The following is a 52,521-nucleotide window of genomic DNA, read 5'->3' on the forward strand; positions in this document are numbered from 1 at the left end:
TTTCCACCGGATGCCCGTGGGAAATGAAGATTATAACGGGCATCCGTTGGAATTTATCAGACAACATTAAATGCGCCCAGAAAATTCCTACGGATGCCCGTTGGAAATCCGTTGGAATTTTCGATTATATAAGGGCGAGCGTCCATTCTTCCTCATCATTCAACAAGTCTCAAACAAAAAAAAACGAGAAAAAAAAAACGAGCAAAAAAAAAAATCAACAAAAAAAAAACACAAAATGGTAATTGATTTTCAATTCTTGTTCAATTCTTTAATATTTATGTTTTGTATTAATAACTAACTATTGTTTTTTTACAGTTTCGTAGGCGATTTTCTGGTTCCGGAGGATTGTTAGCGGGTTCTTCTGGAGCACCGCCACCGCCGCCACCACCACCTTCTCGTCTTCACTATCCACAATTATTATTAGAATAAATGTGGTAAAAACCGTTACTTTCATTCATTGGTAATTCACTCATACAAAAAAAAAGTTATCATTTTGTTATTTCTTTCTGTTTTTTTCATATATAAATCTATATATATAAATAATTGTGTTTAAAGGATTGTGGTGAAGACACCTAAGCATCCACCTCATCATCTATGTGACACTTTTTTTGTTTTTATTGGTCATTTATATATATAAATAATAGTATTTAAAGGATTGTGGTGAAGACACCTAAGCATCCACCTCATCATCTATGTGGCGCTTTTTTGTTTTTATTGGTCATTTAATTAATTAAAACATATTTTTTTAATAAATACAATGTGACATATAATACAAAAATGAGTAATCAGATTATATGGTGATTTAAAAAATTCTTATTGGTCATTTAAAATAATCATTAATCATTATTATGTTAATTTTTATTAGATTATCACCAATTTTAAAGAGGTGAAATGTGAAATATGTGGATGTTTTTTTAGATATGTAAAACATGAAAAATAACAATAGATTATATTTTATATAAATAAAGAGTTGAAACGTAAATAAATATTTAAATAAAAAATGATTCAATTTATTGTATTAAAAATCTATTTTCATTTTAGTTTAATATATTATTGAGATATTTAATTGATTACACTTATATTTAAAATTTATTTGAGGTCATGATATAAAAAACAAATGCCAATAAATTATTATAATTATAAAAACAAAATGTTCTTAAACACATTAAGGGAACGGTTACAAAAATAAAAAGTTGCTTGCTATTCTATCAATGAAGAAGAGCATGTTTCATTATAATGAGAGTAAATGGATAAATAAATGATATTTAGTGGAATAAACATTTAAAAAGAAAATTAAAGCAAAATAACCTATTGTGACTAAGATGCTAAAGCGTCATCGAAACATGTGGCAATTTTTTAAAATTTTTATCGAATTCTTATCATCTTTCACAATCAAAATTATAATTATTATTATAATTAATTTTAACACATTTATATATAATAATTTTAACACTAATTTTTACATATAAAAAAGGTGAACTAATTTTTACATATAAAAAATATGTGACAAATATAATAATTGAAAATATCAATAGATTATTATAATTAAAAAGACAAAACGTTAACTTTTAACATATAAAAGTTTATTTTGATCTTAGTTTTTTTTATTTTCTTATATTTATATTTAAAATCTATTTTAAAACCTTGATACAAAAAAAAATGTAAGTAGATTATTATAACAAAAAATAAAAAAGTTTATCTATTTTATATAAAACAAAAGAAACGTTCTCTTTGATGATAGTTTTCTCAATTGTCATTGGTTTTTGTAAACCTCTTATTAGCTGAAAATTGTCTATAAATTATTATATTTAAAATATGAAATAAAATTATACTAAAATTTATTGTTGTTAAAAGTATTCACTAATTCAATGATAAAAAACGGGAGAATAGTCTACGATTATTTTGGAGTAAATAAAATTTATTGTGGATTACTTAATGGAGTTAAAAATTTATAAAAAATCGGTCAAGACCGTTCTTTTATTTGCTCAATAATAAAAAAAACGTGATCAGAAGTATTCATTAGCCACTATTAGGTGTCTGTAACGGCACCAGAATGTTCTCTCAAAGGTCAAAACTTTCCGTATAAATAAAGCGATTTCACTCTCTCGATCGACAAATCTTCATCTAGATGTTCAATAAAATCAAACGAAGTGACCCGACAACAATTTGATTCCACGTCGATCTCGGTTTCTTCGACCAATCCCCAGGAAAACCCTCCAAAACCTCTCGCTCTCAGCCGATCCGTCGGTGACGGACGGCCGTTGTAAATACCGTTGTAACATTTCGACGGCGTTTCCAACGGATATTCTAACGGATATCCGTGGCAAATATCGTTGTAAATCCGTTGAAAAATTTCTAACGGATATTCTAACGGTCCCGTCGGAAAATAGCCACGGATGTCCATTGGAATTTCCGTTGATATATCCCGACGAACAAATCCGTTGGAAATCCGTTGAAAATATACCACGGAAAAACCGTTGGAAATCCGTTGAAATATTCCAACGGATGAGGGCGTTGGAATTCCGTTTGGAATTTGCCACGGAATTCCAACGGACACCGATTTCTAACGACGAAATTCCAACGGATATATCCGTTGGAAATCCGTTGGAAAAGTTGAATTCCAACGGATTTTCGGCCCTTTCCAACGGATTTGCCGGTTGGAATTTGGGGTTTTTTTTGTAGTGTTCGGGGCCAGGTCAGGTGGTAAGGGAGCAGGGTGTATCACCCTGAGGTGGAGGGTTCGAATCCTCTCATCGTTTTTCCTTGCCTTTGACCTGCTCGCCTGTCAGCCCATCATAATGGGCTGATTTACCTCCTCCGCGTGTGTTGCGGGCTTGTGCGCGTGGGCGTGAGGTTTGACCTGCAGGCGCCTAAGCCCAACTACGGCCCGAGCGTTAGGCGCGCCTGGTGGCCAGGTCCGGCGGACTGAGGTCCATGGGGACTGTTAGGCGCGGGTGGTGGTCAGTTCGTCTCCGTTTGTAAGGGTAGGTAGTCACAGGGATTCTCCATAGTTACAAAAAAAAATGTGATTCCAACCGTGATTAAACAAACGATCTAAATAGGTATATTTTCAGTTTTCGTATTCCTAATAATTTACTTATACTTCAGAATGTTACTTAATAAAATTAGGACTTATATATTTAACAGTTTTAAAGTTCATATATACAAGATAATACAATGACTTAAAATTTAATCATATGGTTTCGTGGAAGTGTGATAATAGGGAGATGCTTTTGTGTTATATGATCTCTATCATGAACTCATATATATATATGTGTGTGTATATATATATATATATATCATAGTAGTGCATAAACTGATAAACGTATATTGTTCATTCTTTTAACCAAATTGCTGCATATTTTAACCATAGTTTAAAATACATGTACTTTCTCTGACTGATCGGAATAAAGAGAAGAAATAACCATATTACAGAATCATATTATTTGAATGAGTACAGACTTTTCAGTGAGATTTTATAATTATTTTACCACAGTTCTTTATGATTTAAATGATATAATTGGGATCTAATTATAGAGCATCTTTAGTGATGTGTGTGTTCAAAAGAACAAAGAAAGGAAAATAATAGTTTTCAATTAATTGGCATATGAAATTACGAATCTCGTAGATATTATTGAAAAAATTAATTGACAAAAATATATGAACTTTTATGTTAATTGAGGTAACATATTTATTGACTGGTTTTTATAATTTAGAAAAAATCAATGCAATTGATTACAAAATAAATATTCTCAGATTGATAAAGATTACGTGGGCTAGAAATAAGTATATTCGGATGTTTTATATATTTATGATAATATTTACAGACATACAAGTGGATTTTCTATCATTAATTCCTCTGTTACCCTTTGACAATGACATCACTAGCTTTAGCTGCCTAATATTTAATCTCTCGCCCCCATCTCTCCCTCTCTCTCTCTCTCTGTCTGCATGGTGTGTGATAAAATCTCTCTCTCTCTCTCTCTCCCTCTACGATCTATACACATTTTGCTATATATACACACCTAAACACATGTACATATTTGTATACGCACAGTTCTGTTTATCGTGTTGAGGCATATATACAGAAATCTGCAAAGAAACCGGCATAACAACAAATTTTCCGGTACGTGGTCGCTATCATCATTTTGCCGAATATCTCCCGCTCTGTTTTGTGTCTTGTTGATGGAGTATTGGGTCGCCGGTTTGTGGGTCTTGATAACCGGAGTTGTTATCCGGTTATGGCTCTGGTTTAGCCGTATAAATTGCTCGGACAAGAAGAAGAAGAAGGGAATACCAAAAGGAAGCCTTGGATGGCCGGTGATCGGAGAAACCCTAGATTTCATCTCTTGTGGATATTCTTCTCGGCCCGTTAGCTTCATGGTCAAGCGCACATCTCTGTAAGCCTTCTTTCTTTATTTCTTTTTTTTTTCTAATTTAGTTTTTTTTTGTTTCTTTTGTTATGTTAGATCGTTGATTAGTACGAGGATAATTAGTAATAATCCATGTTTAGATGTTAATTTCTTTTGAATTGACTTGACTAATCTAGTCTCCGGAGGAAACAATTTTTTTGTCCAAATCAAAGTTTATTGTTTTCTTTTGAATTGGCATTAAAATCCTTTTTTTTAAGAATCAAATCCGGGTTTATAACTAATTAATTATTTTTAATCACAAGCAAAGGTAATCACATGTACAACTTTTAGAGATCATGAAATTTAAAGTTCCAAGTTAAAAAGATCATGAGACATTAGAACCGTTAATGACGTACCAAAAAGTGTAAAACTATAAATAAAAAACACTCAATTTCACAATACAATTGGCTGTGCTTGCTTATACTATTTGATGTTTGCTTCCCCAAATATATTTATCACTACACATAGAAAATTAACCGGATGATAAACATAAAAGTATATTATAGTTATGAAAAAAATAAATCATGCACGTAGTTGTTATATAATATCCACTGGATTTATAAATTAAAATAAAAACTCTATTTGAGGTGTGCCCACATGAAAACAATGAAATTTCGGCATTAACATAACATAAAAAAGAAGCAATATACACGACTGACATGACCAACCTGTCTTCATGTTCTTCACCACACATTACACAACAAAGGAGTTTGAGAAAGAGATCTTGCTGTTTGATTTATTTAAGTTCATTTCGCATCATCATCATCATCATCATCATATGTCATCTTCTTCAATCTCTTGTCCCTTTTTGTTGTGTTCCTTTTATTTTGTGTATCATAATTAATACAATTTTTTTTAAGCTAGAGCCTACTGATTTGTCACTACTACATTCTCCAACGTTATCAATAATTAAAAAACAAATATAAACACTAACAATATAAAATAAATTAAATGGATATATTAAATTGTTGTTTCATTGGAAAGTTCTAATTAATTGGGTAAATATACATCCAAATCTGAAAATTTGAATGCACTTGTTTCTGAAATAATAATTTCAAAAAAGGAAAAAAGCCCTAAAATATAGAGATTTTATAGGGAGGTACAAAAGGGGGGAAATGGGCAAGAGACAATCAGTTTCTTTTTGCAGTCTGTGTAGCCCCATACATATATCTAAGCCTATTTCCTCATAGGCTTCAGCTTTCCATTAAAATCTTCTTCTCTTTTTAATAAAAATCCGCAAGAGATAACTACTATACACACGCATATATAAATATATATATATATGATGTGATGTGTGTATGTATGTATGCACAATCCTAGAGGCTGTGGATGGGTGTGTATGTATCCAATACAACTAGAAACTTGAAATTAACTACTCATATTCCGGGCTTAGATTTTTCTTTATCATATGCTTTTTTATATATGCTTGTACACTATATATATATATATATACATTTTGCTTATTGATCGCTCTAACAATTGTAAAGAAGATGATGATGATGAATGTACAGGTACGGAAAGGTGTTCAAGACGAACATAATAGGGACACCAATAATAGTGTCGACGGATGCGGAAGTGAACAAAGTGGTGCTCCTAAACCATGGGAACACATTTGTACCCGCTTACCCTAAATCCATCGAAGAGCTTCTCGGCCGTAACTCCATTCTCCGCATCAACGGACCTCTTCACAAGAAGCTCCACACCCTCTTCGGCGCCTTCTTTAGATCTCCTCTTCTCAAAGACCGAATCACCCGAGACATCGAATCCTCCGTCGATCTCGCTCTTGCCTCTTGGGCTCAACTTCCCTTTGTTTACGTCCAAGACGCCGTTAAAAAGGTACTCACATTCTCTTCTTTTACATCCATATCTATATGTATGTATATATATATATATATATGGTTATAACTAATCGTATATTTGGTTTGGTCGCGGTGTAGTTGAATTTGGTATTTTATGTTCAGATGGGTGCAACCCCGATGGAACCTTTAACCAGTAAATAGTAATAACAATATATAATAATGAAATCTCCTTGTGAAAATAAATATTTGGCATGGGGAAGGCCGAATATAAATGTCGAGCATTATTGGTAACCACGATGAGAACATTTGAACGCGAGCTGTCGATGAATTAAATGCTGTGAGAAAGACGGGAATAGAATCTCAGCAAAACATCTCCATTTTGTCTATATATATGTATAATTAATTAGTCGTTAGGAATTTGGTTGTGTGTTTAATTAATGATCCCGTGATTAAAGTGCGATTACGTAATATTTGTGTTTTAATTTTAAATAATTTGGCCGGTAAAATTTATGTATTGTTCAGATCACGTTCGAGGTATTGGTTAAAACGTTGATGAGCATTGGTCCTGGCGAAGACATGGACGTTCTCAAGCGTGACTTCGAAGAGTTCATCAAAGGATTGATCTGTCTTCCCCTCAAATTCCCCGGAACCAGACTTTATAAATCCCTAAAGGTTCATTATCATTATTATTATTATTTATTTATTTGTGTATTTTTCATGTAATCACGTGGTACGCAAGTTTTCACGTAACTAGGGTTTGTTGCAATTCATGCACAGGCAAAAGAGAGGTTAGTGAAAACAGTGAAGAGGATTGTGGAGGGAAGGCAAATGGCGACGGAGAGGCAGAAGTCGTCGCCGGCGCCGGCGCCGGCACCGGAGAACGACGCCGTCGACCTGCTATTGCGGAACTACGAGAAACAATCTGATCCGTCCGATTTCATCAGCGGGAAGATCGTGGAGATGATGATCCCCGGCGAAGAGACGATGCCGACGGCGATGACCCTTGCCGTCAAATTCCTAAGCGACAACCCCGTCGTTTTAGCCAAACTCGTGGTACGCCTTTGATCTTTTTATCTTTATTACACTGCCATAAAAATATAAATAGAGCAAAATCTAAAGGAAATTTAAACTTAATTTAACCAGGTTCATAGTCTAATAATTAAGTTAATCTTTGAGGGAAAAAAAAAGAATTTTACCAAAAAAAAAAATAAAACTAAAAATAAGAAAAATAGACGATAAATGTACAACACACGCGTGTGTCATATATCGTGGGGGTTGTGCAATTTTGAGCCGTAGATCTCTGCGTTGGTCAATAATAGGAGAATCAACGGCTGAGATGCGCTTAAAATTACGAAGTGGAATTATGGTTGTGGGCTCGAGTTTTGACTTTTTTTTCTAGTGATCAAGTCCTACCAAAGGTTTGAGAGACACACGTGTGGATAAACAGGGAGATTGTCGGGATAGGACGCGTGTCAATTTATTAACCGTAGGATTAGAAGGAGAGTGGACGGCTGCAGAAGATGACGGTCTGTATTAACACCTCTGTCTGTACGAGCGGCCTCACCGCCTCTGTTCCCGTCAGAAACAAACGCATTATTATTGTTTTCCACTCCTCGTTTAATGTTTTCACAAAAAAAAAAATTATTTTTTACCTGTTAGAGGTAAAATAAAAAGTTAAATCCCATTGTGTTTTGTTAGTCTAAATTAAGTGTGATGTTGTTTTCGTCCAAGGGGATGATAGTGGCAATTAGTGAAAATATCGGATATGAACAGATGAATTAGTGGGAATTAACTGTGATTCCATAAAATGTAATTATGTTTTTAGCCATGACTGTTATTTTATTATCATTTCGCCGCCAATAGTTTTTTTACGACGGACCACAGTTTCTGACGTATTTTTTCAGTGATTATAATAAGTTTGGAATTATCAAATTTTGAATTGATAGTTACACACTTCGTATTTTATATATAGGGTGAAATTATTATTATTGTTTTGTTAATTGGGCAGGAAGAGAACATGGAGTTGAAGAGAAAGAAATCGGAGTCGGGAGAAGGATACAGTTGGTCCGATTACATATCTCTCTCATTTACTCAGAATGTAAGTCCCAATTATATTTATATCAGAAAATTAAATCTCGCAAATTTATTTATTTATTTTGTAATATTATGAATTATATATTGCTAAATTGATTCTGCCCCTATGAAACACAATAAGGTGATAAATGAAACTCTGAGAATGGCCAACATCATTAACGGTGTTTGGAGGAAAGCTCTAAGAGACGTAGAAATTAAAGGCAAGTTCTCTTTTTTTCAAAAACTTCCAATTCGACCCCAAAGCTTCCAATTATGCTTTCTTAGTCCCTATGGATAGAGCATGTATATACATTGTACAAGTCGTATTCCATGTAAATCACGCTTAGGAACTGTTTCTTGATTTATGATCTGAATGGGACGTAGGTTTGATGACATATCATTCATCTCAAACAATCATGATGATGGTGATGATATATGTATATGTATGTACATATACATATATATATAATATATATAGTTGTCATTTTGTGTGGATGTGTGGGACAGGTTACATGATACCAGAAGGATGGTGTGTTTTGGCATCTTTTATATCGGTTCACATGGACGAAGACATCTACGAGAACCCCTTTCAATTCGATCCTTGGAGATGGGACGTACGTACCAAACTCTGTTTTTTTTATCATATATTATCACGTTCTCTAAATCTTTGACATTTTGTTTTTTCACCCTAAACCTCATAATTACCGTTCATAATCTATTTTTGAGTTCGATCTTGTCCTGTCCTAATCGTGACATATTTTAACATGATTTTTCGGCTTTTTTCTCTCGAATTCATGGGATTCGCAGAGAATGAATGGAACGGCCGGGAACAGCAGCGTTTGCTTCACGCCGTTTGGTGGAGGCCAAAGGCTTTGCCCTGGCCTCGACCTATCGAAACTCGAGATATCCATCTTCCTTCACCGCCTTGTCACCAAATACAGGTAAACTCAATCGCAAACCCTAAACGCTAAATGCAAACGCAATCACATTGGTTCAGCGCGACGCGACTTTATATAACTAACATGTTTTCGTTTCCTATGAAACGCGGAATTCAGGTGGAAGGCCGAGGAGGACGAGATCGTGTCGTTCCCAACGGTAAAGCTGAAGAGAAAGCTACCGATCAGGATTGTATCTATCGATAGTGATAATGATATATGATTAATCGAAAATATAAATCCTTTAGGATATATATGTGATAAAACAAAACATTGCGTGAGGCTAATTATTATTATTATTATATATATATATATGAATATGAGATATGGTATATTTCCAATATTTTTCTCTTGTGGCAATTATAAGGGTTGGTTGCAATGTCGCTTTCCTCTAATTTATCAGATGTAACGCAAGCTGTGTTATAGTGTTGGACTTATCGTATATGCCCCTCTCACAAACACTAATTGGACTTCGATATATAATATATCAAATACGTATTTATATACGATAGATACGTGTGTGTATATGTGTTGTATTTTGTGGGGGAATTACATTAAATGAGAAAGGCCATGCACGACGAATGAAGACGAAACAAAGCCATGAGGAATACACGTGCATGAGTAGACCCACCTCTTTTCAATTATATCATCGTCGGTGGGTCTTCCTCTATCGATTTCACATTTTCATTTCATATATTCGTCGAATTAATTTAGACCCATAAAATAAGAATGAATATTCAGTTAATGTGGATATATATCTCAATTGTGTTTTTTTTCTTCCAGAAATCGTTACATCGCATAGATTCAAAATGAACGTATTTGAAATAGTTTTCTCTCGTACAGAAATTCAACCTATCAGAATTATGCCTTCGCATGATTAATATTATTACAAATAAATAATTAAATAATTAAAAAAAATTCTTACGGTCCGAAAAAGCACAAAGTGAAAGCAACGTTTTGCATCAGTAGGGTTGTCCCGTCTGAGTCAGACGACGTGTACATGACGACCATCTCCGCGACCGACCGTACGGAACAAAGTACCCAACGGATCCGCTGTAACGACGTCGTTTTTAAGGCACTACGAAAGCAGACTATTTGGAAACTATGTTGGGCCTTCATGGTTTAATTCCTATTTGGGCTTGCATTGTGGCCCATCAACCCTCTGTCGGGCTTTGACTGAATCATCGCATGTAATTTATAACTGTTGAATTTTCTGCAAAACAAAAAATCATTTGTGATTTTTTTTTAATTCTAATCATGGAGAGAATAAAAAATGGTGGATATAAATAAGGTACAAAACATTCACAATATAGAAAAGCATCAAATCCATAATTACTGAAACTAAAACTTAATTTAAAATTTATTATTGTATAGTCTCCGAAGGATGCTATTATTGCTACGTGCTTGCATTGTCTCTTTGCATGGTCAATGCCACTAGTGGCCTCGATTACTATGTTCAGACAGCATGGTCCGTCCATATCATTTTATTTTATCACACCACCAAAAAAAAATATATATACAATGGACGGATAATATAATATAAGATCAATCATATATAGCACAAAACATCTTATCTCTGTTGGGATTCCACTGAATTATCTGAAAATGCGACATAATAATGATTCCACTAATTCAATAAATATGTAAATATATAATATCCTTCTCGGCGTTATTTCACTTGTTTAATGCATGCCATGCTTTTCTAAAACGTATTTACTATAAAGTAAATATATGTATATACACGCGCGGATGATATGGTAAAAAATGGTTATAGGAATATAGTGAAAATGATTTCCTATTCGATGAGTATCATGTAAACTAACAAAAAATCAAATAAATACAAACACCTCATCTCATGTGTGTACGTATGTGTCATTCACAAGTGTCTCCCCTTTTGGCAATAATATTCTGCTCGTTTTGTAAAATTTGGTCCCACGGTGTGGGGATATAACATATGATACGGACTCGAATCATGTGAATTAGCAGAACTATTCATTCGTATTTCTGAAGCAACGCGAAAACATTATTTTATTTTATCCCATGAAAATAAAAAATCATTAAAATTATTGTTTTCCGTATTTAAATTATCACGATTATGATTGCAAAAACCGTAATTAGACAACATTGACGAATCTGCAAATCACTTAAGAACTATTATCAACGTTCATCTTTTAGGGTTTCGCCAATAAAAGTTCAACCTTTTTCCGTTGTTGTTGTGGAAAAAGTTCAGTTTTTTTAGTGGGTGGAGAAATGATAAACTTTTTAACGGTAAGTTTTTCCGTTAAAAAACAATGCCGTTTTTGTTAACGGTAATTACAACATGTCTCATATGCTAATCAATCATTATGTTGATAAGTGATCATTACAATACTCTGTTCTTCCATTTTTTTTTTGTTCCAATTTAAAATCATAACGGACAGAATTTGGTTGGTAAAAAAAAAGGAATCATGAAAAAAGAAACAATAAAAAAAGAGGGAAAAAAAAAACAAAGAAAGGGACATGACAAGGACGCGATAACAGAGTCAAAGGCGCCAAATATAACGCACGATTACGTACGTGGCGCGAAAACAATGTGGGTGAACCCGACCAAGATTCCTTTTACTACGCGGTAATTTTAGAGTTACCGTCGCACTTGAATCGCGGTAGTTTTAGCGTTAATAACGCAAACGCTTTTTTGAGGAATTGGCTCCTTTTAGTTACATTTTATGATCAATATATATTTAATTCCCGTAGAGCAGTACAAACTTACAGAAATAATGTCATATGAGCTTTTTTTTTAAACTTATCTGTTATGTAAATATTTTATTAATCGATGGACACACACATATATATATATATACACACACACGTACATCACATGTATGTCCATCACCGAGACTCGAACAAAATATCTATTAAATTCAATATGTAAATTAGAAATTGATGAATTTATAGAGGGAGATAGAATACAAGAACAAAAAGCCAAACTTTATTTGTCTCGGGAATAAGCGACGGACCAACCGTGAAATCCAATCGCTAAACGGCGCGTTAGAATAGCCTTTCTCGTCGAGTGAAATGTAATATCTATTAGGGTTTTGTTTTGGGTTGGATCCACTCGCATTATCCAAATATGAATCCGAATTTTTTTAGATTGTATGCTTGGGAAACTGATTTTTTTTTTATAGAATTGGAATGATGGAATTTTAGATATTCGAAAATAATTAGCAAATCCGACTCTTTGAATCCAGTAAAACATCTATATATATATATATATATATATATATATATGCATATGCATCATTCATGAAACAATATATATATATATATATATATATATATATATGTAATATGTGGATAGATCAGATAGCCGGAAATTATATTTATTCTATCTCGAATCAAATAAGAATCGTAGAAATGAAAAACAAGAATTAAACAACAACAACAACAACAAAAAACAACTCGGCGTAATGGAAGCCGTCACAATGCCGACGTTAACGGAGAGGGATACTCGAGAATCATCAGCCAATAAGAATCGACTAAACTAACGGCGTGAAGCTTCGTAACAGCTGTTGTGGTTATAAATGAGACGGTGTAGTCACGCTAGGCACGTGCACCGACGCCTTTGCGCATGATCTCCCACGTGCCTATTCGCAGGCGTCACCAACGGTCCAACACCTGTAGTTTAGACGAAGCGTAGTGCGACTGCGTGCCGGTTTTTTCCCACACCTAATCTTTCCTTTTTCTGTCGTCTGTCCATTTGACTCGCGCACTTCACGCCGTTGACGCCTATTAGGGTTTATAAATCCTTCTACAATATTTGATTCTGGATATTATGCATATTCGAGGGAATCGAATCTGATTACAGTCTGACCAAAATTCTATATTTAAAGTTAAATGTAATAAATGAGATGACTTTAGCGGAAGTTATATGTCGTACGGAGACTTCTAGACAGCTTCTTCTCACACCTCCTGCCTGCCAAGCACTTTTTCGTGAAGTTACCTAGATACCCTTGGTCAAACTATGTAATTACGAGTCAACCCCCGATGCAGTGCGATGTGCGGACGACTGTCGGTGGGTGATTAGTGCTAGTCCATTAGGGGTAAAACCGGAATTGTCGACTGTAATTAGCATAATCCCTTAATTAAGCAAGTGGTCTGTATTTATACATATCAAGCTCATCAGATCCAAGGGGCCAATTCGTCTCCCGTTTGGTTTTTCCAAATAAGCCGATCTGATTTTGAAATAATCATATGATATTTATAATCATAAAATATTAGCAAACCTCCAACTAATCAATCAATATCACAACCACGTTTACAAAGTTTGTTGTAAATAAATAGAGGGAAAACCATATGTAAATATCTAATTTTTTTATAAAAATTCTATAAAAATAACTGAATTATAAAATTTTTATATAATATTTTTTAAAAATCTAATATAAATATCTAAATTTTTAAGTTTTTTTAAATAATCCACGTCATTAACGGATTGTAGATTTATGTGATTTTTTTTTTCTGAAATCTAGATATTTATATAAAATTTTGTAAAAGTTTATATATTTATATAGAAATTTTATAGTTTATATATTTATTAAAAAATTTGTATAAATTTAAATATTTATATGCAATTTTTCATCTATAAATAATTTAAATATCAACTGTACACAATCAAACTAATGATATTTTAAATAAAAATGTAGGGTGAAAATTACGGATTGATTTAGTCTATGAATACAATACAAAATCACAGAAATTTGATAGAAAAATCGTAAACTTATATTTTCCCGTTAATTGATAAGATTCATTGCAAACAATATAACTATTTCATTTCATAAAAAAAAATATAACTATTTCAATAATAAACAAGCAAATAGATTATTTTAAATCTTCTCCTGAATATTTTTTTTTGCAAATCTTACCCCATAGTTATGTTTGCCAATTTTAAGCGCTTAGATACCGAATACACAAATTTATCAATAGTTTGGAAACATGAATTTTTTTAAAAATGTTTAATAAATTACAAAATGAGGTGTATATATGTATATTGTGTTTGGATCTTGTAATTTATGGCGTCGCTTTCGCCTTGTGACCTATAGTCATCTTGTGGTCCAATATTCACATTAGTTATTCTATAATTAATATATATATATATATATATGTATATATATATGTGCTGCGACCTCTATAAATTCAATTTTGTTCCATCTGCATTTTTTAATTAAAATATTATATACAAATGGGCTGTAAAATCGCAGCTACAGTGTCATGTGAAAGTGGAAGACACATGTTAGCCCGTGGATCCATTTGACGACTGATTAAGACTTTCACTAATTGTACTTTCCGTACTCTAATTAAACTTAATTAGTAAATTGGGTTTTACTGATTTTTATTTATAAAATCTACTAATCAATCTCTGTAACTATGCGAGGTACGATTATTATCATCTGCCTAATACAATAATACTATAGAGATATATAATCACTATCATTTACTAAAGTAAATGAACCGATTAACTTAATTAATCAAACCTAATAAAAAAGGGTTTGGAAAAGATACCCCAAGATGACTTGCGTGATTAGCTGCCGCTTTAATCATAGTGCCCTTTATTTTCCGTAATTTCGTGGCAGAGTTTTCTTCTTTTTTTTCCCGTTTTGTTAATTTATTTTCCTTTGTTGTGTTGATTTTATTATTTTAATAATTTTAATTAATTTAGCAAATTCGGTGGGAGGCGTAGGTAGCTCACGGCCACGCAGTGATACACTTGTGAGATGTGACTGTCAGTGAAAGCCGCTAAATTTCATTCACACCTTTGTATAAATCCCCCCCTCTTCCTTCCCTCGTTTCGCCATTGAAGCTCTCTTCTTCTTCTTCTTCTTCTTCACAGTGGGACAGACAAGATTTCTTCTGTTCATACTAATCTCTCTCTCTCTCTCTCTCTCTCTCTCTGTGATTGTGAATGAAATGGGAGAGATGGGTGCTGGGTTTACTGTTAGAATGTTCGTTTGGTTCTTACTAGGGTTTTTGCTTCTGGGCTCTGAAATCGTCCAATGCAGCGTCACATATGACCGTAAGGCGCTTGTAATCAATGGGCAGAGGCGAATCCTCTTCTCTGGTTCCATACATTACCCACGAAGTACTCCCGATGTAAGATTTCTGATGCAATAACCCTACAGTTCCTCCTCTTCTGTCGGATTCTGGGTTTTGATGCGTTATTGTCTCTTTGGTAGATGTGGGAAGGTTTGATTCAGAAAGCGAAAGACGGAGGCATTGATGTGATTGAGACCTACGTCTTCTGGAATCTCCACGAGCCAACCCCTGGAAAAGTACTTTCTTTTTTCAATTTTATCTCTCACATTCTGTTTTTTGGTGCTGCATTCCTAATTTTGCTTAAGGAATACAATTTTTTTTGTTGGTTTCTCAGTACGATTTTGAAGGGAGGAATGATTTGGTGAGATTCGTCAAGACTGTTCAGAAGGCTGGTCTGTACGCTCATCTTCGAATTGGACCTTATGTTTGTGCCGAGTGGAATTTCGGGTAAGCCCCTGTCTTTGTCCTTTTTTAGATCCAAATTCCTCCAGATTTGCTAAGATGCGTATATCAGTTCTGTCTAAGTGTTTACATGCATGCCCTGTTTGCTGAATTCAATGTATTCTGTCCAAACGAGCAGAGGATTCCCTGTTTGGCTGAAGTATGTCCCCGGAATTAGCTTCAGAACAGATAATGAGCCTTTCAAGGTCTTTCTTATTCCTTTTCAATTCATCTCGTTTTCCCTCTGAGTTCCTGCATGATTGAATTGGAAAGCTAGAATCTTTGGACTGTCTTTTGATGTAAATGCTTGTGGGATAATGTCTCAGAGGGCGATGAAAGGGTTCACTGAGAAAATAGTTGAACTAATGAAGAGTGAGAGCTTGTTTGAGTCTCAGGGTGGTCCTATTATCCTTTCTCAGGTACATGATTCTCTCTCTCTCTCTCTCTCTCTGGTATTAACTATTAAGTTAACCGGAGGTGTCGTGTTTGTTTCACTTGTAGATAGAGAATGAGTATGGGAAACAAGCTCAGATATTTGGTGCTGAAGGTCACAATTACATGACATGGGCTGCTAAAATGGCCGTAGAAACTGATACTGGTGTCCCCTGGGTCATGTGCAAGGAAGACGATGCCCCTGATCCTGTGGTGAGTAATTGAATTGACGCTTGGATCTTTAGATGAATGTTTGTTTAGTAAGTCAAGCTGTTCAGAGAGTTGGACTTAAAATGTTTGGTTAACTGCAAGAACTTGAAAATAGTTTACTTCCTTTTGTGGGATTGGTAACAGATAAACACATGCAATGGTTTCTACTGTGATTCATTTGCTCCGAACAAGCCCTACAAGCCTGCAATATGGACAGAGGCATGGAGTGGCTGGTACAGTCTTGGTTTTGCTTCTACCTCATGTTTATGGCCTTTATCAGAGTTATCTTCATAGTGTTAACCTTTTCTTTTTGTATTTGAATCTGAAATCTGTAAAGGTTCACTGAGTTCGGTGGCCCCATACACCAGAGACCAGTTCAAGATTTGGCCTTTGCCGTTGCCCGGTTCATACAGAAGGGAGGATCATTTGTTAACTATTACATGGTACGTTAACTTCAGCGATTATGTTACCATGCGAGACCTTTTTTTTTGTCTGAAAGCCAAGCTTTTTAATTCATTGTCTGTCCTTGAAAACAGTATCATGGAGGAACTAATTTTGGACGAACAGCTGGAGGTCCTTTTGTAAGCACCAGCTATGACTACGATGCCCCGATAGATGAATACGGTAATGAAATGTTCACATTCATTTACCAGTACGAATCTAAAGCTCTAATGGGCATAAACTGGATACGATCTGTACTTAAGTGAGTCATGTAAAATGGTTATAGGTTTAATCAGACAGCCAAAATATGGACATCTGAAAGAGCTCCACAGAGCTATCAAGTTGTGCGAAAAGGCTCTGGTTTCAGCTGATCCTACTGTCACGTCCCTAGGAAACAAGCAACAGGTTTTGCCTTAATGTCCTTAAATGGCATTCGGATTCGGCTGGTTATTTATTTACTTGATTTTTCACTCTCTTGTGTTCTTGTCAGGCTCATGTATACTCTTCAGAATCAGGGGGGTGTTCGGCTTTCCTAGCGAACTACGACACAGAATCAGCAGCGAGAGTACTGTTTAACAACATGCACTACAACTTGCCTCCTTGGTCAATTACCGTTCTTCCTGACTGTAGAAATGCAGTCTTCAATACTGCAAAGGTAAAAATGCCACTTTTCTCTGGGTTTTTGCTTCTTTGCCATGTTCTTGTAGAGAAAGGTAGTCACAAGAGTTTTCTGAAATTGCGGTTTCAGGTGGGAGTTCAAACATCGCAAATGCAAATGTTGCCTACAAACACGGAAATGTTCCGGTGGCAGAGTTATTTCGAAGATCTTTCTTCAGTGGATGACAGCTCCACTTTCACTACTCCAGGACTCCTGGAGCAGATAAATGTTACACGGGACACAAGTGACTACCTTTGGTACATCACTAGGTAAGACCCAGTTAACGTTTTGTCTTGAAATCTTCTTTATCAAGTCCAGTCCTATACCATAATACATGTAATACCTTAGCAGTCCATTCAATGGTAATTAAGGGTTATCAATCTGATCTACCTGCAGCGTTGATATTGGCCAAACGGAATCCTTCTTGCATGGAGGAGAACTACCAACGCTCAGTGTTCAATCAACCGGCCATGCTGTTCATGTCTTTGTCAATGGACAGCTCTCTGGTATGTTAGTTTCTATTGCTTTGATCAATTAGTTTTCCTTTTTGGATTCTTGATTCATGTTCTGACTAGAAAACTTTATGTGTGTAAAGGTTCTGCCTTTGGAACGAGAGAAAACAGGAGGTTCAGATATACTGGTAAGGTCAATCTGCATGCTGGAACGAACAAAATCGCACTTCTGAGTGTTGCTGTTGGATTACCGGTTAGTGTCTTTCTTCCAATACTGTAAACATCTATCTCACTTTATGGTCCAATATCCGATACGTTCTGCTAAAGATCGTTTTCCCGTTATCTTTGCCTGTAGAATGTGGGCGGACACTTTGAGTCGTGGAACACGGGAATTCTAGGTCCGGTGGCGTTGCACGGGCTTGATCAGGGGAAATGGGATCTCTCGTGGCAGAAATGGACATACCAGGTGCTTTATCTCATCCCCTTTCTTGCGTTTTTTCTCGTCTTGGATTGAATTTCTTCGTACCAAATCCAGCTAACTACTGATTGATGACTCTCTGCTCATCAGGTTGGCCTGAAAGGTGAAGTTATGAATCTTGCATATCCAACAAGCGGTTCCTCTGTGGAGTGGATGGAGGCATCATTAGCTGTACAGAAGGCTCAACCTCTGACATGGCACAAGGTCTGTATACTGGAAGGAAAAGGAAGAATGATGGATTCTGTAAATAGAAGCTGAACTGAACTGAGATTATTATGGTTGGTGGCAGGCTTTCTTTGATGCTCCTGAAGGAGACGAGCCCCTTGCTTTGGACATGCAAGGAATGGGAAAGGGTCAAATCTGGGTGAACGGAGAAAGCATCGGGAGATATTGGACTGCGTTTGCAACCGGGAACTGCAACCATTGTAGCTATGCCGGAACATATAAGCCCACCAAGTGCCAAACTGGCTGTGGTCAACCTACTCAAAGATGGTAAGCCAGATATTTCTGCAACTCAAAACTTTCCATATTTCAGCTGTCCAATTATCAAGAACTGTTCTATAGCTCATGGCTTATGTTTTTCGGAACAGGTACCATGTGCCACGTTCATGGTTAAAGCCGGGACAGAACCTGTTGGTGATATTTGAGGAACTTGGAGGGAACCCATCAACTATATCCCTCGTAAAGAGATCAGTATCAAGCGTTTGTGCTGAAATATCAGAATACCATCCAAACATCAAGAACTGGCAAATCGAAAACTATGGAAAAGCAGAAGATTTCCGCACACCAAAGGTTCACTTGAGGTGCCGACCTGGTCAAACCATATCATCCATCAAATTCGCAAGTTTCGGTACCCCTTTAGGAACATGCGGGAGCTACCAACAAGGACAGTGTCACGCCCCTGCCTCATATGCCATCTTAGAGAGGGTAAAAGGAGATCAAACATTACATGCTCGTTTTCACTCTGTTCTTTCTTAACTGTTTATCTTGTGCCTTTGCATCTGCAGAAATGCGTAGGGAAGCAGAGATGTGCAGTGACGGTATCCAACAGTAATTTCGGGCAAGACCCGTGTCCGAACGTGTTGAAAAGATTGTCAGTGGAAGCTGTTTGTGATCCGGTTACATCCACCGCCAACGGTAGAGGCTAAAAGCCAAACCAGTTACAACAACGACCCCTTTCGGTTCCAACTGTATCCAAAACCATTAACCATACAGCAGAAGACATGACAGGAAGAAAACCCCAAGTCAGAAACATAAGCTTTGTGTCAAGAGAGTGTGTAGTTTGAACAGAGAACTTGTTTTTAGAGTAGTCTTGTAGAGTAGACCTGGGCAAATCTCCGGGTCGGAAAACGCACGGTCACCGGTCACCGGCCTTTTAAACCGGTTGCAGAGGCCAGGGTTCATTGGGTCAGAGTGATTTTTAGTTTATGTGTTTGTAGTTGAAGGGGAAAAGGGAAACAGAGTACCCGACGACAAGAGCTCATGTTAGGAGTGGGAATCCTAGTGTGACTTGTTCCTTGAAACGTGTTTGTGTTCTTCTTGTCCTAATTCTTCTCCTCTCTCTTCTAGGGTCGGATTATTAAATTCTAATCTGTTTGGTTTTGTAATGTTCAAATTAAACATACCCGTATAGAAGTTTAAGTCCTATGAGGATTCTAATTCTGGTGAGGCAAAGACTTTATGTCGAAGTGGGAGTCTAGAAATATTCAAACCCTAACTTCGTAACAATCCGAAACAAGATCTGGGTATATCAGAATCACTGCTTAGGGTTTCAAACTCGGAATATTCCCTGAGAAATTCTTATCAGAATCAGATAAAATCTCAACAGAAAGGAGAGAAAACCCTCTGTCTATATAAATCCTTAGAATCGCAACAAACCCCTCTCACTCGCAAAGAAGAAAACTTTCTGAATCTGCATCACGAGATTTGACATGGGTTCGTCTCGAATTCTTCTCATCTTCTCTGTTTTGCTGTGCATCGCCGTCGTCAGCCATGGCGGAGCCACCAGCAGCTACGTCCGAACAGCCCAACCTGCCACCGAGATGGATCTCGAAACCTTCCCTCCTCCTCCCGGCTTCAACGCTCCCGAACAGGTAGGTCCCTTCTTTTTTAATCTGTTTATCGATTTCGTTGATTCGAATCAAAAACGAAGACGAAGTTGGTGCGGATGAACCTCTTTGTTTCAGGTGCATATAACGCAGGGAGATTACACGGGAAGAGGAATGATCATCTCGTGGGTAACGCCGTTAAATCTGGGCTCTAACGCCGTTACTTACTGGGCAGCGGAGAACAATGGGAGGCACAAGCATAGATCTCACGCGTCCACGAAGTTCTACAGATTCTACGACTACACTTCTGGTTACATTCACCACGCCACCATTAAAGGACTTAAGGTTTGTCCGGTTAACTTGTGAGACAAGTAAAACCCTTGTTTTTAGGGTTCATGAATTCAACCCTTTTCTTCTTCTTCTTCTTCTTCTTCCTGTGTGTGTATTCAGTATGATACTAAGTACAATTATGAGCTTGGAAGCGGTAACAGCACGAGGAGATTCTCCTTTACTACTCCCCCAGAGATCGGACCCGATGTTCCGTACACATTCGGAGTCATGGGTATGAACTGAACGATCCACAGTTTATATATCCAAAGAGAATGAATAAGTAAACGTGCTTAATTTGAATGGATTCTCGGGTGTATATAACTCTATTATCATTGTTTCAGGTGATCTAGGGCAAACTCTTGCATCTAACGAGACACTGAGCCATTACATGTCGAACCCGAAAGGACAAGCCGTGCTTTTTGCAGGGGACTTGTCCTATGCAGACAACCACCCGAACCATGACCAGAGAAAGTGGGATTCTTGGGGCCGGTTCGTCGAGCGCAGCACCGCCTTCCAGCCCTGGATTTGGACCGCCGGCAACCACGAGCTTGATTTTGCCCCAGAAATAGTAAGATTGATTGTTGATATTTTCATATATGAAACATGTTTACTAGATCAATGGGTTTAACCGGCCGTCGAGATTTTACAGGGAGAAACTCATGCCTTCAAGCCGTTCACGCACCGGTACCATGTCCCTTACAAATCCTCGAAGAGTACTTCCCCTCTTTGGTACTCCATCAAACGTGCCTCCGCCCATATCATCGTGCTCTCTTCTTATTCTGCCTACGGTACGATAAATCGCTCATCATTCACATGCTGTTCTAGGGTTTTGGATTATCCTCTTGAGTTTCTTGCGTCACACGTTACACAGGGAAGTACACACCGCAGTACACATGGCTCGAGCAAGAGCTGAAGAAGGTTAACCGGAAAGAGACCCCGTGGTTGATAGTGCTCGTACACTCGCCGTGGTACAACAGTAACAACTACCACTTCATGGAAGGAGAGACCATGAGGGTTATGTTCGAGTCTTGGTTGGTCGAGAACAAAGTCGATATCGTCTTCTCTGGTCACGTCCATGCCTACGAGCGATCCGAACGAGTCTCAAACATTCAGTACAACATTACCGACGGCCTGAGCTATCCCGTCAAAGACAAGTCGGCTCCTGTTTACATCACCATCGGCGATGGTGGCAACATCGAAGGAATCGCAGACTGGTAGGCAACGGTTGGATCCATCGCTTTTTCACGTTCTTGATTTTTTTTTTTCAATCAAGATTCTGAATCTTGGTTTTTGTTTTCCTGACAGCTTTACGCAGCCACAACCGAGTTACTCGGCGTTCAGAGAGGCGAGTTTCGGACACGCGCTTCTGGAGATAAAGAACAGAACGCATGCCCTTTACACGTGGCATAGGAACCAAGACAGCGAGCCTGTCGCTGCAGATTCGCTCTGGTTGCACAACAGATACTTCTTCCCCGAGGATGAGAATGTTTCCGGCAACTCTAGGGTTTGAGTTCTTAGGGTTTTTTTTTTCGATAGGATCAGTCTTTGGTTAATAAGCTCTTCTTTGATTTTGATGTTGTTCCGTTACTTTTCATGGTTTTTTTTTATAATCAGTTTGGACTTTTATATATATTGTTGTGTCGGATTTTTCTACTATCTGTGTCAAGTGGAAACTCATGGCTACTAAAGAAAGATATAAAGAGAACAATAGTAGAAATCGTAATTGAACGCATGAATTTACGTGAAAACTCCAAATGGAAAAAAAACACATGGAATAATAATAAATTTTGAAACATGTTAAAAATAATATAAGAATATTACAGATGACAGAATAAATATTCGAGAAAAAACAATAATATTACAAAAAAGAAAATAAGACGAGAATTAAAAGGCACTAGAATTCTAATATTTCCTATTGATGTTTCATCTGTCTCTAAGTTTGGTGTAGAGCTCCTCAATACGTCGCCGTTTTACAATACGCTAAACGGCTAAAGGAACAAAACAGATGGGGCGTTCCGAGAATCGAACTCGGGACCTCTCGCACCCGAAGCGAGAATCATACCACTAGACCAAACACCCATAGAAAATAAGTTATAAAATTATAAATTCCATGTTCTAAGATGTCTTTTATTTCACATACGAGTCATTGGGAATTAATTGGAGGGTCCCTATACTTAAGCCCCATTAGCGACTATCTTCTCCCCTAAAGAATTAAGGGGAAAACTTTTTAAAAAAAAATCAGCGCATTAAAATACTAATACGAACATCCCTCGATTCTTGGGACAAGAAAACATTTATTTTAAGTATCAAAATAAATGGAAATAAAATTATTTAATCTCGATTCCATTTGTAAGATGCATCATCTTGCTTCTTCTTTTTTCCCGGCAAAAGTGGTAAAATGGGTGAGCGAATTACGTTAGTTTCGACCGTACGACCTTTTGTAGCCATTGGGACAACCGGGAAACCAACACCGACCGGCGTTGCCGGGACCACCACTTCCGTCGCCTCCCCATCCAAATCCAAATCCCCATCCTCCTCTGCCGCCTCCTCCCCCACCACCTCCTCCTCCACCACCGCCACCTCCTCCGCCGCCGCCACCGCCACCGCCTCCTCCGCCTCCACCGCCGCCTCCACCGCCGCCACCATAGCTTCGACTCTTCTTTTTACGAGGTTTGTTTTTACCATTTCCTCCCCCTCCACCGGCACTATCGCTTCTGGTCTTCTTTTTCCGGAGTTTCTTTTTACTATTTGCTCCTCGACCTCCTCCTCCATTTCCACTTGCTCCTCCTCGATTATCCTCGTCGACTAAGACATTTTCAAACGCCGACGAATCGTTCGCTCTCTCTCCATTCCCCTTTTCTACGTCAACGCTCGCAGAAGTACCGTTAACATTGGACATTGACGGTCCATTGTTTCCCTCCTTTAAGTCTCGAAGCCCTTGAACAGAGCTCGGGATCAAGAACGCAGAAGCTGCAACTAACAAGAACACCACCACCAAGCCTCTTGTAGGTATCTCCATGTGTGTGTGTATATGTTTTAATACATTTGCCTTGGAATCCTCCAACTGGTTCGAGATGCTCAAACACCCTCTCTTCCCTCCCTTTTATAGTATTCCTCCATCGCCGTCCTTCTTTAAATGTTAAAAACATATAATTATTATAATAAGCACATCACATACATTCCCCCGTATGGTACCTACCAAATTTATTTAACCTTAACAACAAAGTTTACACGAGAATCCAAAAATTGCAAAACTCTCTTTTGCCCTCTTAGTAGGTTGTGTAATCACCAAAAGGGCATGTGCCCTAAGAGACAAGCATAAAGATTTTAATAATGTGTTCACACAAGACAAGATGCTCTAAAAACATATCTGAGGTTAGAATAAAGACCCCTTTGTCATCTCTCCTCATCCTCCCTCCTGCATCGATGTGATATATAGCCAAAGAAGCATATAATCAGTGCAATTTCAACAAAAGCTTCATTGAAAAAAAAAATAGAGTGGAAGAGATCAAGTAATAGCATATGGGTTTGAAGACATACATATCTTGTTGAAGACCACAACGTCACAGCTCTGGACATATTCATTGATGGGTTCGACAGTTAGATGCTCCTCGATGAGGGTATCAACAGAAACGAGGTCATCGACAATGGTGAGCATGATCTGCATCTTCTTGATACCGTAACCAAGGGGTGCAAGCTTTGCTGTAAACAGTCAGAAGTTAATGCAATGTTAGAGCCAATCAATGTAAAGGGACAACAACAAAAGATTCAGAAGAGAAGAGAGTGAGACATTAAGAACTCACATGCTCCCCAAAGCAATCCTTCCATTTCAACGCTTCTCACTGCCTCCTCGTGCTTCTTCATGTCAGTCTCGTCATCCCATGGCTTTACGTCCAAAAGAATCGATGACTTACCAGCTGTCAAGGAAAAAAACCCAAATTCAACACTCGAGAGAAGGAGGAGAATTTAGATGACAGGAAAGCATTTTGAGCAAATGCGAACTTGCATTCCTTCTTCTTTCCGGTAGCCTTCACAGAAGCTGCACATTCCTCGGCATCTTTAGTTTCCTCCTCAATCTCTTCCCCGGAAAGGTCAACATCATCATCATCACTGTCTTCAGCCTCGGCAGCCTAGATAACAGCATGACACAGACAGAGCTCTCAACAAAGTTCCAAACTTACCATGTGGAACCTGAAAAAACAAATCACATACCTTACAGTTCTCTGCCGGGGGAGTGGCAACAGCCTCTTCAGTGATAGGAGCAAAGCCCTCACAGTGACACCGCTCCCTTCAGCAGATGCACCTCTGTGAATGGAAATCATGAGTAAAAGGACATGATCAGATAGCGGATCCAAAACTCGAAAACCCGAGAAAAGAGGGCGATGTCGGGAATCAGGACTTACGAGATCCTCAAAAGAGCATCAATGTGGTGGTACCAACGGGAGGCATTCACATACTCCAAAGTCGGAGGCTATGAGAGAGCCGTGTAGGCGAAGAGATCATCCTTTGAAGCCTGGTATCTATAATCGTACAAACAAACGATTACCCAATACTAATCTACAACATATACAATCTGCAATTCTTAATCCGCCTAAAAGGTATCTAATGATCGTGGATACGTTCACAACTAAGAAGAGCCTCAATCAGTGATGCCCATTCCATCGATCCAAATGGCATCGTATCTACCATCAATTACGATCTATAACATTATCGAAGGAAAAAGACTTAAAGAGAATTTCACCCGGTGATGTAACTGCAAGTGAGCAGATACTCGTCGCGCTTCTTCAATCCAGCATTTGATTCCAGGTTGGAGAACGACACCGCCATTGTTAATGAAGCTCGAAGCTTATTCCTGAAATAACAAAGACTAACAATTTCAGAAGAAAAAAAATCCTACATTACAGAAACCAAATCGATGTCCAGGGGGAAGAACACAATCCCGCAATTGATTCACGAACAAAACTACGCAGAGACGCAAAAGGGAATATCGATCCGAACCAGACGAATGTAGTATGTGGCGCAGCCTTCAACCGAAACAGAGAGAGAGAAGAGGATTGCCTGGGCACACGAGAGGGAGAGGGAGATCAACGAAAAAAACGGGCATTAATTGGACACGTCTAGGGTTTGATTTGTGACCGTTCAATCACTATGCTGAGATCTGACGGTGCAGAATGCATAAATCCAAGTTGTTGTTAATTTCGGCCGAGCACCTGTCGTATTGGGCCTATATGCTTAATTAGTTTTGGGCTTTATTTTACTGGGCTCTCTTTTAACAATCTAATCTCAACCCTTGGTCTCGTATTGAAGTACGGTAGAAAAATAACTACCGCAAAAATATTTTTATAATCCAAAAATTCACCCACCTATATATTCTAGAAAACTTAAAAAATTCACGTAAATACCCTTCTACAAATAAAAATTCAAATATAGATTAGAAAAAAAAAATTATTCCTTTCTATACAAGTTGAACCACCCAATCTTGCTTTAATTTCTTAATATCAATGCTTTTGCCTGTAATTTGCTCTAATTTCTTAATATGAAGACTTTTGCCTGTAATAAAAAAAATAATGTGCGTATACTAGCTATACATATGTTCCTACCAAATAAATAAATGACACTTACATATACAGAGTTATTACAAAAATAAGTGACTCGGATCTTGCCAAACCAACCAAGCTTTGATTTCAACAGAATGTGCAAGCATACATTTATGGCATTGCCATGTGCACGCATTGATGGGCATACATCCAAAATGTGTAAACTCTCATATACATATACATATACATATATATATATATATATATATATATATATAACTCCGATTTCAAACTATTTAGATTTGTCCGGTGGATGGAGACTCCTGAAGTGACAGAAGCCACAAACGTACATCCAAACCCATCTCTACATATATATGTCCACACTATCGCTTTGGACATATCTAAGATGACGCAATGCATACGTAAAGATCGATGTAAGACTTCGGATGTGTTACGTTCTAAAATCGCATGATTTACGAATAATGAGATGAAACGAGAAAATAAAATTGAAATGCAAAAAGAAGTGTATGTATCATATAATGATTTTTTAGTTATAAATTACAAAAAAAAAAATCTATATAGAATAGAGATGTGTTAATAAAAATAAAATATCCCCTATCAAAACAAAATAAAAATAAAACACCATTAGTTATTATGAAGAATGTTATCATATTTATAAATTTTCAAAACGATAAAGTCTGATATGGCAGTAAACAACGTTACTTAATGAATCAAGTGCATTATAGTCAAGACCTCTATATAGACCCTGCAAAATCAAATGAATTCGTCAATAATACTTTTGCTTTTTACCGCATTTAAATTTTTTTATCATTTCTTTGTTCAGATTAATTCACTGTAGATTCACCCAATTAAATTTACCTTAAACCGAAACTATATCCACCTTGAACCGAAAAGATAGCTTTGATGAAATTAAATTAAATTCTTTCTCCCAACGACCACTCGAACATGAGATATGGGACAAAAACATCCATTTTTTCTCGATCAACTACATCACTCGACCTATTCCGATTGTATCATATTTAATTTTTGCGTCATCAGAAGTGCAAATACTATATATCTATATCTATATCTATTTTTTATTTTTTAATCAATTTTAATATATATATATATATATATATATATATACATATTGAGATTTCTTAAAATTATATATTTTTTCAATCATAAAATAGAAAACTAATTTTATAATTATTTTTTATGATAACATTGTAAAAAAATTTAAAAACTTTATGACTCAATTTTTTAAAATTAAAAATAATATTTTTTTATAAAAAAAAATGAGGTCCCAAAAAATTAGGGGCTCTGATATTATACATATAAAATGGTGTGATTCTGTGAAGGAAATATAATAATAGAACTGATATCACAGAAACAGTTTGCTTGAATGTGTCAAAATTTATAACTCAATTTTTAAAAACTAAAAATAACATAATTTTTTTTAAAAAGTGAATCCCAAAAAATTAAGGGTCATGTTGAAATGCACCACTTGCACTCCCTATAAGACGACGGCTCTAGTCTCAAAAGCAACCAAACCATAAGCTTTAATTAAGCCCTTACTATTTCAACCATCTTAAAATGACAAAAAAAATAATTTAAAAAAAAACATCTAAACCCATTCTGATAATACAATTGTAAATAAATTTTAATAATATATTTGAATATTTATTGACATTGAAATTCTTTTTTTAAAATCTTAAATCTTTTTTAATCTGATATTGTAAATAAATTTTAATCTAAATGTCACTTGAATTTTCAAAACATTTGAATTATAGTATCAAATTCGGGAATAGACTCTGAATTTGAACTTTCGTATCATTTGTCGACGTCTATTTTGTGGCCATTACGCAATTATTAAATAAATAACTAATATATAACATTGAATATTCTGATATGCTCCGATTTTTGTATTGGATGTGTCAAAAGGAAATCCACGACTTGTCTTGTTCCGACAGAGGGCTGGCTTTTTGGATAGTGACTCCAAGAAAAAAACAATTTTTTTTTTAAATTTATGAAAGAAAAAAGATAATCACTGAGATAATTTTCTTGTCCATTTTATAAGATTGCGAATAATATCGCCTTTCGAAGACGCAAACACTTCAATCTCATCGAAAGATCTGTCTACAACGTGAAACGATAAATAAATATGTATTTACACAACACTTAGTGCATCGAAAAAATATTAAATTAAGAAATACAAAAAAAAAACTGCATGGAAAATACATAAAAAAAATATTCTGCATAATGTGTGTTTTTTTTTTTAAATTATTTAATTAATTTTCAATATTTTTCGTTCAACAACTTTTGAAACGTGGAAACAGTGTGAATTCACCGTCGTTGACGATTTGTATGCAAATAGCGTGTCTGACCAACTACAGATTTTCATTAAATATATAATCCATTAGATTAATTTAAATTAGAAATCATGTTGTTTGAACGGTAGGGATTTAACAAATTAACAGTCATTAATGTTACGATATACACTTATTATGTAAACGATTAGATGCTTATCTCGTATTGACGTGCTGTGGTTTAGAGTTTTGTAGGGATTTTTAGTATTCATATGATAAATTTCCGTTATGCAGATATATACTTAGAGATCGTAATTTCAAACATAATAAATATGAAAGAATTATAATAGAGTCCATATAAATAAATTGTGTTTTGTGAAATGTAACATGTAGAAAACTGTGTATATGATTAGTTCCGGTTTTTAAATTTAAATATTTTTGGTGAAACCTAATTAAGCCTTGGAGGTTCATAATCTTCTAGACTCTCTCGATACATAATACAAGGAAATATATATCTGCATGTATGCATAATGATTGACATATTGCATGTATATAAATGCGTCCACTCATTATGTAATTGAAAAATGTATTTGCCCATGATTTTATTTATATTATTATCGATAAGAAAAATATATTTAATAAAAATGGACCAACTTTCGTCTTGTATAGTTTATATAAGCTTAGAAGGTCTTAAGCTCTTTTCCTCTTATGCTAGCAACATTCAAGTTGATATATTTCAGTCATTAAATAGTAAACTAATTAATTACAAAAGTTGGTAAAGCACATATATGATTTATTTACAGCTATAGAAATTACTATAACAAAAAAAAACGACACGCAGTCTATCCATTAAAAAAACGACACGATTGCATAAGCTCCTAAAACCATCTGATCCACCCAACGGAAACCAAGCTGTCTCCAAATCGACGCGACGTGAGCAATAAGTTTTTATTTTTTTCCATAAATCTTGGATTTTTTTTCATTTCAATAAATAATTCGCTATACAATTTAACAAGATTTTTGCTTTAATTTTTGACAGTTACACACTGACCTTAATACGCCATTAATGATATATTTTTAATGTGATTGATTTTAAGGTGTAACCTTATATCTTGGTGTAATTTCTGCATTCGTGTTGCTAGACAACATTACACATTGAAAAGATCATTGTGGACAAAAAGACAAATGATCACACGTATCACATGTTATAATAGTTATGAGCCAGAATCAGTAACAGCTCAGTGGGTAAATAAACCGCAGTATAAGTTGTTCGCGTTTTTACTGCTATTTAATTTGGTGATGTGGACCGTTACTTACCATACTATATACATAAACAAACAGCAGGAAACGGTCAAAAGATTGCGTAATTATCATCTTAGAAGCATCAAAATGGATTCACACCACATTTAAAAACAAAATAAGTCATTTGAACAACGGCCCCCGACGGCATTTTATGGTAACTTTTGCCAATGTATATCATTTATGATAAAGTAAGAGAACGAATACTCTTTGTAAATTCGTTTGTCGCAGATGGTTTGCTATGCATGTGCCCTTTCAAACCCTATACATAATCTATTTAGTAGTTACATATTGTACGCAATTTAGAAATCATGCATGGTATAGTGACAAATACGTAGACAATATTTTTTTTGATAATTCGAAAATTCGCCAAACTTTCGATCCAATTACATCTTTCAAAAGATCGGAGAAGACTACATGAATAGCCCTCTCCAAATGGATAAACAATAATAAATTAGTATTCATATATTGATATTGTATGTGTTTGCCTTGGTGGATCGAGAAGAAACCCCCCTTGGACCGTTAACCCTTTTTTTTCTCATGAACCCTTGAAGAAGAGGACAGTTTAATTTTTTTTTTTTTTGTAAAAAGAAAATTGGTAAATAATATAGAAACATGTCATATAATATAGGTAGCTTGTTGGTCGGACAAAAAATTAACACAAAAACAACATATATGGGAATCATGTCGATATATATATATATATATTAATTGGGATTAAAATGACGTTATTGTGATTTGTGATGTTTAAACATGCATGCCACCTCAAACTTATCTTGGTTGTTAAGCATGACTATTGATAATTTGATATTATCGATCGGATCATTATTTTTAAGCCAAAGGGTTATTATAAAAGAAATGGACGGTCTCTCTCTATCCTGCCGATGGGAAAAACTGCCACAACTCAGCTCTTATGTCGTGTCATAATAATGGGTGCGACGACATTTTCGGCGGTTCCCATGTCTTGTCTTGACAACTGGTATGAAAAAAGGAAATTCATAAATTTAATACCTACGGCACAATATTCAATATATTTTACGCAATTTTACATCACAAATTAATCGATATTTGCATAATTTATTCCAAGTTTATAGCCATCTTTCATCGGTTTACTATTCAGTTGAAAAACCAGTCGATATTTCACCTGTTTTTGCAGCACGTTTTATAAGATTAGGATATGATGGGAGACCAAAAAAATAGGAGAATAAGGTAAATTGATTATACCGTAAACACGGTTGAAATGATAATTAGAGTGTAATTGATATTTCCCCCTCTAATTACGCCCATATTTTTATACAAGTAGACGAGTCTAACAATCTCTGTGATATTCAACTAGTCGATTTCATCCATCTATACATATGTGTTAGGATGATCGTCTCAAATTAATTATATAAAACCAAATAAAATTAAATTCAATAATATATATTCATTTACAAAACAAATTTAATTTTAAAATAGATTACGTATTATTATTTTTAAATAGAATTAATATAAAATTCATGAAAAAATAAAACAGCTTTCAAATATTTTTTATTAAATATAAATTTGATTTGAAAATGAACAAATAAAAATAAAAAGAGAGAAAAAAATCGAATTATTATAATTTAATAATAAAAAAACAAATATACAATACGTTAGAGTTGAAGAGCTCAATTGCAAATAATTTCCTGGTTATAAGATAAGATATAATGATTCTGTGACAGGACGAGCTATCGTGTGATTTGATTTCACCAATAGTTTCGTGTATTTTTTTTTAAAAAAACTTCTCTTCGCTGTCAAATACTGTCACGTGTGTATTTGTTAGAGTGTTCCGGATAATAAATGGGAAGATTGCGAAAAGATACTTTTGACCGTTAGATCCGATGTCGGTGCGCGATTTAATTATAATTTACGTTTTTATCAATTATTCAACTATAAACATGTATATAAAATGGGTAATGGAATCATAAAGCAAATTGAGGAATAATTTATTTATTAAATAAAAAACGATTCTCAAAAACTAAAAGATTTAGATTTTTTCTAAACAATCGAATCAGAATATATATTACCATCAATTGAAATATATTGATATTGTTCTCACTCACAATATAAATATTTGATCCAAGTTGTGTGACCGATCCAATAAAATAGCATACACGTAGATAGTTCATTTCAGCAAATTAATGTAAATCAATTTGGATATGAGTTTATAGTTAACAGCAATTAATTATTTCTTGTTAACCAAATCCAAGGGAGAGGAGCAATCACCTCCTGGATTAGGGGTGTCAAACGAGTCAGCTTGTATCATGTTGCGCTCAACACATTTGGTTCGGATCGTTTTGGGCTCAATTCGTTAGGTTTATTTTCTAACGAGCCAGAAAAACCTCGGTTCAGATCGCTCGCCAGTTTTCCGATCTGAACAAGCCGGCTCGTTGAGCCAATGATATATAATATTTTTTATTTATATTTTTATTTTAAATATAATTATAAATTTAAATAAATACATAAAAATTTAATAAAATACCAATATCATTTAATATTTTCAATTATCACCATCATAATAATTAGTATATTTATAATATCATATAAATGATATGAATAAATTAATATAAAATTATATTAGAGTTTTTTTTATATAAATTTAATTTATTTTAAAAAAATACCAGTTCGTTGAGCAGCTTACCAGCTCGCCGAGCCAGGCTCATTGAACACTTGTTCAATGAGTTCTAGCTCGTTAGATTCGTTGTTTAACGAGTTGAAAAAATTACGGCTCAAATCGCTCGTTTTCTGGCAAGCCACGAGACAACTCGCGAGCCGGGCTCGTTTTGACATTCTAACCTGGATTTTTCTAGAAGATGTAGTTGGGCCAAAGACCCGATGAACTTTCGGATTATCAAAAAAAAATATTTCTTGTTAGCAGTGTATTTAAGAGCTAATCAGTATGCCTTTAATTAATTTATATTAAGTATGATCTCACGTGTTTAAAGAGATAATCACATTCGAGTCAACATATACCGGCGCTCTTGGGGTTATCTAAAAAGCAACATTGAGATATGTGCCGTTGTTTTCTAACCTATTATATATATATATATATGTGTGTGTGTTGATTACATGGTAGTTCTTATCAGATCAGATGTTTATTTGTTATGATTTTACGTATTTTTTTTTGGTCAAATACATATTACAATTTATATATGATAACACTGATTAGTAGTAACTAAGTCGATTTATTTGACTTTTAATTGAGTAATATATTCAATGGAATATTCACCATCCATTCGGTTCTAGGTTTCGAATTTTTAAAATAAAATTTCCAGCCATATATAAATAAAAACCGAATATTAGCGTACCATCACTGACATTACTTTTATCTAGATTCAAACTTTACCTAAAATATCCATAATTTCAATTGCGGACTCTATTAATGTACACATGAATAAAAAGTACACGTAGCCCATAATCTTACGAAAATATCTTGTAACCAATTTTAAAAATACGAATTAACCCTACAGTAAGAAGACCGTATGGATATACGTGAGGGAAATTCAGTCGGACCCACGAAGGGAGACCAGAACAAAAAATGTTGGGTCCAAACTTTTATTATATAAAGGTCCCTTATATCAATATATCCCAAGATGGCAAGAGCTTTTGCCTTCACAAATCTCTTCAATAAACCATTTCAAAGGCTGAAGCCAAAACAGAAACAGTAACTCGAAGAATCAAAATTACAATAGAAATGGAGTTTCCACCACGGACACTTATCCAAGTCATGGACCCTCCCATGGCTCTCATCCTCATCGTCTCTCTAGTCTTCTTCCTCGGCCTCATCTGGCGGACGCGAAGACGACGGCCGTTTCCTCCCGGACCGAGAGGCTTACCGATCATCGGAAACATGTTGATGATGGACCAACTCACGCACCGTGGCTTAGCCAAGTTGAGCCAAAAATACGGCGGTTTGTTCCATCTCCGGATGGGCTTTCTTCACATGTTCGCCGTCTCGTCGCCCGAAGTGGCACGACAAGTCCTACAGGTTCAAGACAACATCTTCTCGAACCGACCCGCGACCATCGCTATATCGTATTTGACGTACGACAGAGCTGACATGGCGTTTGCCCACTATGGACCCTTTTGGCGACAGATGAGGAAAGTGTGCGTCATGAAGGTTTTCAGCCGCAAAAGGGCCGAGTCGTGGGCATCGGTTCGGGACGAAGTGGACAAGATGGTTCGGACCGTGGTGAGCAACGTTGGCAAACCCGTGAACGTTGGTGAGCTTATATTCGCTCTAACGAGGAACATAACGTACCGAGCCGCGTTTGGCTCGGCTTGCGAAGAAGGGCAAGATGAGTTCATTAGGATCTTGCAAGAGTTCTCTAAGCTCTTCGGAGCGTTCAATATCGCGGATTTTATACCGTATCTTGGTTGGATCGATCCACAGGGGATTAACCGACGTCTCGTGAACGCCCGTAAAGCCCTCGATGGATTCATCGATGACATCATCGACGAACACATGAAGAAGAGGGACAAACAGAATGTTGATGATGATGTTGATACCGACATGGTCGATGATCTGCTCGCGTTCTACAGCGAAGAGGCGAAATTGAACGAGTCCGATGATCTTCAGAACTCGATCAAGCTCACTCGTGACAACATCAAAGCCATCATCATGGTAAGCATAACATCGATCCATCTTACAATACAACCGTTTCTCGTAACCTATCGTATTAATACGAATATCTACGGACATACGGTCAAACATTTATACATGCAAACCATCATTTTTTTTGTACACGTGAAAGCTGGACATAAATATGTAATAAAATCTACGTACAGGACGTAATGTTTGGAGGAACAGAGACGGTGGCGTCGGCGATAGAGTGGGCCCTAACGGAGCTTCTACGAAGTCCAGAAGACCTAAAGAGGGTACAACAAGAGCTCGCAGAGGTGGTGGGTCTCGACCAGCGCGTGGAGGAGACGCACATGGAGAGGCTCACCTTCCTCAAGTGCTGTCTGAAAGAAACCCTAAGGCTTCACCCTCCCATCCCTCTCCTCCTCCATGAGACCGCCGAAGACGCCGAGATTGACGGGTTCTTCGTCCCGAAGCGGTCTCGCGTCATGATCAACGCATTCGCGATCGGTCGCGACCCGAATTCGTGGTCCGACCCGGATAGATTCGACCCGTCGAGGTTTCTGAAGCCTGGTGTGCCGGATTTCAGGGGGAGCAATTTCGAGTTTATACCGTTCGGGTCGGGTCGGAGATCGTGCCCGGGTATGCAGCTCGGTTTGTACGCTCTCGACTTGGCGGTGGCTCATCTTCTTCATTGCTTCACTTGGGATCTGCCGGACGGGATGAAGCCCGGCGATCTCGACACGGACGACGTCTTCGGCCTCACCGCTCCCAGAGCCACGCGCTTGATAGCCGTGCCCTCCACGCGCCTCATCCCCTCCGTCTACTGACACGTGGCTTTTGAGATGTGAAAAGACGAAACAATCCCTTGTGGTTGTGGGTTCATTCAGGGTTTTACTTGTGGAAGGTGTTTGTACGTAATCTGGCTGGAGAGATCGTCTCTCTTTTGTTTTCTCGCCTATGACAATTTTTTTCTTAAAAAAAAAAATCTATCGCATTGTTAAATAAATAATAAACTCGAAATTTAAGCGACTTCGAGAAAGGGAACCTGTAAATGTCTTTTTTGTTTTGTTTTGTCGTAATATTTTCACATTATTTAAATTATACGAAAATGATTTGTTTTTATTTTTCTTTTATTTTTGTTTGTCAAAGTTGGGATACAATTTGCATTTTTTAAATAAATTCCCCGTAATACCTTCAAGTTTATGGACCCGTGCGAACAACTCCTTGGTATATGCAATGTATATAGACCAATAACAATCTTTCTAATATGTCGACTTAATTTGAGAGCACGAAAACTATATGCTTCTATTTTCAAAGTAATTGCTTGCCATCCCTATGCCTGTATTTAGTTTCGTGTTTTAGAAAAATTAACCTACATAAATTTAGTATTAAATTTCATTAAATTGGTATGTATTAATTTAAATAATAAAGACGACTCTTAACGTAACAACGAAAAAACACTTTATCGAAATATTTTTAATGTACTTAAACTAAATTGTGGGTGTCATATGATCCAAACACAATGGAGCTCTCGCACCGCGAGACGACGAGTCAATCACTGGGACCGTACCACCATTGTCTCCATAAGTTAGATATTTACATATCTATGTAACAGCAAATTATTTAAATGAAATCAGGATTACAAAAATAAATAAATAAAGATTTTCACGTTCCTTTGTCGTCGTTGGAAAAAAATCTAGCAACCAATAACAATATCGGAAAAATCTTAAAATCGTGGGCGCATACACAGTCCATAAAAAAATGTGCAGTTACTCTACATTATTTATCGGCAAAGTTATTAATGAAATTTTGGAACGGTCGGTTATATTATATATCCATAATGTGTACGACATTAAATTATTTATCCATAAGTGTGTGTGTGTGTGTATATATATATATAATACATTAACTAATGGGTCACAATGACAGGCGAGGAGGGTATTTGATTATTTTCGTTTTATTCCTCGCGAGAAAAGAGAGAGAGACAAAGCAGACGCCGTTGCAGAATCTGAATGGAAGACAATATTACACGTTACACGAAGTTAACCAGACAGTTCCAGTTCCATGGTCCGTACGTAACATTAACTAGCTAGTGAGATAAAACTATAATTATATATATATATATACACACACACATTAAATATACATTTTCATTAAAGATGGCTTCGAATCTTACGTGGGCTGCTGCGGTAGGAAGAAGATAGACGAAAATTTCTTGATAATCATTAATTCGTTTCTTCGTGTAGTGTGGGGCTTCACTTTGAAACTTTGCAAATCTATTTTTCGAAAATTAAAGGAATTACGAGACCAAACCTCTTTTCATCGATAATTTATTTATTGACAAAGCCAAGAAAACTGGACGGCAGGTTAGCTCCAAGACGGCGACGTTTCACTTATTACAAAGCAAAATATCATAAATTCGAACATCTGACTAGTCAGAGATCCATCTAAAGAACCCTTTGATTTGATGATATATATTCACATTTTGTTTTATTTTTTTCCGAAAACTTTTTTTTTTTCCTGTTCATGGTTTCTAGGTCAAACAAAGGATACGTGCAACGTTGAAAAAAATAGAATAAAAGAACAAACCATATTTTTTAATCTTTTACGACGGCTTTGTCCGATTCGGACAAAAAGCACGAATTGGTTGCGTATCTACAGAGTGAACATTACTGTTCCAACATGAAAAAAAAAGGGTGTGAACTAGATCTTTGTTAGGTATATGCTCAAGTGTGAATAAAGAGAAACTACAAAAGTACAATTAAGTAATAAAAAAATAAAATAGATTTCTCAACCATTCAACACAAAACATTGCTAGATAAAAAAATATAATCATAAAATATCTTATTTAATCTATATAAATATTTAGATAAAATCAAATTTAATATTATGATAATATTTTTTATATCTTCAGATGGTTTTTTAGAATATTCTTCATACATACATATATATATATATATATATATATCACTGATAAGAGGAAATGAACATCACAGCAAACTTGATTAAAGCCTCATCACTTCAATGATACAACAATTTCGACTGATGCAACCATGTTTTTTTTATAGTCCACCACCTCAAAAAGGGTCTCTAGGGTTTTATTACTTGCGTGAGAATCTATCTAAAAGGTTAAACGTTCTCTTCTATTACTTGAAAGGAAAATATCAAAACGACGTCGTTTAGAGAAATTACACTTTTATGAGAAAGAGCTATTCAAAGAATGAAACCTACGACCATATGCGTGTATATATATATATATATATAATACAAGATGATCCTACATGTTCCATTACATCCATTAAGACAATAATTTCTGCTCTCTTTTTTTTAACCTAATACAAACAATGAAGATTACAGTCTTCGAGTGCACATTCTTACAGTAGTGAAACCCTAAAATCTGAATCAATGATCCCGCAGTAAAAACACCAACCTACGTGAGTTTCTTGCTTTCTTGTAAAAATTTACAGACTCTGCTCCTTAGATCCACCCACCCTTTTTCATGATCTGCCTGTTATTACCTTTTGTGTAATGTCTCAGATTCCCCCCCCCCCTGCAAAACAAAAATTATGAGCACAGCCTACCATCTACCACCACACGTTAGATCCATTGCTCGGCTTGGGATGTTCATCAAGCTTAACACCCTTCTCTAGCCGGCTAAAAATCCGCTGTTTTTCGACCGCGAATGCATTTGCAGATCGTTCGTGGAGCTCATGGCATCACCTTTGCTTACATCAAGAGCCGGGCTAAGCCTGTCAGCCGGACTGAAGCAATCGTTCAACGAATGCCGGGTCAATTCCTCAGGACCACGGAATGATGAAGTAGGGGAAGAAGGTAAGCCCTTTTGGGATTCCATGGCTTCCACTTCAGCCAAAAGGTCTGAAACAGATTCATCACATTCGTCCGGGTTTGCCACAATTGTTTGCCAGTCCGCGGATGTAGATCCAAGACTTGATTTGAAAGTAGGGCTGAAAAGATCTAAGAAGTCAATCTCTTGATTGTCCGTGAAAGACACCAGACATGAGTTAGTGTCCAGTACAGTCGAAGCACTGCTTGGAGTAGCAGCATTCCAATTCTGGCCACATGACTGAGCCGTATTACCTATGGTTGCAGCCACCTGTTTCTCGGTCCCGCAGTAAAGTCCATTACCATTTTGAATGGATGCATTCCATTTTTCATGCACCAGAGAACTGCTTGTGCTCGGGTTTCCGGGAAATGTGGCCAAGGAAAGTGAGCAACTTATCTGGCTTTGACCTAGAAAAGGACTATCATCTTTTGGTTTGTTCCAGAGTGGAACAGAACCCAATGCCTGTCTCTCCGTGGAAAGAGCAAAATCCAATGGCACGGTATTATGACCGAAAGAAGTGTTGCTCGCAACTGAGTTCCTCGTGATGATGCTGCTACTGCTGGAAATGATACTCTGGTCAGCGCATACCGGATTTGGGCCGACATCTAATACTCTACTGTCTACTCTGGTAGTATCCACGCCCCCATTCCTGCCGGTAGAAAAGCCAATCACTTCCTCGGCAGGCATACAATGTTTCTGGGGTGACCCTGTTTGATTGAATTCTCCGTTTAGTGCATCAGTCAATAGTACGGAATCATTGTGCTTTTCACTCGACCTCCATACTCTCAAATCCGGCGGGAAATGCCCGCTCGAGTTCCATTGTCTCAGGTTTGACATTGAAAACGGCCCTTGAATCTTCCCATTTGGATCTCGGTACAACCATTCTCGACTCGCACCCAAAGCATGATTTGGTTCACTTGACAAGGAAGCATCAACAGAGGGGAATTCTTTGGAAAGGGCAACAGAAGTTTCGGATCGTACTACTGCTTGATCTCTGCCATTGGAAGTGGAAGGTGCAACATGATTATTTAGTTCGGTCGATTGCTGTGACTCTCTTCCTTGTAGCCATTCAGATCCATTCAACCTATCATTGTTTCTGTCTGCCCCTGTCTTGATGGGTATTACTTCGGTACCTCCTCTGCTAGAGCTACTTGTAACACGAGACATGTCCTGGTCGAGGAAGTGATAATCAAGAAGCTTTAACATTTGCAAGTGATCTACTCGCTCCTTCCCAAACAATCCCATGAGCTTCGAGTCACACACTATTTGAGAGTTCTGACAAGGATCTTGAAGATTGTTTCGTCGAACGTGTTCTAGAACAAGAGTCTGGACGTCATACTTAGACAGGACGGAGGTATCACCATTTTTCATATACCCCACAAACTGCAAAAGCTCATTCGTCGCCCATTCAGTACGACCAGGCAAAGAACCCGATTTATTGCCAGAGGCAGCTTCAGTTTTCCTTGTTTTTGCATGATGCACTTTCACATCCCCACAAGGATTGTGAGAGAAAGAAATATTGCCATCATCATGGTCAAAGAGCCGGTTCTTAAGTTTTCCCTTAGAAGAAGTAGAGGACGCAGATTTCCAGGGATTTTTTGCTTTGGTAAGATCATCTAAGGACAAAGATAGCTTTTCTTTGAGGGAAACCCAATAGATCTTGAAAAGATATTCCCAGCTGCTTTGATCATCAAAATCAACCTGAACCCGGAAACGTTACATTGAAAACAACTAAAATTTTAGAAACCAGATAGGGAAATGATATAGAATAACCTTGAGCAGCAACATTAGCATTGCTAGCAAAGAAATCTTGAGAACACCAAAAAGAAAGCAATGGAACAGATTTGTAAATTGGAGCTCTGGATTAGAGAATAATTTCCCAATGCTGAAATGCAGGTATAGAAGAAGAAAGCTGGTAAACAGTAAAAGATAGATTCAGATACCTTTTCTTTATTAGCTTCGGCAGCATTCTCAATCAGCATTATTGTTTTCATGCAGACTTTGCAGAATCCCTTGTCACCACGGACAACCACGTACTCGGAACTCCTCACGCATCTCTTGCATATTGAATACGGACAAGTATAGCACATGTAGAATGAACCCTTGTGACAAGTCGTACATATGTGCCAACCTGAAGTTCATCATCATTATTAATGCTTTAGAGACGATCCCATTTCAATGTATTGCCCCAAGAGACTCGTGAATGCAAGATTCAGTGATGCTTTGACACGTTAATAGATCAAATGCATTACCAGATTTTTGAACTACTCACCGCAATTCCATTTAGCCCTTGATTTGAAGAATGCCTCAGTACGCTTGACACATGCTGGGTGATAAGCCTTTGGACATCCCCTGACAGATTAAGAAAGTCGCTATGAGGAACAACACTTCAACATTGTGCCTGAACTTTCCATTTCAGGAAGTAAAAACATGTCTGATCTCTATTAAGCATTATCTACACCTATATCTCTGTGTAGGATGCTAAATTTAGCTTTAATTCTGAATGCCCAAAACGCAATTCCCTCCAAAGCATCCTTAGCTCACTCGAACCCACTTACCGGCGATCGCAGACTACGAGACTACCGCCATCGAAGCACACGAAACAGACATCCTCTTCCTCTCTACGCTTCCGCTGCTGCGAGACCGTAGAAGGCGGAGACGACGCATCTTTAGCCAGAGACCTCGGCGGCCGACCTCGCCTCGCCGGCGCCGGGCGTCCGGCGCTCCTCTGCAAGCAGCCCGGCACCGCGAGCTTAACCTCAACATCCACCGGAGCAACGTCGTAACTCCCGGCAGCGGGAGCCTCGAGGAGCCCGGAATCACCCAATTTCTCATCGGCGGCGCATTGATCGACTCTCATGAGATCGAATTCAGGCATCGAATCGTCAACACGCAGCTGTGGCGACTCCGAATCCGAAGCCGAAGACTTCTCCAGCTCAAGCCGTGCTAGCAATCCAACACAAAAAAAAAAAAAAAATCAGAACTTGAACCCAAGAAATCGGAAGAATCCGAAGTCGAAGAACGGAAAGAGAGCGTGTGAGAGAAAACAAAATTTTATAAAAAAAAAGAAAGACCCTAACCCTAGGGATGGGAATTGGGAAAAATCGAGACGGAGATGGTAGAGGGGAGATGGTCGCGTGTAGAGAGAGGAGACACAGTGGGCACATGGAAAATGGACTGACTCGGAGAAAGCAGGAGAGAGAACGAGAGATATGACAAAGCAGTGTTTGGCTGTCCCCTTTTTTTGACTTTCTAGAGAGAGGGCGCTTTTTTCCTTTGCAAACGCAGATCGAAGGAAGGTGGCCACGTGGACAAAGTGGGACCCAGGCGCGGCTTCGGAGTGAGTGGGGGAGTCTATGAAAAATGAAAGTGAACTACTTTAGATTGATGTCGTGTTGGGAATTTCAAGGTCTCTCCTTCATCCGTCCATCCACCTAAACCCTATTTTATTTAGTTCATTTCTCGTTTTCTGACCAAACATAATTAATAGCTCTTGTTAGAAAGTGGCCGAAATTATCTATAATCGTACGTATTATCAACCGCTTATGATTAGAATAATGGCGCCCTAATCTTCATACTTTAACACACCTGTCACGTCCACCTTGCCACAGAAAATTTGCAAGTTAAATTAACAAATTATTGATCATACGCAAGAATCATCAAGTTCATCCACCCAAAACAGGATTAACATAACATGCTTCTTTAACAGCGCTTAGGACAATCTTCAACTCTGACTTTTGTAAGAAAAAATATACTAATTATTAAAAAAAAAGGAAAAAACAACTCCAAATGGGTACCCGAGGCAAGAAGATTCAGAATATGTAGAACGCCAAATATACAGTAAAAAGCCATTTGTTTGATAACTATCTTTGTTACATTACGTGTGGTGTTGTCACTTACAGAGTACAGTAGAAAGTACAAGAAACAACAGAAGCAGCTACCCACAAGTCAGAACCAACGCTTTTGATTTGGAGCTTTCCAGGATATGGACATGGAACTCAAACTCAGCAACTGCGTGTAATAAAAAGATGGCTGGTTTGGTTCTACTACATGGAACTCCTACGCTGTCCACGACACTCTGAAAGCCAGAGATCGATGTGTTCTACCATCTGTTGCCTCACTTTCTTCACCGCATCTGGCGAACTGCAATTCTTGGCGCTTCCTGTTATCAGATCATAAAAATCAACATTTACGGGCTACTTTCGTTTCAGGGTCATGATCATGATCATGATCATGATCATGATCATGTCGAAGAAACGGCATGTATATGTACGTGCACAAATACCTTCAATGACTAGTGGAGATTGGGGGCATCCTCGTAGATCGGTCCCATGGCCACAGTTGTGGCATGTTATTATGTAGGACGGCACTGGTAACAATCAATCAAGACATATCAACGCTAACTTTGTCTTGTCAGTATATCTTTAGGGTTTTGACCAAAGCGAAGGGAGGACTAAGACTTACGATCAGGAGATGAGGTTTGCTTGGAGGCATGGCGCCATGGATCTTGTGACCCATTCGTGAAAATGATTTTCGTAGCTGCAAAATAGTGAAACCATGAAGCAAAGACAGGACAGCCGAGTTCCGGAAAGAGAACAAGAAGCATCTAGAAGGTTCAGAGCTGCCGCCACATACCGACAATTTTATCGCCTCCATAATACAGATTTGTTGCATCAACTTCAGGATAAACACCCTTCCCAAACAAAGACCTGCATACATCCAAATGATACCTACGCAGACAAGAGAACAAGAGTTAGGCTTGTGAACTACAAAGGGTTTGTATATCTGAGAACGCAATGTCTTGACTTGTCTTGTGTCTGTTCTGATGTAAGCACTATACTCTGTATTCACTTGCTGAGACCGGACACTATCATTTGCCGGTGCCACCTGAAAATACGCCACTTCGGTGCAAACTTGGAACCACCAAAGCCGATCTGCGCTGTCTTTGGTAACGGCAGTTTCTCTCAGATGTTTCCTGCTGTATGTTTTAGCACTCAGTCCAAAAACTCCCATGCAGAACTCTTTGACGTATTTGGCATACGCTTCCTGAATTATATATAAAGTGCGGAAACAAAGATTTCAGTTTGCAAGGCGATACACAGATGTATACACAAAACATAAACAAAGAGAGAAGAGAGATTCTACCACTAAATCACTTCCGCTATCCTTCGCTCCAACCATGGGGATACACAGTTTATCAGGGTTTCCGTATTGGAACTGCAATGCTTTGAGGCGAAATCGGGAAAAGAACAGAAAAAAAAGAAGAAAAACATGAAACCAAAAGATAGAAAAGGGATATCCTTACCGCCATAACTGCTGCATCAGCGATGAAGTACAAGAAATCAGCATCAATGTCAAGCTGCAGATACATAAACTAATCGAACTGAAGCTGGATATTCCATTTTCATGAAAAACAATTCCCATCAGAGAGAAAGAGAGAGAGACCTCGGAGGCGTTGAAGAGTTCTTTCACCGCCTTTCCATTCACTTTAAGCATTTGTTCGAGGAGTTCATTAGTCTCCTGAAGAACGGCTTTGCATTCAGGACCGGCAGACTCACCAATCTGCTCATATGGTAAAAAAGCCAAACCGTTAAGTGGTTAATGATGTTTCTTTTACTTGAAGATTCAGTACCGTTTGTCTTCACATTATCATAATCACTCCCAAATCAAAGAAAGAATGATTTATTACCTGTTGATCGAACTCAGGGAACTCGTAGACAGCACGAACAACTGCAGAACTGGCAAGACTTCCGCACGTCAAATGAGGGAACTTAAGACGGAACCACGCGCTTAGAGCCCCGGGATAAGATGTCCCGAAAAAGAACCATGGATTATCAAAACCACTGCTTCTGTTCAACCTAACATCCATAGAATCCTACACAACATGGAAGATCTCGCATGAATCACAGCCCATAAAACAACAAAAAAATGTATGCTCATCAATGGCAGACATGACTTGTAAAGTAAATATGATCATGAGAAAAGGAAGGCAGAATACTTGCCTGGTAATACCGACGGAAAGCGGCTAAATCGAAAAGGGCTTGTTTCGATGATAGATATCTAAGATTCTCTGTGGCCAAAGAGTTGAATGGTGAGCTCTTCCCATAATACCGATGCTCGAGCGAAACTACAGCCGCTTCGAACTTCTTTGCTAATACCTAAATCACATGTTGTCTCATTATTACATTCACAGGACACGAACATCGCGTAAGAACAAATCGGTAAATTGCCCCTATGATCCTTCGGATTATGAAAAAGCTTACACCGAGATAATCGTTGGGGATGCCATTGCAAGGACCTTCCCCGCAGATTCTCAGAAAGATTGGCCCATCGGGTGCCCGGAAATAATCTAGGAATTCATAGTATCGCTGTCTGAATTTGCGGTGATCCTGGGAAAGACGATTCCGATCCGAAATTTAAACTACCAACAAAAATCGAATCAAATGAAACCGCCAGATATGAACGGAGAGAAATCGATTCGTGGGAAACAGAGAAGAGGGGTTACGTAAGGAGAGTAGTGATCAAGTGTTTGATTGAACCAGAGCTCATCCGAGGTCAAGTAATAGCCGCTCGTGGACAGGCCATGAGACAACGTACGAGGAGGCACTGAGCCATGGGATAAGGCCGAAGCAGACAACAGGACCGTGAAAGTGAACAAGGCGGTGAAGAAATTCTCCGGCGACATTGCCATCGTCTCCGGACGTCCGGTCTTCTCCGTATTTGTTTTTTCTTCTCGACTGTATCGCCAACGAGAGTGTTTCAGAGGGAGGGAGACGTTGGAAGAGGAAACAAGGGATGCAACCGCATGAATCTTGATCAACCACGATAATTTTGGACGGTCAAGATTTTGTTAACTAGAAATCGACGGTCCTCATGAATCTTGATCGACCAAGATAATTTTGGACGGTCAAGATTGAGTTGACCAGAATCTCTGAGCGGATAAGAGTCTCCTATGTTGTTCATGAGATCCGATGTCTTGGTTCTCTTCTTTTTCTTCTTTGGACTGCAATTCGAAGTATTAAAGATTGTTTGTTCTAATATTCGCGAGTGTTTTTTTAACAAATCGAAAAATATTGTGGAAAATAATATAATTTGAGTACTACTATATCTATAACAATATAAATCGTATAATTAGAACCGATCTAATTTCTTCTAAAAAAATTTAAAATTGTATTCCTTTTTCTTATGAAATTGGTTTCTATATTCAAAGTTTATTATTATTTTAGTTATGTTTACTTTATTTCGGTTATAATTTTTAATACTTTCCAATTTATTTATGTTTAGTTATTTTATTAGTATTTATTTTTACATGTTTTTTATCTATAATTTCATTTTGTTTTATATTTTATGATTTTCTGTTTTATTTTTTTTAAACAAAAAGATGTAGTAAGCTATCATATGATTTTATTTTATAGTTAAATGCAAGAAAGGGTGAGTAGCTTTTATTTATTTAAAAGGATTTATGATCCACATGGGCCAGTCTAAAGAGATTGGTACAAGATTGGGTTTGAGCTTAGGGTTATTCATGGGCTTAAAACAGTTGTCTGTTCCCAAGCCTTTAGATCGCAAAGGAAAGGACTCAAGGAGTATTAGTTAGGGGTGGCCAATTCGGGTTTTGGTTCGGGTTCGGTTCGGATTCGGTTTGGTTTTGGTAAAAAGTTCAATTTTTTAAAGAAATTATCGGTTTTTCTCTCGGTTTTTTCGGTTATTTTTTATTCGGTTCGCTTCGGTTTCGATTTTTCGGGTTTAAGGAAATCATAACCGTTCGGTTTTGATGTCGGATTCGGTTCAGGTACGGTTATGTCTTATTCGGTTCAGTTCGACTTAGTTATTCGGTTAATAACCGAAATGACCACCCCTAGTATTAGTTAAGCTTTGTCGGGTTCGACTTGGACCATTTAAGCCCATAAGTAACATTAGCAAACTCCATATGGGCGTTTATTGGGCTTTCACTCTTCAACTTAGATTTGAGGCCCAAAACCCATTTCAGATTCCCACGCGCCCCTTCTAAGGAAGAAACTATATTAAAAAAAAATTCAATCGTTTCTATTATATACATATATGTTAATGCGAAAGAAAACCATGCAATTGAAAAAAAATGGAAAGATCAAAGAAAATGAATAAAGTTTAAGAAAAAGGAAAAGAAGATATTGAACAAAATATTAGAAACAAGAAGATGAGCTATGTATAAATACAAGACTTGGAAAATACAGAAAGGTATCACAGCAGAACAGAAAAAGAGAGTAAAGAGTAAACGAGTTGGAGAATCATAGGTATGGGAAACACGAGTGAGAAATACTTGAGAGAGAGTGAAGTGCATCTGAGAGGGAGCCTTCAAATAACAGACGAACCGCTCAAAGGGCCTAGACGAGTCTAGGGTTACACGGGGTGTGTGAGGTATACATAGTGTATGGGCTGATAGAATTCATGTTGTAAGGGGGAACACAAACTCAGAGGGAGTTGTGTTCTTGTGATGGATTAGAGTTTAGGGTTTAGGGTTTAGAGTTTACTTTTTCAATATATATATATTGTAATCATATCGAATATGGTGTGATTAAGTTTTGGATAAAGGATTTCACATTATTCTGTTTATAACTCTTTCATCGTACACATCTCGTTAATTTATTTTCCCAATTTACTTGTTAGTAACGTAATTGCTTTACGAATACAGCTTATTATATCTTCCTCGTAAAAGCGAATCAGTATTCGCTCGTTACGATTGTGTATAGTTTTCATTATTCTTCCATTAGAGAGAAAAGAACATCGTGGCTGTAGTGAGGGTTCGTGACTATTATCTATGCTCGTGATTTTCAATGTTTTACCTGAAAAGAATGCCAAAGAGTATTCACCCACACGTTCATCTTTGAGCCAATGACACTTATCATGGCGGCAAGCGCGTATAGATACACACGTACATGAAATTTTGGAAACCATAGACAAATTGTACACCATAATGAAATTATTATGTACGTGAGCAATCCATCAATCAACAGTAATAGAACTCGTGATCCATTGCCTTTTTTCCCTTTATAACAATTTTTTTTTTTTCTTGCGGAATCATTTCAAGAATATTTTCTTCCGAAACCCAAAAATGCAACAATTAGTTACATAAATTTGACCATGTAATTTGTAATGTTTTCTTATATGATATATTACGTGATATGCCATGAATATAGGTTACAACAATAATTCAAGAGAAATCCGCGTCTTTTGGTGACCCTGTTGATGAATTTCAGCCTATATATTAAATTCGAATACAATTATAAAGGGCAAGAAAATGTTTGCAATTTAAATTTCATAGCAATGAGATAATCTCCTAGAGAAGGAAAAATTAAAGAAGTAGACAAAAATAAATACAGAAAAAAAGTGAAGATTTGACACAAGTGATGTGAAAGAGGTACAATTGAATTGATGTGGCACAATCCAATTCGCCAATTTTGTCAATTGGGTCCCATATATAATTAGCATCCTAATAATCCACATGTCCAAATCCAAAGCACAAGAGGGTTTGTTGAAGTTGAAGCAAGTAGCTTTCGAAGCTTTTGGACAAAACGTGTATAAATCAAAATTATATATTTTTTTTTTAAAAAAAAAGGGGGAAAAGGAGAGAGAAGCATGAAGCGTGTGTGTGTGTGTGAAACACAAGCAAAGACAATTAAGTGAAGGGATGAATGAGATATTATTGCCGTGAGTCAGTTTCATACGCGTTATCATCACCATCCTTCAATTCATCGATTTTGACATTGACCCACCGCACTCAAATCTATAGTAAATATGAAACAAATATACAAATTGTACTTGTGTATTGAAACGACAACACTGTGTGATATAATCTTATAAGCTCCTGTCTAGGGTTTATGCGCATATATATGATGGCACTGCATATATATATAAACTATCGAAATTAATTTAAAAAACTATGGAGTAAAACTTTTGATTACATTTATCCATTTCATAAATGAAATTGAGGATATACGTTTATACCTCACTTTTTAAATTTAGATGGATTGACGTTGGACCAACCTATTGTTCACTAAACACGAGTAGAGGAATATTCTTGTTCAAGTAAAATATGTGTATCCATCAACATGAATAAAATATCATCATTTGTAACCTTACGCCTGTATAACCCATATATATATACGACACAAAATCATCCATGCATTCACATGTCACAGTCACACACACACACACACATATATATATATATATATATATATATATATAATATTGATATTGATGTCCTATTCATTGTAATTCTTAAATTTCAATCAGATCTCACCATAATGTGGCTAGTAATGTGAATGCGAGTACGAGATCCATACGTACGCTTTCTAACGTTTCTGAATATTTTTTTTCCGTTATGCTTATATCGGCAAGAAAAATTCAACCTTCCACAAGTTTCTGATATATATAACTTTATTTATTTTTTTCTCTCGATTTAATCATTATACTATCAAAACCCATATGGTAAAATGGGTTGCAAATGAAACCGAAGTGCTGGTAGTTGTTTATGTATCCATGAATGACAAGCAGCTTTTCCTCACTCCTCTCAGATATTATTACGTACCCACGTTCATATTAACTCCCACGGTGTGTGTGCGTCCACTCTCTTCTCATATAATGATCAATCATCGTCTCTTTATATCCACGATTTCCATTTTGTTAGATCTTTAAATCATATATGTCACAGCTCCTAGTGAAATATGCTGTATATGTTGCAATAAGATTATTAAAAAAAAATGGTTTGTGTATATCAAGCTTTTGTCTTACACCTTGAGGGGGAAAAAAGCTATGATATATAATAACATGAGAAGTTGTCTCGACGAGTAGACGTTTATATGAAACTATATATTAATGTCATGTTGATATATGATAAGGTGAGTATACGTACACACGCACACGAGCTATATATATGGACAGGTGCGTGTGTGTCCATAATGGGAGTAGTGGGTGACAAGAAGGAAAGGAGTGAAATTCAAGATTGTTGCCCTATTATAAAAAGCTATACAAAATCCCACATGCACAATATAATATTTATGATTACGTATTGCACCAAAAATAAAAATTATCCATTTATCATATTAATTAGAAAGTGTGTATATATATCTTCAAAACTTATAGCAAACACACATTATCTGATATCCATATTTAAAAATTGATTTTTGGATGGAAAACATAAACGTTAGAGAAAATGCAATAATGTTTCAACGCAGATCCAATGACGGTTCATGCATGAATATTTCATCGCACAAAATTAATTATTAGTTCACATTTTACAACATCATCTTTGCAATTTTCCAAATTTATTTTAAAATTTTCAGGATTTTTAGAGGTATAATGATTTAAATCCTTATATAGTTACGATTTAATTACCCCTTCTTTGCGAGTTAATGAACTATACTTATATATATATATATATAATTAAACATGTAAGATGAATATGTATATGAGAAGAGTTTGGAGGAAGGTCATTGTCACAGGTTTTGAAAGATCCTTAGTTGGGCCCCACATTTGGATCCTCTTTTAATCGTTACGCTAACTATCTTTTTTTTTAATATATATATATATATTCCACGGTTCCACTAGCAAAATTATTTTTGTCTATTAATTCTCTGTATCCAACTACGATCGAGTATTGAATAGTGTGAATGATAAATGGATCAAAATCGTTATAAGAACACAAAATTTACAATTACCCATATATTTTGTTTTCATTTAAATTCCATTAATACCGGATATTTTGGATTTAAAACCCATACACGTTTTGTTTTGTTTTAAATCCCGTTAATAGCGAGAAACTCAAATACCCTATCTCAAACAAATTAAAATTATTTAACTAAAAAATTTAAAAAATCTTCCAATGTGGTAAAACTAAAAATAAGAAAATAAATTAAAAGCTCTGGGAAGTGGTGGGACCCATATAGGATGAGATATAATTATGAGGTCCGCCGCATGAATAGAGACCGCCGGCCGACCCACCACCGTCCTACGTGGACTCTTTATTTCCAGTTACCCATTTTTATTGTATTTTGTTTTTATTTCGTGATTTGATTGTTTCATTTATCGTCTAAATCTTTCCCACAAGTGTGTAGCTAAGAGGTGGAAAAACGAGTGGTAACTCACCACAAAATGAGATGATGATTATAGCTCGAAGCATTTGTCGCGCCTATCGGCTTGATTAATGATGATTATTACTTCTTCCTTTTCCCATTTCAATTTTCTTTTCACATTACTTTTTTATCCGCTCTCATCCCTAAATAAATCTTTTCATAATGACCCAATTATCATTCGTCTCCGCATAACGTATATAGTATACTTACACACATACACACATATATAATTAGATCATTAAACCTCGTGATTTATAGATGAGTTTCTTGTGGATATATAATTATTAAACAATATAAAGCATACAATATGGAGAAACATAACCTTCGGCCAAAATGCTCGTATTACTTTATTTTGACAGTCGTAATGGATATGAATAATCCAATTAAATAATGTAATAATAGGTATCATTTCATCTATATATTACTAATTAACATAATAGGAAATGTGAGTCAATAATAGAAAATTATACGTAATTTCAATTGAGAGTGTTGCCCTATTACTCGAAATAATTGGGATGCCACCGTAAGTATATGTGTATATATAGTAAATGACCAATATACTCCTCTATGAAACGAACGGGTGGAGGGTAGTCTGGTAAGTAGATAGATGTTGTGAGGCCGAATGTAAAACGGACGTGTCGGCTCCACGTGGCGAAGGGACATATCTGTTATGCCAGCGTGGCATTTATGGGGTTGTCAGAATATTCGTAGCATTTCAAACACTTAAGTTTAACATGTCTGCCTGACGGACCATACTTGGTTAGAAATAAATAAAATCTACCACATTTATATTTAATTCCTTTAAAATTTGACATATTCCTGTATCTTTTGTGAACGATGAGTTCGAGTATTTTATTTTATTTTTTTACTATTGTCTCTATATACTTCAAATGACAAACTTAAAGTTTGTTATATATCAATTTTTTGGTGTAAACCTAAAATCCCCGAATTATTTTTTGGACGGTCCTAATGCCGTACGTCGGACAATTTCAATAACTTTGTTGGGCCATATCATATAATAAAATGTAATCAATTTGGAACTAAGCTTCCACGAAAATGCTCTATTCTTCTTCTTTTTATAAAAAATATTCCGAATATAATTGTGGAATATTGATATATGGGTGTAAAAATTCACGAGGAAGAATGAAGAAGAAAACAAAGGGAAAGAATGACGTAAGCTAATAAGGACACGGAAGGCCATGCGCAATCGAGCGGTCCACACGCTTCTCACATTCCTTTCTCTCTTTTTTTTTTTTTATATTCTCCATAGATAGGATAATAATATCATATCTCTCTTCCTTCTTCTTCTTGCCCCGAGAAACAAAAACTAAGTTTCTATAATCTCTCCCCGATCCGATCTCGACCGTCTCTCTTTTTCTCAAGCAGATCTTTCCTTCTTGATTTCTCACCGACCCATATCTTGTTTACGCTGTTCATGATCTTCTCTTGTAACACGTACGATCCTCTCTCTCTATATATATATTTGTGTGTGTGTGTGTGTATTATCGGTTTTCATCGTTTCGTCTTCTTTTATATATGTCACATAAATATACTCTTATAAGATCATATATATTTCAATTTCGAAGAAAATCTTAAACCACTTTCACTTGTCAACGAGGCTTTCAAGAACTCAACAAGTGCATTGCGTCCAAGCTTGTGTGTGTGTGTTTGCCCATCTCTTTGTTTGGTTTCTTCATTTGCTACCTCGGCACACGCATATATATATATATACACATACATACATACGTCGATTTTCGTTCATTATATAAATCTCTTAGTTTTTTTTTCAATTGATCTCTTCCTCATGCTTGAGATTTTAACTAGATTGATCAGGCGTTCGAGCGATTATGTATTTAATTGCACAAGGCTTATATGTATGTATAAGAACCATTAGATTTGAATTTTGTGTGTATATATGTATATATATATATATATCTTAGGTACAGTCTCATGTACATAGCCTTTCCAAATTGGAATATAAAAACAACACCGAGTTTCGAACTTTTTTATCGTCTTCTTGTTTTTTTTTTTTTTTTGG

At 36.6% G+C, this 52,521-nt stretch overlaps 9 protein-coding genes and 1 non-coding gene across 14 annotated transcripts in view; 5 read left to right on the forward strand and 5 right to left on the reverse strand.

The window, feature by feature from the left end:
* The first annotated feature begins 4,185 nt into the window (after window positions 1–4,185).
* Window positions 4,186–9,661, forward strand: LOC104807476 (3-epi-6-deoxocathasterone 23-monooxygenase). Its single transcript, XM_010532761.2, has 9 exons — window positions 4,186–4,400; window positions 5,924–6,248; window positions 6,734–6,883; window positions 6,989–7,264; window positions 8,220–8,309; window positions 8,427–8,505; window positions 8,792–8,898; window positions 9,092–9,225; window positions 9,340–9,661. The coding sequence occupies exons 1-9, from the start codon at window positions 4,186–4,188 to the stop codon at window positions 9,440–9,442; spliced, it is 1,479 nt and encodes a 492-aa protein (XP_010531063.1). The 3' UTR covers window positions 9,443–9,661.
* A 5,348-nt stretch (window positions 9,662–15,009) lies between these two features.
* On the forward strand, window positions 15,010–19,945 carry LOC104807477 (beta-galactosidase 3). Its single transcript, XM_010532762.2, has 19 exons — window positions 15,010–15,342; window positions 15,426–15,521; window positions 15,620–15,732; window positions 15,866–15,932; window positions 16,053–16,145; window positions 16,228–16,371; window positions 16,513–16,601; window positions 16,706–16,811; window positions 16,905–16,992; window positions 17,096–17,214; window positions 17,300–17,464; window positions 17,558–17,736; window positions 17,864–17,973; window positions 18,063–18,172; window positions 18,275–18,385; window positions 18,488–18,601; window positions 18,687–18,889; window positions 18,988–19,324; window positions 19,405–19,945. Exons 1-19 carry the CDS (start codon window positions 15,160–15,162, stop codon window positions 19,543–19,545), a joined length of 2,568 nt encoding a protein of 855 aa, XP_010531064.1. The 5' UTR covers window positions 15,010–15,159; the 3' UTR covers window positions 19,546–19,945.
* Window positions 19,946–20,083: 138 nt separating this feature from the next.
* LOC104807478 (purple acid phosphatase 25) lies at window positions 20,084–22,390 on the forward strand. Its single transcript, XM_010532763.1, has 7 exons — window positions 20,084–20,490; window positions 20,584–20,790; window positions 20,896–21,007; window positions 21,117–21,343; window positions 21,425–21,563; window positions 21,647–21,989; window positions 22,081–22,390. Exons 1-7 carry the CDS (start codon window positions 20,329–20,331, stop codon window positions 22,283–22,285), a joined length of 1,395 nt encoding a protein of 464 aa, XP_010531065.1. The 5' UTR covers window positions 20,084–20,328; the 3' UTR covers window positions 22,286–22,390.
* A 392-nt stretch (window positions 22,391–22,782) lies between these two features.
* TRNAP-CGG lies at window positions 22,783–22,854 on the reverse strand. Its single transcript has one exon. It is a non-coding gene; the product is annotated as a tRNA-Pro (tRNA).
* A 67-nt stretch (window positions 22,855–22,921) lies between these two features.
* On the reverse strand, window positions 22,922–23,853 carry LOC104807479 (glycine-rich protein 2). Its single transcript, XM_010532764.2, has one exon. It carries the CDS (start codon window positions 23,792–23,794, stop codon window positions 23,192–23,194), a length of 603 nt encoding a protein of 200 aa, XP_010531066.1. The 5' UTR covers window positions 23,795–23,853; the 3' UTR covers window positions 22,922–23,191.
* Window positions 23,854–23,962: 109 nt separating this feature from the next.
* Window positions 23,963–25,946, reverse strand: LOC104807480 (elongation factor 1-delta 1). The gene is given in 9 exon segments (XM_010532765.2): window positions 23,963–24,193; window positions 24,316–24,477; window positions 24,579–24,692; window positions 24,782–24,905; window positions 24,988–25,052; window positions 25,055–25,080; window positions 25,179–25,295; window positions 25,517–25,627; window positions 25,774–25,946. Coding segments are annotated over 8 exon segments (696 nt in total). The 5' UTR covers window positions 25,603–25,627; window positions 25,774–25,946; the 3' UTR covers window positions 23,963–24,191.
* A 7,582-nt stretch (window positions 25,947–33,528) lies between these two features.
* On the forward strand, window positions 33,529–35,618 carry LOC104807482 (cytochrome P450 84A1-like). The gene is made up of 2 exons (XM_010532766.2): window positions 33,529–34,565; window positions 34,730–35,618. The coding sequence occupies exons 1-2, from the start codon at window positions 33,636–33,638 to the stop codon at window positions 35,351–35,353; spliced, it is 1,554 nt and encodes a 517-aa protein (XP_010531068.1). The 5' UTR covers window positions 33,529–33,635; the 3' UTR covers window positions 35,354–35,618.
* Window positions 35,619–37,824: 2,206 nt separating this feature from the next.
* Window positions 37,825–41,583, reverse strand: LOC104807483 (zinc finger CCCH domain-containing protein 44). Of its 2 annotated transcripts, XM_010532767.2 has the most exons (5): window positions 41,451–41,583; window positions 40,929–41,316; window positions 40,643–40,722; window positions 40,314–40,501; window positions 37,825–40,071 (listed from the first exon to the last, which is right to left on the reverse strand). In XM_010532767.2, exons 2-5 carry the CDS (start codon window positions 41,246–41,248, stop codon window positions 38,173–38,175), a joined length of 2,487 nt encoding a protein of 828 aa, XP_010531069.1. In that variant the 5' UTR covers window positions 41,249–41,316; window positions 41,451–41,583; the 3' UTR covers window positions 37,825–38,172. The 2 variants fall into 2 exon arrangements, with proteins under 2 accessions (XP_010531069.1, XP_019057423.1); XM_019201878.1 differs by lacking the exon at window positions 41,451–41,583 and having other exon boundaries at window positions 40,929–41,444.
* Window positions 41,584–42,181: 598 nt separating this feature from the next.
* Window positions 42,182–45,158, reverse strand: LOC104807484 (probable serine protease EDA2). Of its 2 annotated transcripts, none has more exons than XM_010532770.2 (12): window positions 44,876–45,158; window positions 44,634–44,759; window positions 44,373–44,528; window positions 44,060–44,245; window positions 43,816–43,932; window positions 43,676–43,729; window positions 43,516–43,536; window positions 43,211–43,416; window positions 43,006–43,100; window positions 42,835–42,909; window positions 42,656–42,739; window positions 42,182–42,532 (listed from the first exon to the last, which is right to left on the reverse strand). In XM_010532770.2, exons 1-12 carry the CDS (start codon window positions 45,059–45,061, stop codon window positions 42,417–42,419), a joined length of 1,422 nt encoding a protein of 473 aa, XP_010531072.1. In that variant the 5' UTR covers window positions 45,062–45,158; the 3' UTR covers window positions 42,182–42,416. The 2 variants fall into 2 exon arrangements, with proteins under 2 accessions (XP_010531072.1, XP_010531070.1); XM_010532768.2 differs by having other exon boundaries at window positions 42,189–42,532; window positions 43,516–43,587; window positions 44,876–45,157.
* A 6,390-nt stretch (window positions 45,159–51,548) lies between these two features.
* Window positions 51,549–52,521, forward strand: part of LOC104807486 (NAC domain-containing protein 37) — a 4,535-nt gene continuing 3,562 nt past the window's right edge. For 2 of the 3 annotated variants that reach the window (XM_010532772.2, XM_010532771.2), the window contains exon 1: window positions 51,712–51,938. The gene's annotated coding sequence lies outside the window, so the exon portion shown is untranslated. The other variant, XM_010532773.1, reaches the window with a different exon arrangement.

This window comes from Tarenaya hassleriana, unplaced genomic scaffold (assembly GCF_000463585.1).
Source record: "Tarenaya hassleriana unplaced genomic scaffold, ASM46358v1 Cleome13, whole genome shotgun sequence".
In the NCBI taxonomy this organism is placed as follows: domain Eukaryota; kingdom Viridiplantae; phylum Streptophyta; class Magnoliopsida; order Brassicales; family Cleomaceae; genus Tarenaya; species Tarenaya hassleriana.

What these genes read in the sequence shown, in the direction of transcription:
- LOC104807476 (XM_010532761.2), top strand. Translation starts at nt 4,186, where the DNA reads ATGGAGTATTGGGTCGCCGGTTTGTGGGTCTTGATAACCGGAGTTGTT. An exon ending in ATGGTCAAGCGCACATCTCT is followed by an intron (nt 4,401 to 5,923) that starts GTAAGCCTTCTT and finishes ATGAATGTACAG; the next exon opens with GTACGGAAAGGTGTTCAAGA. An exon ending in AAGAGACGTAGAAATTAAAG is followed by an intron (nt 8,506 to 8,791) that starts GCAAGTTCTCTT and finishes TGTGTGGGACAG; the next exon opens with GTTACATGATACCAGAAGGA.
- LOC104807477 (XM_010532762.2), top strand. Translation starts at nt 15,160, where the DNA reads ATGGGAGAGATGGGTGCTGGGTTTACTGTTAGAATGTTCGTTTGGTTC. An exon ending in TGCCCCGATAGATGAATACG is followed by an intron (nt 16,993 to 17,095) that starts GTAATGAAATGT and finishes AAATGGTTATAG; the next exon opens with GTTTAATCAGACAGCCAAAA. An exon ending in TGTCAATGGACAGCTCTCTG is followed by an intron (nt 17,974 to 18,062) that starts GTATGTTAGTTT and finishes ATGTGTGTAAAG; the next exon opens with GTTCTGCCTTTGGAACGAGA.
- LOC104807478 (XM_010532763.1), top strand. Translation starts at nt 20,329, where the DNA reads ATGGGTTCGTCTCGAATTCTTCTCATCTTCTCTGTTTTGCTGTGCATC. An exon ending in CCACCATTAAAGGACTTAAG is followed by an intron (nt 20,791 to 20,895) that starts GTTTGTCCGGTT and finishes GTGTGTATTCAG; the next exon opens with TATGATACTAAGTACAATTA. An exon ending in TTGATTTTGCCCCAGAAATA is followed by an intron (nt 21,344 to 21,424) that starts GTAAGATTGATT and finishes GAGATTTTACAG; the next exon opens with GGAGAAACTCATGCCTTCAA.
- LOC104807479 (XM_010532764.2), bottom strand. Translation starts at nt 23,794, where the DNA reads ATGGAGATACCTACAAGAGGCTTGGTGGTGGTGTTCTTGTTAGTTGCA.
- LOC104807482 (XM_010532766.2), top strand. Translation starts at nt 33,636, where the DNA reads ATGGAGTTTCCACCACGGACACTTATCCAAGTCATGGACCCTCCCATG. An exon ending in ACATCAAAGCCATCATCATG is followed by an intron (nt 34,566 to 34,729) that starts GTAAGCATAACA and finishes ATCTACGTACAG; the next exon opens with GACGTAATGTTTGGAGGAAC.
- LOC104807483 (XM_010532767.2), bottom strand. Translation starts at nt 41,248, where the DNA reads ATGCCTGAATTCGATCTCATGAGAGTCGATCAATGCGCCGCCGATGAG. An exon ending in CTCGTAGTCTGCGATCGCCG is followed by an intron (nt 40,723 to 40,928) that starts GTAAGTGGGTTC and finishes TTAATCTGTCAG; the next exon opens with GGGATGTCCAAAGGCTTATC. An exon ending in AAGGGCTAAATGGAATTGCG is followed by an intron (nt 40,502 to 40,642) that starts GTGAGTAGTTCA and finishes GATGAACTTCAG; the next exon opens with GTTGGCACATATGTACGACT.
- LOC104807484 (XM_010532768.2), bottom strand. Translation starts at nt 45,061, where the DNA reads ATGGCAATGTCGCCGGAGAATTTCTTCACCGCCTTGTTCACTTTCACG. An exon ending in TCCCCAACGATTATCTCGGT is followed by an intron (nt 44,529 to 44,633) that starts GTAAGCTTTTTC and finishes CATGTGATTTAG; the next exon opens with GTATTAGCAAAGAAGTTCGA. An exon ending in AACTCTTCAACGCCTCCGAG is followed by an intron (nt 43,730 to 43,815) that starts GTCTCTCTCTCT and finishes ATGTATCTGCAG; the next exon opens with CTTGACATTGATGCTGATTT.